This window comes from Notothenia rossii (genome assembly GCF_949606895.1).
Source record: "Notothenia rossii genome assembly, chromosome: 10".
NCBI classification, from domain to species: domain Eukaryota; kingdom Metazoa; phylum Chordata; class Actinopteri; order Perciformes; family Nototheniidae; genus Notothenia; species Notothenia rossii.
The window spans coordinates 19,240,493-19,301,440 of NC_136908.1; the positions used below are offsets into that span (position 1 = coordinate 19,240,493).

General features: G+C 41.7%; 2 protein-coding genes and 1 long non-coding RNA gene across 9 annotated transcripts; 2 read left to right on the top strand and 1 right to left on the bottom strand.

The window, feature by feature from the left end:
* The first annotated feature begins 10,979 nt into the window (after positions 1 to 10,979).
* On the top strand, positions 10,980 to 16,164 carry LOC307021704 (uncharacterized protein). Its single transcript, XM_079654069.1, has 7 exons — positions 10,980 to 11,338; positions 12,084 to 12,217; positions 12,328 to 12,456; positions 13,840 to 13,983; positions 14,305 to 14,409; positions 14,745 to 15,009; positions 15,147 to 16,164. The coding sequence occupies exons 3-7, from the start codon at positions 12,443 to 12,445 to the stop codon at positions 15,351 to 15,353; spliced, it is 735 nt and encodes a 244-aa protein (XP_079510195.1). The 5' UTR covers positions 10,980 to 11,338; positions 12,084 to 12,217; positions 12,328 to 12,442; the 3' UTR covers positions 15,354 to 16,164.
* Positions 16,165 to 18,660: 2,496 nt separating this feature from the next.
* LOC307023096 lies at positions 18,661 to 21,835 on the bottom strand. Of its 5 annotated transcripts, none has more exons than XR_013803590.1 (7): positions 20,871 to 21,408; positions 20,695 to 20,786; positions 20,500 to 20,614; positions 20,221 to 20,316; positions 19,603 to 19,714; positions 19,273 to 19,440; positions 18,661 to 19,134 (listed from the first exon to the last, which is right to left on the bottom strand). It is a non-coding gene; the product is annotated as an uncharacterized lncRNA (long non-coding RNA). The 5 variants fall into 5 exon arrangements; XR_013803591.1 differs by having other exon boundaries at positions 18,662 to 19,134; positions 20,695 to 20,764; positions 21,246 to 21,404; XR_013803592.1 differs by lacking the exon at positions 20,871 to 21,408 and adding an exon at positions 21,459 to 21,833 and having other exon boundaries at positions 18,664 to 19,134; positions 20,695 to 20,764.
* Positions 21,836 to 26,401: 4,566 nt separating this feature from the next.
* kmt2ba (lysine (K)-specific methyltransferase 2Ba) lies at positions 26,402 to 59,715 on the top strand. 3 transcript variants are annotated; one of them, XM_079655082.1, is made up of 36 exons: positions 26,402 to 26,793; positions 30,930 to 32,367; positions 32,604 to 32,776; positions 33,169 to 33,255; positions 33,557 to 33,713; positions 36,780 to 37,059; positions 37,586 to 37,647; positions 37,806 to 38,051; positions 38,157 to 38,266; positions 40,181 to 41,092; positions 41,470 to 41,583; positions 43,294 to 43,440; positions 43,998 to 44,090; positions 44,242 to 44,359; positions 44,500 to 44,613; positions 44,830 to 45,020; positions 46,084 to 46,185; positions 46,370 to 46,480; positions 46,983 to 47,059; positions 47,220 to 47,401; positions 47,760 to 47,845; positions 48,012 to 48,146; positions 48,315 to 48,473; positions 48,959 to 49,076; positions 49,207 to 49,285; positions 49,629 to 49,789; positions 49,962 to 50,123; positions 50,228 to 52,649; positions 53,145 to 53,270; positions 53,572 to 53,690; positions 53,864 to 53,989; positions 54,618 to 54,870; positions 55,304 to 55,414; positions 55,539 to 55,622; positions 55,717 to 55,846; positions 57,952 to 59,715. In XM_079655082.1, exons 1-36 carry the CDS (start codon positions 26,494 to 26,496, stop codon positions 58,225 to 58,227), a joined length of 9,561 nt encoding a protein of 3,186 aa, XP_079511208.1. In that variant the 5' UTR covers positions 26,402 to 26,493; the 3' UTR covers positions 58,228 to 59,715. The 3 variants fall into 3 exon arrangements, with proteins under 3 accessions (XP_079511208.1, XP_079511209.1, XP_079511210.1); XM_079655083.1 differs by having other exon boundaries at positions 26,403 to 26,793; positions 40,265 to 41,092; XM_079655084.1 differs by having other exon boundaries at positions 26,405 to 26,793; positions 40,988 to 41,092.
* The last annotated feature ends 1,233 nt before the right edge of the window (positions 59,716 to 60,948 follow it).

The following is a 60,948-nucleotide window of genomic DNA, read 5'->3' on the forward strand; positions in this document are numbered from 1 at the left end:
GGACTCAATCACTTTTCTCTCATTTATCAGAAAAACAGAAATCCCTAAAAAATATAACATTACTGAATTGTCTAGGGTGCTATTGAACACTAACCAGTAGTTGTATGGAAATATCTGGTACAGTTCTATTGCAAATTAGATTTCTTTAGACATAAGCCGCATTCACACCGCAGGACTTTCCCTGGTACTTTGTTTCTTTAGTTCCGTTAATACCAATAGAGAGGCGAAGTCCCTCCCTTTCCGGGGGAGCTCATGGGACCCCGGAAGCGGAAAATTATACATTGAATTCAATGGAGAGAGAAAACGTATCTTTTGATCCCGTTTGAATTGTGCCACGAACTACACATATGATGTTTGTCAATTTAAAAGAACATTTTGCAAGTCAAAAAAATAAAAATGTGTCGTAAAACTGTGAAGTAACACATTTTTTTTTGTGTTAATCCGCTCAGTGAACTACATGTCTCTGGTCCCGCACAATACGCGTCACCAACACAAAGATGGCCGTCACGTTGGCACATTTCACCTCATTCTTTCAGAATGAGAATAAAACTATAAAACGAGGTGAAAATCACTACAAGTCTGGGCATGTTGAGAGCTGTACATACACGAAAGGGGAGTTAGTCGGTTCTGTAAGAGCCAGCATGCGGGACCGGCTTTAAAAGGTTTCGGTGAGTAACATGAGTGCAATGTTTAACGTTAATGTCAGTCAATAAGGAGGAGAATGAAAAAGAAGATGATGAACCACAGACCAGGCATATAATGACTGCAGTGTGCAGGGCTGTGTTAATTTATGTTACTGTTATCAATAGCATTAGTTGACTGAGAAAACCGTCAAGAAAAAAAGTTTAGCGATGTTACGAGTCGACTAGTATAATATGCCCACGGCTGTGATTGACAACCTGGACAGCCAGTCAGAAGCTAGAATGCCAACCTAGAGAGCCAATCAGAACCTAGAACGGGTGTGTATGCTATGGATAACATTAGTGTTCACAAGAACAAGGTACACTCCCGTGTTTTGTTTTAGTTGCTCTTCAGATTGAAGCGGCCAGTTTTATATCGACTATATGTGTGATCTCCTTTTTACATCTCGTTGTGTCATTTGAGTTTATTTGCTGTGTGTAGATTCAAGGATTTTGGTTGTCTTGTCAATTTGTTTGGTTATCTAGGCACAGCTGTGTGTGACTCACTCTGGTACACTGGTATGTGTTTTCCTCATGTAGAGAGCATTGATTAATTCATAAACTACACACTGAGTCTAGATCCTGACCAAATCCTTTTTATTTGATCAAATGTTTTTCAAAAATGTAATACACATTTAAAAAAATACAATGTACAATCACAACCAATACAACACAAATTACAAAAAATACAGAAAAAACAAACAATAACAACAATCAGACTAGGGCTGCAACTAACGATTATTTTGGTAGTCGACTAATCGGTCGATTATTTTTTCGATTAGTCGACTAATCTAACGATTATTTCTGTCACACCCTCCATCTCTGCTTCCTGTGGGCACGGCTCCTTTTCCGGGCTCCAGTGCATGTTCTACCTCAAGTCTGCACACCTGTGAATGTCACCCTGTTGTCCAGTCCCAGGATCAATTCAATCGCATTTTATTCTTGTCATTTCGCAGACCCTTGTTAATTATTATTTTAAGTTTGGAATTAATTACAGCGTCCATAAAGCTCTAGTGTGCTCTACTACGCTGTAAGCTTGGCGCTGTTTAGCAGCTCGTTGGTGGACACGCAGCCTCAACATAACTGAAATAGCGTTTGCTTAGCAAGCATTAACCATGAGACGTTCTGTTTTCCAACATGTAAGCTAACGTAAACATGACTATGGCTAACTTGCTCAAACTTACCCATGATCCAAAGTAGCAGTCCTCACGGTTCCAGGGTGCTTGCGTTTTAAATGCTCGTGCATCACTGTAGTGCTGCCGTGGAATGCCAATTCCCCTTTACAAATTCTGCATTTCACTGACTTCTTTGGCTTGTCGTCTGTGAAATACTCCCACACTTTCGAAACTCTCGGTCTCGCTTTTTTGAGCTCTTCATCACCCTCATTCTCTCTCCTTTCCGCCATCGTTCGTATTCTTTCTTCTTTGTTGTTAGTACAGAATGCAGTCATGGCAGACAATGGAGAGTATACTGCCCCCAGCACTTCCTGTAGTGCATTGCAGTTACAAATGAACATTTGCGCAGTTTTGAATTAACGTTACCGGCTCTCTGATTGTTTTTATACGACGCGTCGACACTAAAATTCCGCGTCGACGAATTTTTATGATCGACGTCGTCGATTATGTCGACTAATCGTTGCAGCCCTAGGTATCCCTCATTATTGCGGTGGAGCCATTCTGTATTCATCTGGTGTTGGTGACCGTTCATCAGACCAGTGAAATGGCTGGCATGAGTTGGGCCTATTTTTAATGCCAGCAATGTCTTTATCTCAGGCATGGTGGGAGAGAACTGTTGGCAGAAAAGGAGAAGGGCTGTGGAGAATCTTTCTCCGTCTTGTTGAATGTCAGGAAGGTGGTCCTTCATCATGTCCTTCATGTCTCTGATGGTCCAAGGGCGATACACGACAGACGGTCCATCGTGTCCCGCTACCTGGACCATAGGGAAAGAATGCTGCACAATCCCCTTCTCCTTCTCCTCCGCTGTCGAAACGTTTTCCTCGCTGTCGTCATTGTTGGTTTGGTCGTGGTCCCGGAGGTGCTGTTTGTATATTTCAGAGTTGTTAGCTTTTTCTCTAGCAACTCTCCTTCTTGCGGCGTCTTGGCGTTTTTCTTCTTTCTCTATGATTTTTTTTAAGGTGTTCGGGCTGAGTTGTGTCCCCGTTTTGGGTGGTGTAGATGGAGATGCCCGAACAGGTGGAACTGCCTCAGCTGGATCCCCACCCATGGCACCGGCGTCCAGATGGTTTGGGTCTCGATACGACGGGGGAGGTGGATGGGCCTGAGGCTGGAATGGAAATCCGTGGTCGAGGAGAGGGTCCCTCGTACCTGTAAGAGATGGATACAGAGAAGTGGATGTCTGGTGGAATGGCTTGTGTGATTTCGGACAACATTTATTTTCCCTTTTTCCTTCACTTTCATCATCCACCTTTATTTTCTTTATTGCCGAGGCCAACTGCCTCCTTTCACGGCATTCTGCTTCACCCTCCCAATATTTTAACCACTTTCTGTGACTTTCTATCTTTTCCAATTCTTTTACTTTCATTGTACTCTTCTTTCTCATTCCATCTTCACACTCTTGTAATTTGTCCTTTAGGTCTTTGATTTTTAATTTACTCAAAGATCCTCCCTTTGGAAATCCGAACATTTCCGTCCATATATTTAATTTAGACAGACTGCTTTCACCATATTTTGCTCGCCTGACATCTACAATTGGGCCCTCAGGAGGCTCTGCCCCCTTACTTTGCTTTGTCCCCATGGAGAAAGTCTTTAAGTGTTACCAAAACACCCCGTGTTACCAAAACACTATTTTTCACCCGTCGGTGATGTGATATTTGTTCCTCAGTACAAATCACACAAAAACTGATCGTAAAACCTTTTACGACGGATATACCAAATATCCTACGGATATACCAAATATCCTACTTTTGAGCAACCCGCTTAATAAATGTCATGGAGGTTAATTACGTTTTACTTTTAAACAATTAGAAATTGTACATCTCACCAGATATTTTAGAGGAATTGAGTTCGTTGGATCTCGTGAAGTCAATCAGTTTCACTCAGGCGCTGGTCCTCTCGTCCCGTAACACTTTCTGTCGAGGTAGAGGAGAATCCGAGGATCCCGGCGGCCAACCACCAGCGTACCTGGGTGTCCCCGATGGAGCTTTCAGAGATCCCACTCTTCTGACACCAATTTGTTGTGGATATTTTAAACTCGTCAATACTGTAAAGATGTACAATGAGAGTAATCAATAATAAACTGGTGAAAGTAGGCAGCGTTGTCTTTTAAGATCTTTATTCGAGGCGCCTCGAAGGTACATGTCTCACAGAGTATAGAGTAGTCTGCAGGAGTGCACACAGGGTATAATGTGTGTGTGTGTGTGTGTTTTATAGAGGACTGATTGCTGTGCAGGAAGTAAAAGATAAGACAACTACAGAAAACTATTATCTTACAATCCTCCCTTAGGGAGGGCCGGATTCTTCAGGTACGACCTTGGCGGGATGCTCCCTTGTGATTCAACAGGTTGAGTTGCTCCAATACAATTTCTAAGCATAATATAATCATTTGGCTTTACCATATAAAGTAACATAAGAAATTGCCACTACAAGTGACGTCAGCGTAATCTTGCCTCAGGGAAAGTACTGCGGTGTGAATGCGATTGGCACTAGCCTCCTGGCGGATTCAGTGCCGTGGTACTTTAGTGCCGGCACTAAAGTAGGGCAAGTCCTGCGGTGTGAAAGCGGCTATAGGCCTACCTCTTCTCTGATACAGTCAAATTCCGAATGGGGGATAAATGGCATAATAGCGATAAGTTAAGAATGCTTACTGTGATGGTCATTATATTTGGAGAGGGAAATACCAGGTGGCTGAACTACATCGCCAAATAGTCAGAATAAGAGTAACCCAATACAATCAAGTGTATTAGTTCTAAATGGCAAGCCTCTAAAACGTAGGTGTAAATAGTAAAGGTTTTATTGAAACTGGAACCTTAATTCAAAGTACAGTATACAATTCATCAAATAATTCTGTGAGAGGTCAAGTATATAGATACTAGAATATAATGTTAAATGTCAGGTTCCTCACAAATGTTATGGGGACACATTTTGACATTCTGCACAGCAGGTGCAGAACTTCGTACAGAGAAGGCCAACAGAGAGGCACTTTCCACTCTCTTCACACTTTGCAATCTTTGTAATACAAGCGAGTAATGTCTCTCACTAGGTGCTGGGGGTTTTGTAAATAGCACTGGTTGAATGGCCCCATCTCTGACAATCCACCCCTTGCCAACAGGACTCCATAACAAGGGTTTTGGTTCGGGCTGTGACACCATATCGCTGTCTAGAACATTGCTCTTTACATGTTGTTGAAATGCATCCTCTGTTGGCGGCAGATTTTCCGAGGCTGCATCTGTTGTTGATGCAATTATGAACCTCAGTTCATCCAAGTTAGTACACATCATTCGAATTTCCTTTTTCTTTTTTCCATATAGCAGAAGTGCACATTTTCTTGCAACTGGCAAAGACTCTTCCAAGCTGGCAGAGAGTCCAAAATGGGCCAGATATTTGAGCTTGTTGAGATGGGTCTTGAGTTTGGTGAATGCTGTTGTCTTTCCTATTCTGTACAAACTACTTGTTTGGTCCACAGCCAGTGAGTGCATGACATACTGGTTAGGGTTGCCAGAAACTGACCATGATCAAAATCGATTATTCGGCAGCCCTGGCGAATAATAATCGATTATTCGAAAAAAGAAAAAAAACTCAGACAAAAGGAATTCCGTTGTTTTCTTTAATGGAACATGTTTAACAGTACAAACAAAATAAACGACAAATAAACCAACATCAACATGATGTTGGTTTATTTTTTGTTATTTTCTAAAGTGCCTGCCATTGCCTTTACTTGGAGATGCGCTATGCGCAGCAGTGCTGCGTCTTTCTCTGTAACCTCTTTGGCTCAAATGCGAACGCATTGTTTAGGTTGAGCTGTGATAGACCAACGTCTTTTCGCAGAGCTTGCATTTAACTTCCTTTGGACTTGTAAGTTCGAAGTAGTTCCACGAGGAGGAACTCTTTTTACCTGCCGCTTTGTTCATCTTTAGTCGCACGTGTGAGGGAGAGGGGGGTTGGGGGCGGGGTCGGTGTGTAGCGTGCTGCAGGAGCAGTCTGCTCTGCACGCGGGCTTCCTCCAAGTTTACAGTAAAACAAACTGGTGGTGTGACCAATGGCCATTTACAATTATTAATACTATTACTATTATTAGCATTAGTCTATATTTTGGTTGAAAAAAAAAACAAAACTAAATAATAATTAAAATATATATAAATAAAATCGATTTTTAAAAATAATATTCGATTATGGAGACTGTAACGAATATTCGAATAATCGAATAATCACTGGCATCCCTAATACTGGTAGACAGTTAGACATGTAGTTGTCGCCCAGCTTCAGGACCATCTCCAACTAAACGGCCTCTTTGAGAAATTCCAGTCCGGTTTCCGTTCCGCCCACAGAACTGAAACAGCTCTGGTCAGGGTCACAAACGACCTGCTGATGTCGGCTGAACCTGGTTCCCCATCTCTCCTCATCCTCCTGGATCTGACTCCAGCATTCGACACTGTCGGCCATAACATCCTCCTTCAGTGCCTCCAATAGACCATCGGACTCTCTGACTCCGCCCTGATTTGGTTCCAGTCCTACCTGTCTGGAAGAACAAAGTACGTCTCCTTGGCAGGTGCGAGGTCCCAGACACACCCTTTCACCCGTGGTGTCCCTCAAGGGTCGGTCCTCGGGCCCACTCTATTCACCCTGTACACTCTGCCTCTTGGCCGGGTCATCAGCGAGCATGGAATATCATTCCGTTGCTAGGCTGATGACACGCAGCTATATATAAAGACAGACCCTATCCCACATGCATCCTCACTGTCACCATCATCACCGTTCCCATCAACATCCTTTAACACCTGCATTGAGGATAAAGGCTTGGATGCAACAAAACTTCCTGCAGCTAAATAGCTCCAAAACAGAGGCTATTTTAGTTGGCACACCAAACCAGGTCCAGTCATCCCCCATAACCCACATCACCTTTTCTGGCCAAAACATACCCCTCTCTGCATCAGTTGCCAACCTGGGTGTAAGATTTGACTGACATCTGACCTTTGACATCCACATCAAACACCTGTGCAACATCTCCTACTACCACCTCAGGAACATTGCAGAACTCCTGTCAGATGCTGAAGAACTGGTCCATGCCTTCGTTTCTTCAAGGCTTGACTATTGCAATGCTCTCCTCATCGGGACTCCTAGCGGGAGCCTTCAGAAGCTCCAATACATACAGAACAGTGCCGCTAGGATCCTGATGAGGGTGAGAAAGTACAACCACATCACACCCGTCCTTCATTCCCTCCACTGGCTTCCTGTCTCATTCAGGATCTAATACTAGATCGCACTACTGACCCGTCAGTGCATCCACAGGAACGCTCCTTCATACCTGAAGGAACTTCTAACATCACAAACCTCCACACGCAACCTCCGTTCCACAACAAACCATCTGCTTCGCCCCCCCAGGACCAAACTCCACACAATGGGGGATCGGGCTTTCTGTACAGCTGCTCCTCACCTGTGGAATTCCCTCCCAGACCACCTGAGGACTCCCCAGACCCTTGATGCCGTGAAGAAAGGCCTAAAAACCTTTCTTTTAAAAAAACCTTTGATTAAACTTTTGTTTATTTTGTTTGTTTCTTACGCCTCCTGTAGCACTTTGGGATTGCTTTTAGCAATGAAAGGTACTTTACAAATACAATGTAGTATTATTATTATTATTATTATTATTATTATTATTATTATTATTATTATTATTATTATGTCTTTTCCCATTTTCTCACATAAGGTGTTGATGGGGACATATCTCTCTCTCATTCCATGGCCTGCATGCATGTACACTAGAGATGAACCAAACATGTATTTGCTTGCATAATATATGAGCAGTACTTCCACACCTGTGTCATCAGACCTCACAATAATGCGGGAATATGACTCTGCAAGATGTATGGCATGGAGCACCATCCTTGTGTCTGTCTCCGATACCATAAACGGGCGGAACGGAAACCATCCTGGAATTTCTCAAAGAGGCCGTTTAGTTGGAGATGGTCCTGAAGCTGGGCGACAACTACATGTCTAACTGTCTACCAGCATGTCATGCACTCACTGGCTGTGGCACAACAAGTAGTTTGTACAGAATAGGAAAGACAACAGCATTCACCAAACTCAAGACCCATCTCAGCGAGCTCAAAGATCTGGCCCATTTTGGACTCTCTGCCAGCTTGGAAGAGTCTTTGCCAGTTGCAAGAGAATTTGCGCTTCTGCTACATGGAAAAAAAAGAAAAAGGAAATTGGACTGATGTGCACTAACTGGGATGAACTGAGGTTCATAGTTGCATCAACAACAGATGCAGCCTCGGAAAATCTGCCGTCAACAGAGGATGCATTTCAACAACATGTACAAAGAGCAATGTTTCAGACAGCGATATGGTGTCACAGCCCAAACCCTTGTTATGGAGTCCTGTTGGCAAGGGGTGGATTGTCAGAGATGGGGCCATTCAACCACTGCTACTTACAAAACCCCTATGGGCTCAGAACAGTCTCATAATAAACACATGCACACAGAAGGATTCACACTTGTATTTCATGATCCGCAAAAGGATTCACACTTGTATTTCATGATCCGCAAAAGGATTCACACTTGTATTTCCTGATCCACATTTGTGTTTTTCAATGCACACACAAATGTGTTCCGTTTCATATACAGTACATGTAAATAAAATCCAAATGCAGAAAAAAGTTTTACATATGAATTTTTGATCCACACATATTTGTTTTCCGTTTAAATCCCCTGAACCTGCAAACACAAACCGCTTTCTGTGCACGGATCGCTGTGCATTCGGGTGTGGGTTTTTTGAGACTCCCCTGACGGTCAGCCGATTCGTACTTGTAATTTTTTCTATCTATAGCCAATCAGATGTCTCCTCCAGTCTAAGCCAATCACATGAGCGCGCCCCCACGAGGGTAGGATTTCTTGCGTTGATGACACTTCGGCCCATTCCCAAACCGCCCCCTACCCCTACCCTCCGTTTGCGCGTTCACGCGGAGGGTCCGCCAACAAACGAGTGTGGAGCGGTGTGGAGGGGGAGTGGGCTATCAAGCCCTCAAACAGCGAGTCTGCAGCGGTGCTGACTTGAGACCGGTCTCTACCTGACCGGAGTCACGCTGTGTGTGTCCGTCAGGAAACACGCTGTTTACAAGTAGTTCCAGCAAACATCCATTGATAAACTGCGATGTTAACAACCTCATGATAACCTCATATGTTTTAACTTAGGATCATACGTGTTTAGTCTAGAAAAAGGTAAATGTGGGCATTTTATTATAAAGTTGTGTATATTTACAGACTGTTGCAAAAAAACTAAGAAGCTTATAAACATCAGGTTTAAAACTAAAAGAGCTTTACAAAAAAGTAACACAATGAAATAGGTTTGGAGTTTTATTTGAGTTATACATTTACATTTTTTGTCTAAGAGATGCTGATTTGAAACCGTTGTTACATACAGTTACAGCATTTCCTGTTTCTGCAGGAGAGAGGGGAGGCCGTCCTAAACGGTCCCAAAGTTTTCCGCTGTATACACAAGTTATTGAGCCGTTTCCGCTCTACATCCTGAACTCCTCCCTTCGATGCAATGCACTTCCGTTTTGGCGGACTGGGTTTGTTTTGCTAGCTAGCTCCGTTGTGCCGACAAAGCACTGATATCGCAGAGACAAAGAGGATATAACAATTACAACATGAAGAAAAGTGGTTCGGGAACTACGTGTGCGGTAGTTGGTTGCAATCACTCGAGAAAGCACCTGAACGAGTGGTTAGATAGAGAGTGCTACGACCACAAACCAGCACCCAGCACCCAGCCATGTTGTTCATTAAATACAGATAAACACAACAAATACTGCATGCATTGTATTTTTTAATATTATATATGAATATTTTCATAGTGATGTAATTGTGTGGGCTGCTTTTATATTTTAATTTGTAATACCTGTTAGGATTAAACATGTGATCTTTCTTGTTGAAGCCATTTCTTTAGTTTCCTCTAAACAATTAATTAATTCAGTGTTATTTATGTACAGTATGAGCTTAATATGAATGATGAACTGTGTTAAAAGAAATTGTAGCACTCTAAGGAACATATGAAATGCAATAATGCAATAACAGTGCAATAATGAAATTAAATTACATCAAACTTTATTTTCACTCAAACAGTACAGGCACATATGATATATTGCACAGCATAAAGAGATCATGTAAATTGTGCATTATGTAAACAACAGACAACTGTTGGCTCCTGTGGGCATGACCTAAATAAGGCAGTTTATGTCGTCGTCGTCATGTTATCCTCCCAGTTTTGCACTGAATTCGGGTGGGGGAGAGTAACGCCATCTCCAGTCAAAGAAGTAGAATCGTGTTCCCAAGCTAGCATCACTGTTAGCATCGAAATCGCTGTGTTTACACCAGTGCCAGTCTGACTGTTTACACCGGTTTACACCGACACGCTGTGCAAAAGACTTCCGGCGGAAATGAAGTGCATTTGTGTAGGGTTATGGCGCTACCCGTGGTTTGTCGCGTAAACTTGTCTATTTACTCCCTCCATCTGACAGGAGGGAGCCTCGTTGAGCTGCGAGTGTATGGAATGCCATTTAAGCCAAAATTAAATAAATACATCAATAATTAAATAAATACATATATATATAAATATGCCTATGAAATAAATTATGAAATAAATAAATGAGGCAATAAATATGTATACATGTACATTTAAATACACATTTATTTATTTCATGGGACTTTTATTTCATAATGAGACATTTATTTCAAGAGACTTTTATTTCATAATGACACATTTATTTATTTCAAGAGACTTGTATTTCATAATGACACATTTATTTATTTCAAGAGAATCGTATTTCATAATGACATATTTATTTATTTCAGATGACTTGTATTTCATAATGACGCATTTATTTATTTCAGGTGACTTGTATTTCATGATGAGACATTTCATGATGAGACATTTCCATTCCTTATATGCAAATGAACGGGGCGTGGTTAGCTCACAGATCCAGAGACCCAGACCAAAGCAACAGCACCACAACACTGACTACTCGAGAAGAGGAAGAAAATGGAGGAGAAGGACTTAAAAAAATTATAAACTATATAATAACTACTAAATGAAAATAAGGCGGGGCAGACAACCTGGAAGACGTCGGTGGGCTCCAAGATGCTATGCTATCCTCAGCAGATCAAATTGATCAACACGGTTTACCAACAGATACTGTGTTGGCCCATATTGAAGACTTTATCGAAGTACTCGGGCGGATAAGCGCTCTTCGAGATATCGACACGGATGACGAAGTTGTAAATACTTTGACACTGATTGAGCACCGTGTTCGTGTGGAAGATGTCCAAGAAGTTGGTTCAAGCACAGGTGCAGGACGCCCGCCTCTGGATATTCCATGCGATATGCTCGCTACCTATGTGCTGTCCGGTCTATCAACCCGAGAAATCGCGGATCTGTTTGGTGTGTCATCCCGCACAATTCAGAGGAGATCGGTCGAAGAAGGCCTAAGGTGAATTACTTGAGCTAACGTAAAATCAAATTATTGCTCTATCTAGCTAACGTCATACAAATAACGAGCCCATAGAAATAGAATACGAGTATACTACTATACTCATATTCTATTTATATGGTCAGCCCGCTACAACTGTCACTATGGCAACGGTACACATACAAATGGCCGCCGCTCTGACCATCCTGCGTTATCTTAAAATATAATACATCCATTATCCTGCTACGTTGATTTGAATGGGAATGTCCGTTCTACTCCTATTTTATTTCTATGGACGACACTGGTGGGCAAAAACGTGTATAATACAGTTAACAAAATTAAAACATGATTGACAAACAATTATTTAGTATTGTGTAGCAATATGATACGAAGAGATGTTTGAAATGGAGTATATATGTTAGACTGGTGGATGTTCGTCAACGTTAGCCAAAACGTTTATGTTGACGTTGCACACAAGTTAGGTCAGTTATTATTAACAGCTGCTCTGTCAGATATGACTATTGTTACACCGAAATCTGTTTGTATCGTGAAATTGCGGTTTTTGTTTATTCATCAAAAATGACTAAAGTCAGAGATGTTTCCTGATACACGTGAAGTTGCAGCCACTGTATAAATTAATGTTAAGATAACTGGAGTTGTGTTCATGCTAACTGTTACACCTAACTAACGTTGCTGTCGCTTATGTAATAAATATATAATTGAAGTGACATTACACATATATATGTTTTATGTTTTTCTACTGTAGAAAATCAGACCTATACTCTTCAATTAACGATGACGATGTAGATGCCTTGGTGATGGAGATTCAGCGCACTAATCCGAATGCTGGATATAAAATGATGCTGGGATATCTACGGTCCAGAGGCATACACATTCAAAGTAAAAATTAACAGTTTTTGTTTAACCTCAATGTTCAACCCAATTCCAAATGACGTGGGTTTAGCCAGTCGCCAATTTGAATAAACAAATAAATCTCCTTTTTCAATCAGGGCATCGAGTAAGGGCGTCAATGCAGAGAGTGGATCCAGGAGCAATCTTGATGCGAAGGTTAACCGTCCAGACTACAAGGCGTCGTCAGTACAATGTTCCTGCACCAAATAGTCTATGGCATATAGACGGTAATCACAAGCTGATCAGCTCAGTTTTTCCTGCTGCTTTTTGAGCTGTGTCCATCATAATCTAGTAGGCCACTGCTCTTGAACTCCTGTACTCAAGTGCTGCAGTCCTGCAGTTCTTTGTTCCAAGCCTGTACCACATCACCTGAAATCACTAAATAGTAACATCATGTGAGAAAACAGAGGTGAAGGTGTGATTGCTGAAATAAGTAGGCCTATCTACAGACATTGCACCCTTGGAAGTATTGAGTTTGAGACCAATTTGAAGGCTGAGGAAAAAGTAACATTAAAAGATATACGGCCAGGTCATTAATACTTAAAGATGCCTTTATCCTTTTTTAATACAAAATATAACAATGAGGGTTCTGTATGTTAGTTAGTTGAGGATATGAATTGAACTCCTTGTCTACTCATTAGATAATAATTGAGTTTGAATTTCAAACAAAAACACAATTAGATGCTACTAAAGGTACAGTCCTTGCATGGGGGCAAGCCCTCTACCACATACATCCTAGCTAAATATGAGCTCTTCTGATAGTACCATAATGTCAGTGGTGTCCCATTTTATCCGCAAAGGGTTGGTGTGAATGTGTTCCAACAAAACAGTGACACATGAACTCACAACTAGTTGGTGCACTGGAATCGGGTGTTTCTCTGCTTGGTTGAAATGCACCCACACTGACCCTTAGTTGGGACATCCATGATGTATTTTAACAAATGTGTGTAAGCTTTGACATACACAATTATTTATAAGCATTTTCAAAGGTATGAACATGATCCAGAATATGTCTCAATTCCAAACAGTACCATGAAATCATATGTTCACATGTTCACATGAAATCACATGTTTCCTCTTCATATTTACTCTGTTAGGGCACTGTATTAGCACCTGAGGTGGTCAAATCAGTTTTAGCCTACTAACAATCTCAGGACCCATTGGCAAAGTCCTTTTACGGAGATTAAGCTACCGGAAACCAACATTTTAGCACCTTGTGTGATTCCATCTTTAGTAGAGATGAGAGGTTAGATGTTGGAAAAAGGTACTTTAAAATATAAATGTTGTTCACCCAGCTGACAAATCTGCTTGCCTTGGTAAAGTAAATTAAGCCATTGAATTTGCTTATTTATGTACAACTTTTTTTAACTTAAAGAAGGTTAACATGCAATGTACGATAATGTTGGATATTGCAATGGCAATAATGTTTTGTGATATTGCAGGACATGTTGCTTTTGCAATATCCAACGTTATCACCCAACCTGCCACAACCATACCCCTCAAACCCTATTCCTAACATAGCTTAATGAACAAGATGTGCCTTTATCAACTGTGATTTGGACATGAGGCCCCAATTCAATAACCAATTAATCCTGTTATATTTCACACAGATGGAGGATTGTTGTTCATGGTGGCATTGATGGATTCTCCAGGCTAATTGTGTACTTAAGTAGTGCCACCAACAACAGAGCTACAACTGTTCTTGAAGGCTTCTTGTCTGCTGTTGGCCAATATGGCGTGCCATCTCGAATTCGGTATGTAATGTCCTACAAATGTCTAATAAATGAAGTACAATGAGACTTATTTGACTAAAATGTATTTTAATAGCATTTGTAACACAGGTACAATTATCAAAAAGAAAATGAGTGTTCGGAATTTCAAACAAGTGTAATGAAGGTGCTCTTCGGTAATCTTAAAACAGAGCTGGGTTACAACCCACGCAGAACGGCACAAACAGCCTTCTTCAGGGTATGCTTAGACCCTGAAGAAGGCTTTCCGAGAGAAGACCTTTCTTTTGAAGGTACAATTATGTTGGATAGTCATCTTCAGATAAATGTACTTTTTTCCCCTTACAGATCTGACAAGGGGGGTGAGAATGTTAGGGTTGCTCATTTCATGGTCCAAACACAAGGGGAGAACAGGAGCTCTCATATTACTGGATGGAGTGTTCATAACCAAAGGTATGGAGGATTTAAAAAATATAAATTATTAAAGTACAATGAAACCGAGAGAAGAAGCATGTCTGTCCACCCTCACAAAACAATACTTACATTCAGGCGAGGCAGGGGGTGATAGCGGGGCGTTTTACTGGCAGTTCATAACAAGTTCATTGGTCACTACCTAAAATCCAGCTCTCACTTCGCTCATCATTGTGTTCACACTCCAGTCTGAACATAAGTGTCAATCAGCCATTACTAGTAGAACCTTGTACAACTTTTCCATCCTGCTAACTGTTGAATAATGTGACCTGCCAAAAATACAATATAAAGGCTGTATTTCATTCTTTCTTTTACAGAATTGAGCGCCTTTGGAGAGATGTGTATGAAAATGTTCTTGATCTGTTCTACACAATATTCATCCAGCTGGAGGCCCAAGGATTACTCAATCCTGACCAAGAGATTGACCTGTATGCACTACACAGGTGCTTCATGCCACATATTCAGCATCATCTTCAGTGTTTCAAGGAGGCATGGAATCACCATGGGCTGAGGACTGCAAGCCACCGTTCACCTTTACAGTTGTGGTTACTAAACAACAGAGAGGGACAAGATTTCTCACAGGTAAACAACGTTTTTTAGATGATGTAATGTATGCCATCTTATTCCCTGGCTCAATTATTTATTTAAAATACATGCAAAATGACCCACATTGTAATTGATTACACATTCTGAACGGCTTTATTCCTTTCGTATGTCAGGTTGGTGAGGATTATGGTGTGGACTGGGAAGGACCACATACCCCCTGTGCATCTAATGTCTTTGTTCCTGAGATCCAGCTCCTGCGCCCATTGAGTGAACAAGATCTTGTGGCCCTACCAAACCCCCATGTTCCTTTCAGTCAGGCATTGGCAGTTTATCTTGAAACTGTTCAAACCCTCAGAGTTATGTTGAACCCAGAACCTTAGGTCAGGCAACATTTTCTTCGCACGATTTCAGCAGTGGTGGAAGAAGTACTTAAAACCATTACTTACGCAAAAGTACCAATACAACAATGTAAATGACAAGTCAAAGTACAGACATACTATCAACAAAAATGTACTTTAAGTATCAGCAGTAAAAGTACATGTTGTGCAATAAAATGTAAATAATAATAAATTCTGATGCAGCATGTTACTGTTGGAGCTGCTCTCATTCCTTTAGCTGTGTATTCCTCTCTACTCCTTCTTTTACATGCAAAAGCACACTTGCATGCACATTCTGAAGGATATGAAAATGAAGGATTGAAGAGCGACACGATGGAAGGAAGCCGAGAGCAGGGAACAGAGAGATGGTTGTGTGGTGACGTTGAAGGGAAATCATCAAGGTGGATGACCATTAATCCTTCAGTCCTACAGATCTTTTGTTGTACAGATCTTTAGCAGCAAACCTTTTGTTCCCAAAATACCAACCACACTCCATTCCCTCTCTGCCTCTAAAACGTTATCCTTTAGTTTTTCTCTTTCAGCTTTATAGATGTTCCACATTTTCTTTAACTCCACAGTTCCTACACTTGTCACTGTTACTTTTCCCCATGACATGCAGCGTACCATTCAATGCTGTGGGATTTATTCTGAGTCTCGCTATCATCATTTCCTCCCTTCTGTTTCTTTCTTTATAAATATGTGTCTGCTGGCAGACCAGCAGACCAGCATTTATCTATCACCAGCTTATGTTAGTATTAAATATACAATGTACTCTGGTAACTATCAAAATAAAGACATTGTATAGTGTTCATAACAGTATTTTTATTTAATAAATTATACCTAATACAATAATATTACAAAAAAACTTACATCTAAATAAATATATCAATCTAAAATAGATGCATTTGATTTAAAAATAACAAATATAATTCAAAATGTAAACAGCAACAAAGAAATTATAAACATTATTTTTCTTGTTAATATCCATTATCTTCTCTGTTATGTATCTTCCGGTCTTTGCCAATCTGGACAGCATTTCTTGGTCCTCCACGTCTTTCTCGTACAGCCACTGCTTGAAGGAAACTGAAAATAAGAAACAACAATGTTTTAACAAATCGTATTAAATTATGTGATGATAGAACTGCAAACAGAATAGCTGTAACTTTAACTAAATAAATAACTCAGTTACCTCTAATCATTAACCCATGTTTGTATCATTGAGTTAACATACATACATACATACATGCTAAACTCTTATTGCACTTTTGGCAACGAGCATTTTCCACCTCAAGACCAAGCCCCCAGGAAGTGCGCCGGACTCTGAGGAAAATATTCGTTGTGTCCAAACGGCGGTACTACAATTTCCTTATCAGTCTGTGACGTCCACCGGCCCAGAAATACTTTTTCCCCTTGACTAACATTGGGAAAGAGACGTCTGTAAATCGGTGGATAATTTTTTTGAAACTAAATAAACTACCCAGTATGAACTATTGTATAGCCAATCATTAAGTCCTTAAAGTTGTAAAATGCACTAAAAGCCGAATCTAGATTTATTCTCTCTCTCCATTCATTCTAGTGAGCCGAGAGTGTGTGCTCGGGGGGGCGGGGCTTAAGGGGCGCATGCTCTGTGAGCGCACAAACGGGTTCTTCTGCTCTGACAGCCAGGCATGCTGGGTAATCTGTGACGTTTCGCTCTCTCAAAAGTTGGGCCATTTTGACTTCATGCGCCAATGAGCAGCTCTCATAGGAAAGAACGAGACCCCGCCTCCCACGCTGTATCCAGTTGTTATTATACATCCATGCTCAAGACGGGTAACATAACTACCCTCGGGGCGCTTAGTTCTCTCCGCCATGTGTATGAGTGCGCACACGTGTGTGTGTGTGTGTGTGTGTGTGTGTGTGTGTGTGTGTGTGTGTGTGTGTGTGTGTGTGTGTGTGTGTGTGTGTGTGTGTGTGTGTGTGTGTGTGTGTGTGTGTGTGTGTGTGTGTGTGTGTGTGTGTGTGTGTGTGTGTGTGTGTGTGTGTGAGTGTGTTGCATGCATGTAGCAGGTTCTGTGTGTAAACTTCCCCATCCCCTCGCACACCGAGAGGGGAGAGAGATCTCTCGTCTGGATTGGAAAGATCGAAAATAAATCATAGACGCACTTCGTAGTCTTTTTGCATATTAGAAACGGAGTTGGCGACAGTAAGACTGCGATATAATGTTTATGCAGATATAATACATATGACATCTATTTTTTAAATGTCTCCAGTACCGATAAAAAGATCGATAACGTTGGACGTTAACGGTACCACGGTCTTTAATAATTCAGCCCCGGGCCCCGTTAATACTGGGGCTCGGTACCCATCCCTAGTTTTAATTATTACATCATCAATATTACATTTCAAATAACCAAGTACTTGGTATCTCACAAAGCGCAAGTGGCTAGTGCTGCTAAGAACATACCTGGTGATGGTGGCTCTTCGCTGCAGGATCTGGTCGATGTCCTCAGAGGCACGGGAAGGTATTTTGAGTGGGGGTGCTGAGGTGCTGGACTCCAGTGAACACTATTACGGGCACTATAGAGCACGCACAAAAAAACTCCCCACACGCAAACACACAGTAAACCCGCGACTGTTACAATGAAGGCTCTATAATCAGCTCACGGCATATAGGCAGGGGTAAAGTGCTATTTTTTACGAGTGGGGAGCGGACCTCACCTCCTCTAGGGGGGTCCGGGGGGATGCTCCCCCGGGAAGATTTTTTTTAAATATTGAAGTTAAATGCATCAATCTGGTGCACTTTGAGAGCAACATTAAGAGATCTATGGATACATCTCTCAACACCCAGAAGAAACACAACTGTAAGCAGATGTTCTTTTTCTTTATGGATATTTTACAAATAACTCCCCTTTCAAACTGTATTCTTGTTTTACTGCCATATAGTATTTCATAACTATTTTTCCTTTATTCTCTTATTTTTTTTATAACTATAATGATCATATGAAGGTGTGCCACGGAAATAATCTTTTGAATACTTTTTGACCAAACCGTTTGAGACCCACTGAGATAACTTAGACTAAAGTTAACTATCTAAACACTCAGAGAGTCCTTTAGCTCACCTGAGCCCCTCAGTCTGAGAAGAGAGCCCTCCTCCAGCTTGTTGTGGAACAAACAGCTCCGTATGTCCGTTAGTGCAGTTAGCTAACCAGATGCTAACAACACGGTCCCTGCTGCTGGCACCGGTCCCTCTCTCTCTCCCCCTCTCTCACACACACTAAATGCGCTATTTCCGCACACACACAGAGCCGCAAGCTTGAATGACACAAGCATACTTTTATTTCCATGCAACTCTCTGATTGGTCTGGTGTCTTGCCTCTGTTGCATTCACTGAACACGGGAAATTACAGTCCTGCCGTCCTTTCTAGTGTCTTGATGAGGTTCACGTAAAGCACGGTTAATGTATTATATTATTGAGGTAGAATTGTCCGGGGCTACAGAAAAAACATTCGGGGCAGGCCAAAATATTATTTTACAAACAATGTGGAATTTATTGGCTACATATTACACAGATTATGCACAGCGGGAGCAGCAATAACCGTCAAATAATAATTCAGACAGGGGAGCTCCGCACCCCCTGCCTGCCGCTAGGGGGTGCTGCAGCGCCCTCAGCACCCCCCTTCCCGCGCCCATGGATGTCCTCCTAACAGAAGCGATTGCCTTCGTCGTTCTCGTCCATGATGGTGGCGTAGGCTCCTTTCCTCAGGAGGTCCTCGATCTCCTTCTTGGAGAACTGCTGGACCGGCTAAAGGCGACGCAGAGAGACATTTACACAAGTGGATTTAGAAAACTATTTTTGAAATTAAACTAAGCGTACTGCAACAGCGACTGACCCAAAAATGACTTGGCATCTAGAAATATGACAGATTTTGTTTTTTCTCACCCCGTTGTTGTTGCCTTCTTTGTTCCCACTCGTGCTCTGCAGGACAGCACGGTCCAACCCGAGCTTCAGACTAGCTTTATCCAGCTTTTCCCTCTCATAGTTTCTAGTGATCAGACGGTACACCTTCACCGCCTTAGACTGGCCAAAACGATGACACCGAGCTTGAGCCTGAAATAAAAAATTAAAAGAGGGGTCAAAAGAGCAACGTTTTTAAGCATTAAATGGGAAAATATACACTTAAAGAACCGAGGGAATAAACGGAAAGACTGTTGTTGTTGTAGCCCTATTGAACTATCTTTAGGACAGACAGAGTAGATATATATATCGTACCTGCAGGTCATTTTGAGGGTTCCAGTCAGAGTCGAATATCACACAGGTGTCCGCAGCAGTGAGGTTCACAAGCTCTTGATCAGGTGTTTGATGTGGGCTGGCATGATCCTTTCTGCAGCGATAAATAAAGAAAACAAAGAAGACCTTATTAATAATAGTAATGATGGTAACAACAATAATATTAGTATAACTATTTATATAGCACTTACACAATAATTGCAAAGTGATTCTCACAACAAAAATAAAGAACAAAACAATGTCAACAATAAAAAAAAAAAAATTATAGGAATGTTAAGAGACAAAGAAATGATAAACATTCTGAGAGGCCGACTACAAAAAGGTAGACTCAATGGCTCTTGATGACATCAATGAGCAGTCCCAAAACATGCTGCTGTATCAAAAGAAATAGGTCCAGATTTCTTCTATTTAGTGTTGGATGATTTGTTGTATTGATTGCTGATGGATGTTAAGATATGTTTTACAATTATAACTTATTGTAATTGGAATCAAAAAGTTTAAAATCGTAGTTTTAATAAAATGACTAGCAATATAGGGTTTATTCAACAGCGGTAAAGCATTAAGTTGCTAAATTAACGTACACTGAACTGTAAAACTTACCACTATTTAGGAAAGGACCTGATCAGAAGGATTGACTAGTAAGACAGCAAAGAGGTGGAGGAGGTCTCTGTCATGTACCATTGGTAGATGTTACACCTGAAAGAAAGATAAGGAAATAAGACAACACAGGAGGACAAACATCCTCTTAAGTAAAAGACGAAATCATGTCAAGCTTTACATCTTTCAGTCTTTATAATGCACTGTTGGAAATTACATTCCAAAGGCTAAATTCAAACTCAATACCATAAATAACTGGGTAGGCCTACCAAAGTGCTTTACCTGATAGAACACGTTCCACACGGAGCAGCAACCATCCGGCTGGGCCTTTTGCTGCATATCATCTCCTCCCTCTCCACTGTTTCCAGTAGATCTCTACTGCCTCTGTCCAATAAAACTGAAATGCCCCAAAACAATCATATTTAAAAAGTTAAAACAATAACTTGCTTTTGGCATTCAAATGTATTAGAATCTCACCTTTTTCCTGGATGTCAGGAAGGCGTTCCCTTCAAGTCCGTAACCAGTCATAGGAGTTCAAATGCAAAGCCTGAACGATGACAAGAGCGAGACTTACATTTTACAAGATAAGTAATACCAGTGCAGTGTGTACGACATGCAGAGAACAGATCAAATCCCCTGACAGACTCACACACTTTGGTGATGTCCTCATCTGATAATGATGTTTCATTTTTAGCAGCAAAGTAACATTACTCAAGGTATATGTTGGACCCAACTCATGTACAGTATGTTTTGCATCTCCTCAACAATGGTCTGTATAGTTGAGTAGAAACAAACTGTCCCTAGAGTTTCAGGTAGATTAACAAAGAAAAGTTTGCAATGAAGCACAAAACCCCTCTTTGTATTAAGCTAGCTGCCACAGAAAGTACAGCTTAATATGCTAACCTGGTAGAGTTAGCTAACGTTAGCTAACTTCATGTCAAACTAAAAACCTCTAACGTGCATTACATTGACGATTTTAAACACAACTTAACTCTTTCAACTTGTAAAATAACGTTAATTTAACATACCCTTAAATAACTACATCACGTTTTTCAGAACAACACAAACTGCAGAAAACGTTAGCTGCTAACTGTTGTTAGCTAAGACAGCTAGCTCGTAACAATAGCCTCCTAGCAAACTTAAGGTTACGTTAACATTAACTTAACGTTGTAAGAAAGCAAAACAAACCTTCGAAAAATATTTTACTCTCAGACTGGGTGTAATTGTGTTGCATTGCTTACCTCCAGAAGGACTTTTAGCTGTTTCCCAATAGAGACTAGAGAGAGCTGTCAGAGCGGTTGCTCTCAGAAGAGCAGCATTGGGCGGACCAGATAAGAACCAGTTAGTGTCAATGTTGTGGTGCTGTTGCTTTGGTCTGGGTCTCTGGATCTGTGAGCTAACCACGCCCCGTTCATTTGCATATAAGGAATGGAAATGTCTCATCATGAAATGTCTCATCATGAAATACAAGTCACCTGAAATAAATAAATGCGTCATTATGAAATACAAGTCATCTGAAATAAATAAATATGTCATTATGAAATACGATTCTCTTGAAATAAATAAATGTGTCATTATGATATACAAGTCTCTTGAAATAAATAAATGTGTCATTATGAAATACAAGTCTCTTGAAATAAATAAATGTGTCATTATGAAATAAAAGTCTCTTGAAATAAATGTCTCATTATGAAATAAAAGTCCCATGAAATAAATAAATGTGTATTTAAATGTACATGTATACATATTTATTGCCTCATTTATTTATTTCATAATTTATTTCATAGGCATATTTATATATATATGTATTTATTTAATTATTGATGTATTTATTTAATTTTGGCTTAAATGGCATTCCATACGAGTGTGGCTACAGACGGAGTTCACTCCGTCACGGAGGGGTAGGGTCGAGGGAGTGGTTTATTGGGCCCTAATATACGCATTTTGCTTAGTCCGGTGAGCTCGCTAAACAGAGGGCGGAGCTTCAGGTGATCATGCAGAGCTGCGTGTCTCCGTTAGGCTCAGCAGCTGATCTGATCTCTCTCTCGCGTCCGGTTATACTTCACTCGCGTTTATGTCCATATCGATCAGATCCAGCTCTCCTGTTAATAATGACCGGCGGGGCTCCCCCCCGTTGACATTTCACTGTCTAGCACTGGTTTCGTAGTGCACTGATCGATTAGGCTAAGCTAACCTGTAGCTGCTCCCTCCACACTCACAACAACTTCATACAGACATAAATAAAGCAGCTGTATTTGCCATACAGTTGCGTTATATACTGCATTGTCTTGACCTTGAGAGCCTTGAAAGCAGTAGCGTGGCGTGGGTAAAAATGTAGGGGAAGCCAATAATACTAGCCCGATTATGCTCTAGGAGCTGTGTGTGTGTGTGTGTGTGTGTGTGTGTGTGTGTGTGTGTGTGTGTGTGTGTGTGTGTGTGTGTGTGTGTGTGTGTGTGTGTGTGTGTGTGTATTGTACAGTGCGTAGATGCGGCGGACATACGGGTCTCAGTTGGTTTGGTGTCATATGCTTACTTTTAATACTTGTACAACTTTTGGCCCTTAATTTCAATTCCCCATTTCAGCGACCAGAGAGAGGGGGGGATATATCCAGTCTCTGATTGTGTTACGTTATTATGAGAGTGCTCTAATACTTGTTTGATTCTGAAATTGTATATATTTGTATAAATATATGTATGTGTGTGTGTGTGTGTGTGTGTGTATATGTCCGCATCTGTAGCCTGTTATTGTCTCATTATACCACACTGTCAATGAATTAAAAGTAAATATATATAAGTCATCATGAACACATCTGTCCATCAGAGTGCTGCTGTGCCTCCTGTCATCATTAATGGACGTCTCTTTAAAATGACTGCTCAGAGGAGAGGAGTTCTCATTTCTCTAACCGCCTGCTGCTTCCACTCCTCTCTCCTCGGTTCCCCTCCTCAGTCCTCCGCTCGCATCTCCTGTGGGCGGCACCAAGTCTCGAGGATAGGAGTCGAGGAAAGGAGTCGAGGAGGGGAAATTTGAGTATTGAGAAACCTCTATAGAGAGATAAGAGATAAGGAGAGGAGTTCTCATTTCTCTAACCGCCTGCTGCTTCCACTCCTCTCTCCTTGGTTCCCCTCCTCAGTCCTCCGCTCGCATCTCCTGTGGGCGGCACCAAGTCTCGAGGAGTCGAGGAGGGGAAATTTGAGTATTGAGAAACCTCTACTGTAAACATCGCGTTGCGATGAAAGCAGTTACTAAAATAATATCCAAGGGATGCATGCAGAGCTGTCATCGGCTGAGATAAGTCCGGCTGTGCGTCACGCCTCCACCGTTCCCGGAAATACATCCGTGGAGGAGCCGTGGAGGATGCATCAGTGTCTCCTCGGTTAGAGCTCCTCCAGAGAGCCTCCTCGATGCTCGATGCTCGGTCCTCGAAGTGCATTTAGAGAAATTAGATGTCCTACAAAATGGCGTGCTGAAATTCATTTCCGGGTCACTACCGGAGGACCGAGGAGTCGAGGAGTCGAGGAGTGGAAATTTGAGTATTGAGAAACCTCTAAAGAGTCGTGACGCATGGCCGGACTTATCTCAGCCAATGACAGCTCTGCATGCATCCCCTGGAAATTATTTATTAACTGCTCTCATCGCGACGCGATGTTTACAGTGAGAACAGCTGTGAGGTCCGTGCAGAAAGCAGAGCAGTGTGTAAAATATATATCACTCAGTATAACAGGCCTATACTCTCTTTATTTGTTGTAGTTTAGTAGATATCTACAAACAAAGAGTCGATATTTTTCTAAAATCCTTTAGTGCTTCACATAATAAAACACACAAAGGCTGTAGCCTGATTATATGCTTTGGGACTGTAGGTGTATGTGCTAGTGTGTAGGTGTGTGTGTTGTACAGTGCGTATGTGTGTGTGTAAGTGTGTGTGCGTGTGTGTGTGTGTGTGTGTGTGTGTGTGTGTGTGTGTGTGTGTGTGTGTGTGTGTGTGTGTGTGTGTGTGTGTGTGTGTCCGCATCTGTAGCCTGCTATTGTCGCATTATACCGCACTGTCAATGAATTAAAAGTAAATATATAAGTCGTCATGAACACATCTGTCCATCAGACAGAGTGCTGCTGTGCCTCCTGTCATCATTAATGGACTTCTCTTTAAAATGACCGCTCAGAGGAGAGGAGTTCTCATTTTTCTAACCGCCTGCTGCTTCCCCTCCTCTCTCCTCGGCTCCCCTCCTCGGCTCCTCCGCTCGCATCTCCTGTGGGCGGGACTAAGTCTCGAGGATAGGAGCCGAGGAGGGGAATTAGAGAAATTAGAAAGGGCCATGGTGTGTGCTAACAGCTTGTCACTACCCGATCCGTCCCCCTGTCCGATCGGTACTGCGCATGTGTGAGATGATCCGCCATATTGGACAACTCCAGACGGCAACCCAAGATGGACACTTGACATAGTGGCTTTTAGCAAAGCTCAAAAATAAAACGAGTGAGAGATGAGTTATTGTTATTATAACGTGACTTCACTAATATTTAACAACTCTTTTTATTGAGTTATTTTATTTGGGGTTAAGTACATTGTCAGAATAAGTGAGAAATTAATTTAACTTCTGTTAGACAGCTATCATACTGAATACATATTTACTGTGAATGTATGCAAACATGTATGGCATATGGCTGTCTAACAGAAGTTAAATCCATTTCTCTTTATCTCACTTATTCTGACAATGTACTTAACCCCAAATAAAAGAACCCCATAACAAGAGTTGTTAAATAATAGTGAAGTCACGTTGTAATAAAAATAACTCATCTTTCTCTCTCGTTTTATTTTTCAGCTTTGCCAAAAGCCACTGTGTCAAATGTCCTTCCTAGGTTGCCGTCGTGAGTTCTCCAATATGGCTGATCATCTCGCACATGCGCAGTACCGATCGGGCAGGGGGACGGATCGGGTAGTGACACAGCTGACAGCTGATGTGTTGGGAGATGTTGCGCTGTGGTGCTGACCAATCACGAAGCGTCATTTCTTGACTGGCAGCAAAAGCAACCAATCAAAGCAGTGCTTCTCTGGCTGGCTCTGTCCAATCACAAACAAGAAGTGTTCTCCCTAGGAATACCCTTTCCGTCCAATGTGAAATGCTGTGGTGTTTTCTGAAATGCTGTGGCGTTTTGTGAAATGATGTGGGGTTTTGTGAAATGCTGTGGCGTTTTGTGAAATGCTGTGGCGTTTTGTGAAATGCTGTTGTGTTTTGTGAAATGCTGTGGTGTCTTGCACTTCAGGGCCACCGTATGTATATATATACGTATATAATAAGTGTCAGTACGATTTTATTTTGTATTTGTGTGCATTTCTTGTTCGGAAAGTGGCGCTGTACTGATAGTGGCGATTTTATTTTGTAATTCTTAGCGTGCATGCACTTCCTGTCCTGAGAGTGGAGGTGTCCTCAGAGTGGAGGTGTCCTGAGACTGGTGCCTGCAGGCAGGCTCCCATGGAAATAGTGGCTCTGGAGCAGCCTTCCTCGACATTGAGAAAAAACCCCAGTGTATCCTCGATCATAGCTCCTCCAGAGAGCCTCCTCAATGCTCGATGCTCGGTCCTCGATGTGCATTTAGAGAAATTAGATGTCCTTCAACATGGCACGCTGAAATCCATTTCCGGGTCACTACCGGAGGACCGAGGAGTCGAGGAGGGGAAATTAGAGAATTGAGAAGCCTTCTGTGTGTGTAAAAAGACGACCCACAAGCAGAGATTTGAGATCCACAAGCAGAGATTTGAGATCCACAAGCACATTTTTGGTTGACAAATACTAAATAGATTCACAAATGCCAGATCGAAAGTTGTCAATGTTAAAGAGATATCGACAAATTCCTTTTGTTTATTTGTAAATTAATTATAGTATTCACAGATCTTTTTTTTATTTGTGAAAATATGTTTGCGTATTTGCAGGTCCGTTTTACATTTGGACATTCATTTGTGATTTCCCAAATCTTTTAAATGTATTTGTGGATAGTGTTTTTCATCTACAAATCACATATTTACACACAAATTATTTGTATGTTCACACAAATATTTATGAGACAAACCATAAATACCCTTCATTAAATAAAACTGATCTGCACAAGCGAAGTCTCGCAGTGTGTCGAGCAGGGGTCGCTCTGGGCCGGCGAAGTTCGTTTTCCCATGATGCACCTGTGTTTCCTTTCTATCTCGCGCCTTTGCTCGCGCAGACCATCTTGCCTCTCATATCCTCAGATTGCTGCTGTCAGCCGCTGCCAGCTCCGTGTTGTTGTAGTAAATAATGGCGGCATCGGGACGGGGATTATCCCCTCCCGCTACCGTGGCGGGCTTGAGCATGCAAGCGCCGGCTCGGGCTCGCTTCCCGGGTCGGCCGTGCACTGTTCGCAGCAGGCTGCGCTCGGAGAAACGTATCAAATGCGGAAGGTTGGGCTCGGACGACGGGGATCTGGCTTCCGAAGGGCCGAGGCCCGTAAACATCGGCCTGGCGTTGAGCGAGGACCCGGCCCTGCTGCGCCTGCTCGGGGTGTGGGAGAAGCACAGCAGACAGAGAGATGCGGGCTTCATGTCCAGTGAAGAGGAGGTGAATAAGCTAACTGTAGCCCGTCAACTAGATGTGTAACAAAGGGTTTAACGGGGTGCATGAAGCCAGTTTGTTCAAATAACGATATTAGGATTAAATTATTTGTTACTTACAAAAAGTATTTAGGCTAACGTAGAGCTAGTTAGCCGTAACTTGGATAGCAAACAGTAACCCAAAATAGGCATTATGCTAGCCGTCTGCCTGCAGGGTATGTTTAAGATTGGAGTATATTATAATTATATTGTACAAAATATGAATTATGTCTTTTGACATAAATAAATTGTGATATCATTGCTGTAAGTTGCAACAGCCATACATACACAGATAACAGCGTCAGTCCAGCTGAGTTTGTTTGCATGATAAGAGCATTAGGCGGAAACTTTGGCGGTATGATGACAATCGTGAATGAGTGTTGTTGTTGAAACCACTAAATGTCTTTGTGTATTCATCCCCTGACGCGCTTTGTTGAGTTGAATTTCCCACTCTGTGCTGACATACACAGGCGGCTTATCTTGTCGTATTTAACGCTGCTTGATCTGGGTTTACACTCTCCACGTTGTTACTGTCAGCTGACTGCTCGGTGTTTTGAAAGTGATGCAAAGGGGACGCAAACAGAAAAATCACCTAGATTTGAATCATTAAAAAAACATTGGACCACACTGAACAATCTTAAACCTTTCTTAAACTTAATTTTGCACAGCCCTTTGTTTATAAACATTTATCAACCCCATCATGACTCTCCCTTTTGATAATTGATGTTTTTTTAGAGGTAAAGTTAAAGAGTAATCAAACTTCTTCTCTTTATAAGATCACTCTATTTAAAATAGCAGGAGTTTTAGTTGATGGTCTGCAAGCTACAAGAAAGCATAATCATGTTTCTTGCACAGGCTTTGTCACAAATGAGGAGTTAATGCAAAGTGCCATCTGCTAAAATCAGTCTGGCTGATTGACATGGATGAGAGGGTTCAATAGCACTGAGGTAGAAATCGTGTTGGGAGAGATTTATTTAGTTTTTCATTTGATTATTAATCATATTTAGGCTTTGTGGACATTCAGGGTTTAGCCTCACTTTATAAATAAACAAGCTTAATCAGTCTTTTGATGCTTTTGATGCACTCTGGCCTTATTTAGATTAAAAATGCAAAAGCAATTCCTGTCAGGAATCTATTTCTTTTTCATGTGAATATTTTTGTTGTAGTTATTTGTGGAACGGTGAAAAACGTCCCCACCTTTGACAACACATTCGGTGTGCTGCTCTTGTTGTTATGCGTTTAATGGCGGATCACAAAACAAATGTTACAGGTGCATACCGCCACCCACTAAATAATACAAACACATGTACATTTACCATTATCACCCAATAAAAAGTGTTTGGTGTATACAATGCATCCTTAGTAAGAGCTGGATTCATTCATAATGAAACTCAATATTTTACGACAAACAAAAGAGGAATACACCACAGTATTTATATTATCTGTGTTTGTTCACAGAAGCAAGTGTCTTAAATGTCATTCACATCAAGGGTGGTCTCCTTGTAGCTCCGTCCAGACAGGATCCGGGTTGATTATGGTATCATGCCAAGTATCTAATCATATTATTTAATCCAGAGCAGGGGCTTTAGTGTCTGACATCAGTCGGACTTCACTGATGCAATCCCTTTAGAGTGGACTGTAACAGTCACATGGCCCGTGCTTAAGCTTGTGGGTGCTGTTCAACTGGAGAACCACACGTCACCTAGTGCCACACACTCATGTGCTCCTCAGGGGTTTGGAATATATCAGTGGGAAGATTTCATATCTGACAGATCTATGGAGATGTTATTATATTGCACAGGAAGATGGATGTGAGTGATATGGAATCGGGTCAAAGCGTGATTTGATCTGCTGTAGTATCTAATCTTTGCATCTCAGGTAGAGGCGGGAATGAGGGGTTGCTGCACGCTGACTGTTCCTACGATCTACTTAAATACTTGTGGCGATATAGATGATTGTGTATTACCCAGTATTCTGCTTGATCAAAATCTCTTTTAGGGGAGAAATGGTTAGAAAAGCCTGCTTTTTATTCGAATGTAGCTTGAGTGTAACACTGTGTATAACTACCATTATCAATCATGCACATGCAGAGAATCGGCTGAGTTATTTCTTAACCCTTGTGTGGTGTTTGGGTCAAAGTGACCCAATTTCCATTTTCAATGAATAAAAAAATATATAAGGATATTTTCGTTCAACTTGAAACTTAATGGCCGGGGCTTATTTATTGTGAAGGACATGTGGAATTGTTTTTATCTTTTTCCACTTATGAAAAAATGCCCACCAATGCATGTCCTTCATAAGAGGTTTGGGTCAGATCTGACCCGGATACAATACCAGGACAGACAGACAGAGACACACACACACACACACACACACACACACACACACACACACACACACACACACACACACACACACACACACACACACACACACACACACACACACACACACACACACACACACACACACACACACACACACACACACACACACACACACACACACACACACACACACACACACACACACACACACACACACACACACACACACACACACACACACACACACAATTGTATGCATAGAGAAGCAGTTTGATCCTGTTTTCCCTTGATCTTTACCCTTTGTAGTGTGTACACAAAACTATCCTAGAACATTATAAACATTTTAGATCTTCCAGAAATGTATAAACATTTTACATTTTCTCGCACTGTCCCCCTCGCACCTGCACGCCGGAAAAGGAACTAAACAGAGACATAACCTCACATTACAGTGTGTAGTGCAGAACTACAATTATCTACCAGCAAAATGGCAAACAGATATTCTGCTCAGAGAGCCTTGGAGCTAATAATGGATGAGAGTGAGTGGAATGCATTAGAAGAACACGGTGAAGTGGAACAGGAAGACATTTCTGAAGATGAGGATAATGTGGAGGTAAACTCAGAATTTGACAGTGAATTGGAAGATGAACTTGACTCAGAGCCAGCTGCTGGAAGACCCCCACAACCAGCTGCAAGAAGACCCCCACAGCCAGCTCTGTGGACCCTCAAAGGACTCCAATACCTCATTCACACCAACGGTGTTTCAGGGCCGGTTCGGAGCTGGAGCTTGAAAAGCACCAGGATTTCCTGTTCACACCGCAGCGGAGCAGCCTCTTAGCTCCGGAATCACGACAAAAAAGATTCCGGCTAGAGCAAAAGCACCGCATACGTCACGCTTACGTCGAGGCGGGGGCAGGGGCGGGATCAACTCCTAAACAACATGAATGAGGTACAAGACACAGACTACATGCAGCAACTGCAACAAGTACATCTGTGCTATACACATGAAGAAGTTCTGTACATCATGTGTTTCCTAAACGGACTTGCCCATTGACTCACATGATGTTCTGCAGCGTCACTTCATCAATATATTTTTCGGATATACTGTATTTTATGAATAGTGACTGTTAATTGTTTTGATTTCTTTTGTGTTTATATCTGTTCTATGTCATTTATATGGATGTCTCATCATCTCTATATATTTCAAAGCCAAATACTTTTGGATGTGTGGTTCTTGTGTTTCAATTGCTGATAAACTGCTTTATTTCCTTCAGGGCTTTGATTATTATATGACAGATTAAAAATAATAAACATTAATGAAAAAATGCTTCATTTATATTTGTCCTAGAAAAGAAGGAGCAAAATGTAAACCGAGTTTTTATTAGTGTTTTTTTTTTTTTACATAAATTACATTTTTATCACAAAAAACAATGGACACTTCCATTGTTAAATTTGATCTAGCAAAGAGTATTTTCAAAAACGAATCATATATTTCATTTATATTGTTGGGGAGTGATAAATATGCATGTAATCTGGTTTACTTTCACAATGAAAACAGCAATAATTACAAGTGACCTGGAAAATGTTCAAATGTTAAGATTCTTTTGACATTTTGGTTAAAAGTTGGCCCTTACATTTTGTTTTATTTGTCACACTGATCTTGTGTAGGTCAGTCTAACGCCTAATGTAAAAACAAGTTGTCTGAAGCAAACCTATTTTATTTTCAACATGTCTAAATGTATTATGTCAATTTAATGGTTGTACTTTCTTTCTTCTTCAGGAGGACGTTTTCACTGGATTTGGGACCACCACAGGTAGTCCACAGAAAGCTCCTAGGTCGTCTTTACTCAGCCGAGCAAAGCTTCCCCTAGCTTCAGACCGCTCTCTGGAAGTAAAGCCTCTATTAGGAAAAATTATACCTAAGAATCCAAAATCGTCTCTTATTGGAAAAATTGTGTCCAGACTTCCTAAAGAAGACCATGGTTTCATAGAGAGCCGATCTAAAGACCAGGATATACCCAAGATGCTGATTAAACTGCGCGGCAAGCAGGTAGCTCCTACTGTAGTAGCCAAACATGCAGGCGTGCAGGCCTCAGATAGACAGAGCAGTACAAGAGCAGCAGACTTTATTAGGAGAGCAGGAAAATCAGCATACTCGCACAACATGAGAAACCAAACAGCCGCTACCTCAGCTGGTGGCACCAGGCAAGCTTCCAAGGTCAAAGAACCAGGCGAGGTGTCTGAGGATTCAGATACGGACCAATCTCAGCCACAGAGATCTGTGAAACGCATGATTGGGCACACCAGACGCACCTCCCAAGCAGCAGCTCTGTCGTTCACATCCTTTCAGAAACGGCAGAGGAAGAGAATGGCTAAGGGTATGGGTGCCTCTCCAGAGGCCGGAGCTGAGGCCCAGAGTGGAGACGAAGCAGCAATGCCACTCAAGTGTAAAGCCACAGATTCCCCTGAAAAAATAATACTCAAAAGGCAACGCAAAAAATCTCTGTATGGGCACAAGCGAAAGCCGAAGCCAAACGATTCGCCAGAAGTTAGACGTCCGAAAGTTGGTCGTATTCGAACTAGGCATGTTTTTTACACCTATGTAACGGAGCCCATTCCAGCCCCACTGACTCCGGGTGGGAACCAGCAGCAGCAGCAGCAGCTGCAGAGTCAGAGTATCGCCCCATCTGAGGGTGACCCCAACACCTCCACTACTGTAACGAGTGGACGGTCCTCCCGCGTCATCAAAACTCCAAAGAGGTTCCTGGACGAGGAAATTATCCCCTTTCCGAAGGGTTCTCTGGCAACATGGCAGAAAAGTCAACAGAGAGAGGATGGAAAACCAAGTCCATCATGCCATGACCCGAGTTATGATGGCAACTCGCTGCAGTCAGACTGTGACTCTACATCTGTGACCGACAGCCCGTCTGCAAAGTTCCCATCAAAGCCCAGGCCAGGCACGAGCCACCTCGAGATTTACAAGAACCTTAAGAAACTGACCTTGAAACTGGCGGAGAAAAAGAAAGGCCACTCAGACACTGAAGGGAGCTATCAACAAAGTGGCGACGGGTTGACCTCTCACGTCAGGAAGAAGCGGCGGTCGAAGCTCATGATGGAGGAGATGGATGCGCCGGGTGTTGTCAGGAAACTAGCCGTGTTGGTGAATGCTGAGGTGGCAGTCCCCTCAAGTACGCCGCCAGGAGATACAGGCAGCAACAGTAAGAATTTGTTTGTGTTATTATTTAGAGAGATCTTGTTTTTACAGAAGCTCAAACATTACAGCACTCATTTGTGAAATGTATATATTAAAAGATTTACCTGAGAATGAAACAAATCTCTACGCCTGAAAATAGAATCCATGCATAGGCTATGAGTTTTCAGTTTGTGTGCTGTGCAGTGATGATGTGTCTGGTTGTGCACAATCTAACCAGAGTTGCTTTATTAATGTATTTAGCTACAGATGAAGCGGGAGGCGTTCCCGGGGAGAACAATGAGGCGGTGGAAGTCAGCGGTCCCAGCTATCGCATTGGTCTCAGTGGAGCTAATAAGACCATGCTCCACCTGCTGAAGAAAGCCAAAGTTCAGCTCATCAAAATTGATCAGCAGAAGCAGCTGAAGATGTCGCAGGTAAGAACCAAAGATCAAGTCAGATTTGGATACCCTTTTTGAGTTGCATGCAGGCTCATTTGAATATACTTCTCCTCATCGGAGTACTTTAACCCAATTTTTATCTGAGTACACTGGCCTTTATTGCAGGAGGGAATTTCAGACAGGTTGAATAGAGATACATTTTGATTTTAAGAAGGAATCTGAAATTGAGCATAATATGTCCCCATTTAAGTCAATCTTCCCTAACTTTTTACACTATGGATAGTTCAAAAGCCACTAAAATCCCTAAGGCTGAAACGGTATGTCAATGATGTGGTTTTCAGGCTCTCAAAATGAGAATTTTGGAAATGGAAATGTTGTAGCATGTCTAACATGAAACCTTGATTTCCCCTCCTCGGCTGGGCCGACAGTTGGGCTCAGGAGAATCACGAGTGCCAGTGACGAGAAGGAGGAGGAGGAGGAGAGTTGGCTTATCTCCCAAAGATAAAAGTTCTGAGGTAATAAATTAAACATATTAATGTCATGTCATTGTCATATCTGATTTGCTGGTGAGGTTCCCCTTTACAGAATATTTTGAGTGCTTCAAATTAATCCTACAGTGCTATAAACTTTTAACATATTATAAAGTTTATTTGACAATAGGAAAGGGTTGCTAAATGTGTTGTTAACCTTTGCACTTCACAATGGGAACTGTATCCTACTGTGAGTTTAATGTCAGAGGAGATTTCATAGTGAGGTGTTGCCAATATCTGTTTACAAACATTTCTGCATTTTACATTTTCCTTGGTTTGTGTTCAGGAGCAGCCGCTAGGTGGGCCGAGGATCAAACATGTGTGTCGGGCAGCAGCAGTGGCTCTGGGTCAGCCCCGCGCCTTGGTGCCAGACGATATCCCCCGACTCAGCGCCCTGCCGCTCCACGAGAGAGAGGGCATCACCTTTTCTCCCGCAGCAGAAGGTACAATGCAAACAAATGTGATGTTTTTAGGTAAAATGCAGAAATTATCTTCACTTCGTCTTTAAAAGAGATGGTACATTTTGCAGTGCACTATGTATGTGCAATGATTTGGATTTTAACAAGCAAGGAACTGATGTTTTCACTTGGTGCTGATGATGATGATGATCACATGAAGGAATAAAAGCAGCCAATAGATGGTTAACTGATCTTCCCTGCTAAGGAACTGGTTGAAGTTGTCCAGAAACTGACACAAAGGCAATAAGGGAATCAATCATTTTAGTAACTGCAGGACATGACAAGTCTTAAAGAGCAACTTGCAGGTTAGACACACCAGTGAACAAATGTGTAGGAAAATGATGAATACACTAGATTTTTTTTTAAATATACCGAAATATACACTACAGTGACATCTGGCGTAATTTTTGTAAGACATTTTTACTTCCGCATAAAAAAAGCCTCCCCACATAACCTCCCGCGTGTGACGTGACATGGGGGAGAGCGGCCGGTCTAACGTATGAATAAACATGGATCACAATGCTAGTTTTGACACAGAAGAGGTTGAAAATATATATTCGAATGCATATGATTATAATTATGAGCCTGCTAGGCGTCCAAGAGACAAGGAGCAGCCAAGGATTAGAAGAAATAACGGCCATCGGCGAGAAATGGAGCAGTGGTGTGAGGAGAACAGAGCAGCTGTCTTGGTGAGTGACCGGCGTTAGCTACAGTTAATGTTAGCTAACGTCAGTCAAATCACAACATTGTAAAGTTAGCAATCATATATCAGGCTATAACTAAAGTAGTATTGATAATATAGTAACGTCACTGGCAGGACTGTTGATACTGATCCATAACAGAAACGAATGCGCAAGTATCAGCCATATCTCGCGTTACCTAATGCAACTCCACACTACGTCTTACGGTGCTGTATACCGGAGGGGTGAGAGAGAGAGAGAGGAACAAAGGGGGGGAGAGAGATGTAATACGGTTTCCTGATAAACGTTTTGTTTGATAGGCTTCAGCAGTGGAGAGTATGTGCTGCAGGGAGGTGGATGCACCTCGCACAACGCACCCAGGAACGAAAGCTAGCTCCGGTCCTTTTCCTGTTAGGGAAACTGCGGACTCGATGTCCTGACACTGACAGGCTCGAGTTTGTGCAACCCGCACAAACTCCAGCTCACCATGATTACAGATGGTGAAATGCAATTTAAAATTACCGAAAAAATACAAACTACTACCGTGGATTGGGCAGAGAAGGAGTTAGAGAAAGTTGCTTCCCCATGTGACGTAATATGACGTGTATGACGTTAAAAAAAAGAAAGTTTTTAGTAGCAGAGCTCAAAACGACTCCTTTTCCTCTGAATTCCTGCTCTTATGTCTTGTAAAACATATCAAATCCTGCATTAACTTTTTTAATGGTAATTTTCAGGCAAGGTTAAGCATAAATGTAGTAAAAAAAAAAAAACCTGCAAATTGCTCTTTAAAGCATTCATATTTTAATTCTGCACAAGAAGGTCTGAAATGATTGGAGTTGTGATTGCCTGTTGTTGGCAGTGATAGTTTTTCTTTCAGATTGTTGGCTGTTACACACTTTTATATTGAAAGGAGGATCGTTGTGAAACCGGATTGTTCCTCGGATCACTGGATTGGCTGAACATCAATGTCATCAATCAATCAATGTTTATTTATATAGCCCAATATCACAAATGTTACATTTGTCTCAGTGGACTTCACAGTTTGTAGAGAATATCAGTATGACAATACGACACCCTCTGTCCTTTGACCCTCACATTGCACAAGGAAAAACTTCCAGAGAAACCCCCACAGTTTAAAGGGGAACATGGGAGAAACCTCAGGGAGAGCAACAGAGGAGGGGTCCCTCTCCCAGGACGGACAGACGTGCAATAGATGCCGTGTGTAAATTATAATTGAACATAATTGAATTATTGTTTACATTTGAAGCTTCTATCAGGGTTTTCTAATGAAGCTTCATCATTTATTAATAATTTGTGTTGCTGTCACCCAAAGTGTGCGGCATGAATTGTTGCTACAGTTATTGCTAGGACCGTGGGATAATTGTGATTTCCACTTTATTCATAGATTGATTGTAAAGAAATTGATTGACTTGAGACTGTATATAAGCCATGCTCTCAGGTAGGTCAAATGTTTTTCAATTCAATTTCTCCTATTTGCTTCATAAGCGTTGTCCAAACCTAAATACATTTCTGCCAGTTTCTGTTTGGCAAAGCTGATCTGCTAAAGTACTATACTGAAAACTTCACCAGCTAAAACATTCTCTCAAACTTAAGCTTCTGCAGTTATAACAACAATGTAAAATCTATTATTTCTTAAAAGAGCACAATATTTCTAGCTTTTGGTAAACGTTACCTGCTGAGCACAAAAAAAAAAAAAACTGCTTTGTTAGCTAAATGTAGTTGTAAATAAGATATTTGCCAGCAAAAATATCTTTTGTCACACACAGATTAGCCACCGCTGTTGGAAAGCTTTACCCAACACTGGCGAGTGAGCATCACTCAGTATGAGGTGAGGAAGTGCCGTTTGACAAGTAGACTCACTGCCCTGCAATTTGTCTCCTGAAGAACACATCTAGGGCTAATGGGAAACAGATATCCTTCCACAATGTAAATCCAGCTTTATTATTCACTTAAAATTAAGTAATTTATTTTCCGTTTGAAGTTGCTCTGTGCCAGATGGGGGATGCCAGAGCTTGTCAAAGGAATTAGTAGTTTTCAAATCTCAAAAGGTCAGGTAGGAGGATTTCTACCAACAATGGATTTGTCAGAGACTTTACCAGCCACCTAACTTTATTCTAAAGTGACTCTTTCTTATTCTAACACTTTAGCAATGAGTACCTTTAGAAACCAGACAACAAAAGAAAATGTGTATATACTGTAACACATTCAATCACAGAATTTAGACCTGTAATGCCTCACCAACACTCAATAGTATTTGGCATCCAAAGATGTCGCCCCTACACACATGCACTCAATATTCAAACTGTATATTGTGGCTCTTTTACCCATCCTCTCGGTCTCTTGCTTGCAGATGTGGCCGATGATGATGATGAGATGCCTGATCCGGGCCGGGATCAGTGGTTTGTCACTCAGAATCACATTCAGAGGAGGAGGAGGGTCCGGGGGAGGGGGAGGGGCCAAATGTTCAGGAAGAAGAAGAAGGCCCAGGGTCAATATGCCATTGGGGGAGTCCGCTCCCGGCGCTGTGGATGCTGCGAGGGCTGTTTGATAGAGGAGGACTGCGCAGAGTGCACCAACTGCCTTGATAAGCCCAAGTTCGGGGGGCCCAACACCAAGCGGCAGTGTTGCGTGTAAGTTAGACTAATCAGGTTATTACATTCACGGAGAGGGCTGTTGACATTTTAGCAAATCTTTTATGAACATTGGAACAGAAGGCTATCAAGAGATGGCAGCACAAATATATGAACTATTCAAATATGGTGATCTCAAGTTTTGCATACTTGAAGAAATGCTTAAATACTGAACCATTTTAATGCTAGTTATCTAACTCTGATGTCACCTATAAAGACGAATAGGAAACATATTCTTTATTATAGTAAAGAGGGTTTTACCAAGTTCCAATATATTGCAGTTAATGGTGCCTACAATACTGTTTACCCTTTAGGTTAAAAACAAACCTATTTATGATTCATCTATTTATGATTCATCTACACATTTTTCTAGATGAATCATAAATAAACATTCCAATAAAGCATTCGGATCAATCAGATAACGAAAGGGAGCACATTTTCAACAACATTCAAACATATCTACCACTTACATTTACTCAGTTTTAATCGTGTATATAATTACCTTTTACTGTTTTCTCTTCCTCAGATATAGGAAGTGTGATCGGATTGAGAAAGCGAGGATGGATCGCGTCATCAAACCATTGAAACGTATGTCTCTAATTCTCAAATGTAATAAAGAGCCTGCAATAATTGTATCCGTACATTTTCAAAAGTGTTGCTGTAATTACCGTAATTTTCTTGAAAATATTCAACAACATATCAAAAATATCTAGCTCAAAATGAATCAAGGGGCTCCCTTTTCTCAGTCAGGGCAAGGCATTTCCTCCGCCCCGTGTCAGGCAGTGAGGATACGAGCTGGAAATCTAGAGTCGCAGCCGAGGGATCGCCATCGAAGGCGCCTGCCCTCAGGAAACATTCTCTACGTAACATCACGCCCCGCTCCTACAGCAGCCTGCTGAAGTCTGAATCTGAGGATGAGGAGGGAGTAGAAGACAAATACAAGGCTGATAAATCGACAGTTAAGATGGCTGTAGCCTCTGATAACAAGCAAGGTAACTGAAGCTTAGGTTTTGTTTTTAAGCTTTATGAGAAGTTAGGACCAAACATCACCACAGTCGAATCAGAATTGTGTCTTAGATCGGTTTCTTCTTTTGGAGGTCTCGTTCCTCAAGATGGAGGAACGCTACCAGGCGACCCTCCGACTGAGATGCCGAAGCCTCGCCGGCTGTTCTCCAAAGGACCCGGGACCAAACCCAGAGCTAACAAGGTAAAAACATCAAGCAGATTTCCCTCCTTGGTGATCCACCTGATCAAACCTGGGGCAAAAATGTTACATTTCCAAATAAGTGGAGTAAAAATGTAAAGATAAAAAAATGAAACAGTCTGTATTTATAATCATTTATTCCTCAATCAAATTGTTGTTGGTTTAAATTAAACACTTCACTGACTGAATAATCATGTTAAGAAAAGACCATACATATTTCCAAGTAACACTTTGCCCAGGTCTGCATCTCACTTTCATTAGTTTCCAATTGTACTTATTGAATCTTTGTTGGCATGAGTGAATCTACTTTTCAAATTCAACTGTGCTGATTTTCAGTTTCTGACTTTTAAGTTTCTCCTTCATATTAAACACCTTGCATGTGCTTAACCTTATCGTTTATAAATGATATATGAGTCAAGCTGTGCTCATATAAAAATGCTGCCTATTTACCATCCAGTTCTGAAATGTAATCTGTATCTTAAAGGTCCAGTATGCAGGATTATGATTGCAACCGACTAAATAGCACGCAATGTTTAGTGTCAGGTGATTATACACTATTGGTAACATAATATATATTTTGTAGTCCATTTTCTTACACACGGGACCATTCACTGAAACCCTATGAAGGCGATGGCATGGGTTGTTTGTTAAATGAATGACCTTATATTTTAATGTGTCAGCATTAAATTCACAAACTTCCAACCACATTAGCTGAATGTTATCACACAGAATAAGATATTTTTTTAATGAAAGTAGCATCACTTGAAATTGGTTACAATAAACCCAATATTTATCTTATATATTTAACTTGAGCTGAAGTAAAAGAATGCATCTTGGCTGTGCTGCCTGACTCTTTGCTTGCTTTCGTGAGTTTGATTTCATCAATTCACATTCCGATCTTATTAGGAACAGCTTGCTCTTGTCTTAAAAGAATTGCACATTACTTTTGGCTTGTTTTCACCTTTTGAGATTCTAATTGCTTAAGTCTTCTGACATTCTTCATGAGAAATGTCTCTTTTATTATGCATAGTCGCTGCTTTCAATTGCTGAGTTAATCTCACTCTGTGTTTGCTAATTGGTTTTACTGGTTTTTGTCGAAGTACCATGTACCCATGCATACGCACCTAAAAACCTCTTCATGCATTTCACAATTGGAAAAATGTTGGCGACTGCCTGCTGCTCTTCATTGATGATTGACTCAATCCAGTCACTCCATCTTCCTCCTCCTTCACAAACCAGCAACAAAGGAAGCCACCGTATTTTGAAGACGAGAATAAAGAGGTAGCAAGTTCACAAAATCAACCACATGTGCTGTTTATAGGTGACATCGTAAACACCCAATTAGCTTTTGTTGGCTGCAGATTTGTTTGTTCACAAATTGTTACATTTCCTCGGATAACCTGCATAAATGAAATCGCTCATGCACTTTAAAAAATGCAGACATACATGAAGGCTCTAACGGATGCTTTTTTTTCTATTAAGGTTTGTAAAAAGCTTTTGAATGTCTGTCGTCATACTGCATATTGCACAGGGAACAAAGACAACCCCTCTACTGAAGATACAACACTGGAGAACTCTCTTTGTTTGTGTTGTTAGCAAAAAATCAGCGCCAAATCCTACTTTATTTTTCTCTTGCTCTTTTTAAATCGGTATCAACCTCAAATCTGCGTGTCCAGGTGAGGTCATAGGGAGGTTTAAATCTACAGTATAAATCAAGTGTCTTTTTTAAATAGATCAAGTGAAATTAACTTCATATATTCTCGTACTGTCTGCCTATTTGCATGGCACAGCTTACACACCTAAATGCTTGCCTTTTCTACTGTGGAATGCATTTGCTTCTTCTTTACCTTTTCTTACTTGTTATTCCTGCCTAGTGTTGTTATTGCACTCTTTTTCTGTCACTTTGGCTGCTGCCAGTCGCCACCTCTGCATGTCACCAGTATGGGTGGAACACAGCACTGTGGTCGTGCTGGTTGGCTTAGGCAGTACCCTCCTCCACAGGAACAGGAGAACACGGAGCCGATGGAGTCCGGAGACACTTTACCAGAAACCAGCCCATCCAGAAGCCCGAAGCTGGAGCGGCAGCTACAAATACACTTACACCGCCTGCCTGATAATACCCCGCAGTCCGCTCTGTTTTTGCTAAAGCAGTGCCCCCAGTGTCCGGATGTTGGTGCTGCAAAGTCACCTCCGATATTGACCCAGCTAATGACGCAGCCTGCTATTTCACATTCATCACATTCCACACCGCAGTGCTCTCCAGAACTTCCCCAGCCTGTAACACATCCCGCTTCTCCACCTTCCCCAGCATCCCCCCATCCCATAACAGAACCCTCACAGAAATCCCTTTTGTTACGATTGCCCCGCTTGCCTAAGACTCTGGCGGAATCAGCCTTGCATTTGCACGAAATTATCCCATCATCTCAAGAACAACAACAAGAACCCCAGTCCACACTGCAGTCTGCTGTGACAGAGGTTTCGTCAAAGTTGTTTTTTCAGGAACATCCAGAGTCTGAGGTGCAGCCCCCGGATGTTTTGCCTGAGACGCACACAGCAAACAAAGATAAAACTGTTCAAGTGCTCCCTCAGACCGTCCATCCACACACAGAGTTACAGGAGGGCCAGCTAAAGGAGCGGGAGAACAGGCCAGTGGATCAGCCTCAAAAGGAGGAGGAGGAGGACGGTTCTGTAAAAACTGACACACAATATGTCCTTCGTTCCCAGAATCCTGCAGAGTGTGCATCAGGGAACAGCCTGACTGGGTTAACCAACGGTTTTCCCCAAAAAGGCCTGTTGCAGAACAAGTACAAGATTCGTGTGGACTTCAAGGTGAGTTTTTGCATACATTTTGGGTCATTTTATAGCATGAGGTGTACAACTTCACATTATTTTTTCTTAATGACGAGCTGTTTAGGGAACAGAGTCTGAAATTACTAGTAAACTAATTAATTGGAAAGAAACTGCTTTGTCATTGGCTTTAAGTTACATTTTTTTCTAGCTTGAAAAGATGAACCACTAAATATGTTGTACTGCACTTGCCTAATCCTGATATTATAAATAAATAGGCCCTGAGACAGGTTATGGAAATATGAAGTAGATATTTTTTTTCTATACGTTTGATTTGCGAACTGATACTCAAAATGCACAAAACAAAAAACTCATCATCTTTCCTCTTCCTTTTTTGTTTCTTTCCTTGTGTGTCCCAGGAAGACTGTGCTGTCCAGAACGTGTGGCTGATGGGCGGCCTGAGCGTCCTCACGTCCGTCCCCACCACCCCACAACCTGTCTGCCTGCTGTGTGCCAGTAAAGGACGACATGAGGTAATTCTTTACCAGAGCTTATAGAACAAAGGTATTATAGTTACCTATAAAAACACTGTTCTGAGAAATATAGCGGTTCGCTCAGTATTTCATATTTAATCTCCAATCTATGATGGCTTTAAGATCCCCTCCACTCATGTTTAATCTCTTAAGGTCTGACCTTGACTATGCCAAGTTGTATCTGTATCTAATAGGGATGTAACGATCCCAAAAATTCACGGTACGATAATATCGCAATAACAAGTCCCCGGTACAGTATTTATCAGGATATTGAAAAATAAATAAAGAAGCTCGTTTGTGATTTGCAGCCCATGCGTGGTGAACTGCGTGTTTAGAAAATATGAGATCTCAGACTGGCTTACCTGTACGTCAATCAAGTGGCAAATGCCATAGTAAGGATGGATGATAGGCTAACTTAAAGGTGACCTATCATGCAAAATGCACTTTTGTACGTCTTTCATACATGAATATGTGTCGCCGGTGTTCCAGGGAACTCACCAAGTGTCAGAAAACACAACCCTCTCTATTTTCCTCCATACCCAAATCTCTTAAAAAGGGTCTGCAACGGATCTGATACAGACTGATCCAGATTTGAACACTTCTATGACGTCACAGAAGTGGCGCTACGGCTATTGGGCCAACTCCACCAATCAGGAGGAGACAGCCACGGACATTGCCGTTAGAAAGCACTGTAGACGCTGTAGTACATATGCCAGGCCTGTAGATGGTGCTGTTCTCACAGAATCAGCCCATGCAAAGACAGTGTTAAATTGAGCGAAATGAGGAATGGCTAAAATGCATGATCTGTTTGGTATTTTGAAAAATAAAAAGTATAAATATGTCTTATATAGGTATGGTCCTACACTATTTATTCAAATTTTGCATGATAGGTCCACTTTAAAAAAAAAAATCAAAAAAATGAATCTTTTTTTTGTTCTTTTTTTTTTTTTAAATGCAATGCGATCTACCCACACTACCTTTGCGATCAACGTATTGGGCACCCCTGATATAAACACTCAGAGAGTCCTTTACCTCACCTGAGCTGAGGTTATCCCAACCTTGAATGATACACAGAGACCAATCAAGGGCTTTGATTTATGATCTGTATGACAGTGGCCATGTCGGCAGGCCGCATCATGTAGACAGCCAGTCACCCTGTGTGAGGCAGACCACTTAACAGGCCAGGCCATCGGGAAACCCCCCGGTCCTCCCGATGGCCAGTCCGGGACTGGGTACAGGAGGCGTAGAGCGAGGGATCATTGTCCGCAAGTTAATCGATCGCAGATGGCGTCATGGTCACGGACGAAGAAAAAAAAGAAGAAAAAAAGAAAAGAAAAGGAAAACCTAAATGGGTCGCGAAATATACTTGGGCGGCCGTTAATATACCTGAGCGGCCCGCCCAAGTATAGTCTGTATGGGAAACACTGTCCCTAGTATCTAAAAATATGAGATTTAAACATAAAAAAAAAGCCAGAACTTCTTGTTCCAGCACATCATAATACATACAACTTGAGCTATCAGTGTTAGACGTGACGAGGCCGGATCAAGAATTTCTGGATGAGAGACTTTTTTTAATTTTGTGGGAAACCAAACCCATGCTTAAACAAATATTAGTCACGGCATGTCTGGAGTTGGATTTTAGGTTGTTGTTTAGGTGTTCTGGTGCTCTGCAGTGCCAATAATAACACTATTGTTTCCTTCTTCCTTCAGATGATATTCTGCCAGATCTGCTGTGAGCCTTTCCACAGTTTCTGCCTCTCATCCGAGGAGCGCCCCCAGGAGGAGAACAAGGAGAACTGGTGCTGCAGGCGCTGCAAGTTCTGTCACGTGTGTGGCCGTCGAAGCAAGAGCACAAAGGTATGCGACCCTGCAGCCCTTAAAGGAAACCCTTTTTCTAAAACAGCTGTATATGTATTTATTTTCCTTGCTCAACATATTCCTTCAGTTCATACTGTAAATAAATATATATTGGTAATATCCTTTAGTAGTGGGTACAAAACCAACAGTATTAAATTAATTTTAATTAATTGGCTTCCACACAAGCAATATGAATAATTTAAAATATTGTACATGCAACTAGGCAATTGATTCTTGGAGTTTTTCCATCTATGGATTTCTTTAAAGAGAAATGTATATCAATAGTGTCTTTAGGTAACACGATCATTACTTTTTGTACTGTTTTGGTTTTTATTTTCATATCTATTTCTTCTACTTTATGTTCTGAATCAACAAACTGTTTTTCCAACTCCGATGCAAAATATACTATAGGATAATAGGTAGAATAATAGATCATATTGCTTTATTTAGATGATACTTTTTTTGACAGATGTATGGCAGCTGATCAGGTGCTAGTCAAGCATTTATGCTATTTATTAACTTCATATTAAAGTACTTTTCTGTTTTCCCCCCTCTAGCCAGTGTTGCAGTGCATGAGATGCCAAACCTCCTACCACCCCTCCTGCTTGGGACCAACCTACCCCAAACCTATGAACTGCAGCATGCCTTGGGTAATATACAAATAGATATTCATATTTCTATTCCTTGAAATGTTTTGGAGTGTCTGAGGGATGTTGAGAGATAAACCATAACAAAAATGGCCTCTTCATCGTGATCACTCCTATAGCCTCATGCTTGCTATTTTGTGTTGTCTTTGTGCAGGTGTGCATGACATGCATTCATTGTAAAAGCTGCGGCGTGACTCCTGGAAAGTCCTGGGACTTGGACTGGAACCACGAGCAGGATCTTTGTCCTGACTGCTCTTCTCTCCACAAAAAAGGTAAAACCTCTTTAGCGTTTTCTTTATGATTTGCAGCCATATTTTTAAGTGGCTATATGTTTGGAAAGCTGACCTGAATTTCTATGTGTGGCTCTAGCAATGGATGTTGTCACTAATTATATGATCTGTATCTCCATCAGGTAATTTCTGCACCGTCTGCAACACGTGCTACAACGCCAATGATCAACACACACAGATGATTCAGTGTTCAAAGTGCAGCCACTGGATCCATTACACATGTGAAGGACTTTCAGGTGAGTAACTCTGTTTATTTATTTATTAAATTCCAAAAATGATTCAGAGTTTTATATTACAAACACTAATTAATTTCTTGTTAGTTAGATAATCACCATGTTATGTTGCAGTGCTTTAAAGTGCTAGTTTAACTTCAACTACAGCTTACTTATTTTAAAACCGAAATTAATGATAAATCTGTATAATAATTAACTCTGTGTCTGTTTGTGATGCAGATGAGCTGGTTGGGATGCTGTCGAGCCAAACGGAGAAAGTGTTTTTCAGCTGCTCCCCCTGCAGAGGGCAGCCGACTGAAGGCAGCAGCTTGAAGGTGGAGCTGCAGGGGAGGCTGGTGGACGGGCTGGAGGAGGTGCTCACTGACCTCCTCTCCCACAACACCACACAGCACCTCCTCAAGTGCAAAATGGTAAGAGCTTATCCACTGGACATTGCCTTTTTTCTTCAGTCATAATCACTCTTAATTTTTCTCCGAATTTGTGTATTAAGCTCAGGTTAAAAGTCTAACAGTTCCTTTTCTTTTTAAACATGTATTTATAGATTTTTTACATTTATCACATTACACAAACACCTCCGAACAATCCCCAACATTAGACATATGGCAGATTACAAAATAATGATAAAATTAAAAGTGTGCAGTTACTAGGGGTGTAACGGTTCACAAACATTTCGGTTCGGTACGTACCTCGGTTTTTAGGTCACAGTGCGGTTCGGTACGTTTTCGGGTACAGCAGAAAAAATTATCACAAAACATTAAAAAAAATTCGGTACGTGTACCGTTACACCCCTAGCAGTGACTAGAAATCAGTTCAAAGTACAGACCAAGAATATAATTACATTTCAGAATTCAACAAAAATACAATAAAAGCACATCCACAAACAGAGCAGAGTACAGCTTACAATTCTCAAAATAGATCAACCATAATCAACATTTCCTCACAGTAGTTTAGTCTTTTCACTTTAACCTTCCATAGCTTCTGCAATGTCCCCATTTTTTTAATAAATTCCCAAAACAATTCCCAAATGGAGTAAAATTCAGTTTCTCAAGAGCCAGACTCGAAGTTAAATTGTTAAACCAGTGGCCTAGGGAGGGGCAACCAACATTTTTCCAACACAAAGCAATTGAACGCCTGGCTTGTAGAAGGCATAGGTTAACCATTTTTCTTTCCCCAACCGATAGCGAACAGTCTTCATCTTTTCATTTCCACCCAATCCCACACGCAATGATACAGGGTAACGTCTTCCAGTTTCTTAAACAGAACAAGCACTGTTTTAAAAGATAATACCCCAAGATTCTAATGCTTGACTTTAACACTGATAAACAAACATTTGTAACGCTTTCCTTCCCTTTAAAATTCTCCAGTTTTTGTTGTTGTTGCAAGTGTGTTATTGTTTTTAGTTTTTTTTTTTTTTTTATATCTACCAGATGTCGGAATTATTCCTCTCATTGTCCTGTGGTTTCTGTGTTTCAGTGTCGGGAAACAAACAACACACAACTTATCAGGGAACAGCAACCAGTGTGTGATCTACAAGCCATGGAAAACAAGTTTCAAGTGGGCGGATACAGCTCAATAGTGAGTTTATTCTTACTGATAATTTACCAAGACGAGCCCTTCTTGTTTTGAATTCCTGTGCATGTACAAAAGCAGTCAGAAATAAATGAGAGTAGCAATGACATTTTCCTTTTTGGATATCTACTGTTGTTAAATCCTCATGATTGAAGCCCTGACTTTCTTTCTCTCTTTCTTGCTCCTTCAGAAATCTTTCCATGCGGATGTTGTCTCTGTGATGAGGAAAGCGCTGAAGGAGGAAGAGCTTCTCCCTGAGGAGCTGAGACCCACCAGTCAGGCCGGGGAACGCTATGTCAAAGTAAGCTTTCCTCACAAATCTCTCACGCCATTAGTTTATTTTTAGAGATCAACGTTTCAAAATGTCCACTAGAAATCTAATAATTTGTATTCCTTTTTCCACATTAACATCACTCGGAGGGGAACAAATCTTATAGTCACAATCTTATATCTTTATGTCTATTCACTTAGGCTATTGGTGTTGCGATTTTTTCCTTTTTAATTCAATATTTGTCTTCTTTTGTTCTTAAAATATGTGTTAGTTTCTCCATTTCTTTGTGTAGGGGAATCCTTTCCATACCATGTTCTACTATTTGCTTTCCTGCTATCAGCCAGCATAACCTTGACTGAGTACTTATTTTAGTACCGTTTCCTCTGTCAGATTACCAAGATTAAGTCACTGCTAAATTCCTCTGGGTTAACAGGCTGTCATTCAATTATTAGACCCAAAAAATAGCCAAGAAAATACACCTCTACCTCATAACATTACCCGTGATCTCACTTTAATTCTTATTTTCTAACAGGTCGTTGAGCAGATGTTCAGTTGGTTTCCTGCAAGCCAACTGAGAAAGTGGAACTTGTCATCTGAAGAATTACCAAGGTAAAAAAACAAGTAAAGTTTACACACATTAGTCCCTTAATATAATGGTTTCAACTAACATCACTTTTTGTATTATCGATGAATTTGCAGACTGTTCACCTAGTCCAAAACCCCCCCCAAAAGTTGGTTTGATATATAACAAATACACTTCTCTTTGTAGTGGCATGCTCCCTGAAGCAGTCCTCCCTCCATCTAAGGAGCACAGCTATGCGCAGTGGATGGAACGGACATACCAGCCCAAAGAGCCCAGGGGCCCACAGGCGGGGAAAACTGAGTCTGTGGTTTCCTCAGTCACGACACAGCAGTTCGGTGTACCGCACGACCGCACTCTGTATTCACATGGTATTTAAACTATTGTATTTGTATCATGTTTTATCAACCTTTTGACAACCAACTCGTCTTTACAGGATTCTCACATGCAATTGCCAAAAAGGAGCTTTCTTTGTCATATTTCTGTTGTATCTGAAAAGTCAAGAGCTTAATCATGAATTAGTCTAATAACATAATAAGTAGAAACGTTTTAAATATTAGTGAACATGTACAAATATAAAACTCAAGGTAGTTATATATAGTAGAATATGTTTAATATAATTGTGTGGCCTGAAATGCAATATCTTTGAATCTGTACTTATTTGTGCTTTATCGCATTACAAATATATACATTATGATACAGTATGTTCTTTGGTATGTACGTTCACAGATGTAAAGGGTGATCTGAATAGTACCAACACTGGAGATATGAGGCAGTGTGCCCTGTGCCAACAAAATGGAGATTATCCTCCCAGGGTGAGTTTGGTTGTCCTTATGTGTTTTTGGTGCAGCGGCTGCAACTACTAAACATTTCCACCAGCAACTATTTTACACTTTATTTCCTTGATTCATTGTTTGGGCTCTCTATCTCTACTCTATCTGCTGCTTATTTATCAACATGATTGTATTTCCCTCCTGACAGGATGCAGGGCGGCTGCTGTACTTGGGACAGAATGAGTGGGCTCATATTAACTGCTGCCTCTGGTCTGCAGAGGTGTATGAGGATAACTGTGCTCTTTTACAAGTGCACAGCGCTGTCTCAAGAGGGCGCCACCTGGTAAGATATTACCTGGAAATAAAGGCACTGTTTCTTGTAGCTGGATAGTTATTTTGTCTCTCTAGCTCTAAATGTTTTAGGATTGGCTTATAAGTGAAAACCTGTGTGAAACATTTTATGATATCATTTTTAGTCAATAAAACATGATTTTTGTCCTTGATTCTCCAGCGCTGTGATCGTTGTGGGCAGTCAGGAGCCACGGTGGGCTGCTGTCTTTCCACCTGCCAGAGTAATTTCCACTTCATGTGTGCACGTGCCAAGCACTGTGTGTTTCAGCGGGACAGGAAGATGTTCTGCTTCAAACACAGAGATCTTGTCAGTGTGAAGGTATAGACACAATTTCCTCCCAGGTTTCTCTTGCATTTGTTTTTAAACAGTAATGGAAGATGAACTCAGATACTTTATTCAGGTTACCAGTAGAATTACAATAGTTTAGACTCTGTAATAAACTCATTTACTCAAGATTAGTAAAGTAAACGTTTCCAAAAATATAAGAGTAGCAAAAGGGAAATTAATCACATCGAAGATTTGCCAATTTCAAAATATTCGTTATCATATTGTTTTTGATTGGTAGGGATAGGACAATATAGGCTTTTGTCACGGGTCGGTATACAAACAACTCATACTGAGATACTTGTGTTCATTTTCCATTATTGGTATAATCCTGAATATTCGCACATTAGTGACTTGGAAAAACTGTCTATTAATTGAATATTAATAGATAGAAAAAATACAGGAATTATTTACAGACTCACACAAGGTGCATGTATATATCGATGTGTATTGATTTGTGGTTTATCACTGTCTCTTAGACGGTGTCTGGGAAGGGGTTTGAAGTCGCTCGGCGGGTATACGTGGACTTTGATGGGATCACTCTCAGAAGAAAGTTCCTAACAGGCCTGGAGCCAGAAACCATAAACATGACCATAGGTGAGATTATCTTGTATGCTGTCTGCGGTTGATTTGAGCCACTTGTGTCTCCATAAAGAGAGGAAATATTACTGCTAAAGGACAGACTGCCCTCAGTGTGCTAAAACACATAATTTCTCCTTTCTTCAAGGCTCTCTGCAGATTCAGAAACTTGGTGTTTTATCAGAGCTGTCGTCAAATGGGAGGATGCTGTATCCCGTCGGCTATCAGTAAGTGCTCATTGACAACATTCAACTGGTAGATCTCTCATTATGTTGGTGACTAAAAACTAGAGATGCACTGATTGCAATATTTCATTTTTCAAAAGCATTTACTATTAAACAACTTTGAAAAATCAAATCCGACTGAAAATTCAATTCAATTTAACCCATTGAACTTGCTGTTTTACTATCTGTGTCAATAAAACAGCAAGTTCAAGTTGTATATCGAGCACGACAATCATGCTGCACGTGTGTTCACTGGAAAAATAATCAGATATATTGGATTATATAATTATTGTTCTCAAAACGACTTTATTTATGTAAATGTGTTCTTCTTCCCTTTCTTTACCAGATGTTCCCGGCTGTACTGGAGCACTGTGGACCCTCGCAGACGCTGCAAGTACACATGTAAAGTGACAGAAGTTAGCACGCCTCTGCCTGGCGAGGAACAAGATCCACGGTGGGACAATGAAGATAATCACACCATAATCCACAGCCCCAACCACCACAGAGGTCAGCAGGAACTTTGCATTTCTTCATTGAATGACAGACTGACTGCTGTTCTGAATCTAACTGTATTTTTGGTTGCGCTAAAGTGTTTCTTGTACAATGCTAATAGTAGAGGATAAATGATTCCAGTTGCACGCTGGTTGTGTTTGTTTTAACACTTTTTCTTCCCTGCCAGATATGGAGTCCCCGGAGCGTTTAAGCTCGTCATCCAGCCCAGTGAAGTCCGCTACTCCATCACCAAACTTCAAACAGCACAACACACCCGGGTCCAAAAGTCCTGGTTACACACAGACCAGGAAACCAGCAGGAGGGTCATCTCGACCTCTTCCATCTCCAGGTAAATAGTTTGGTTAATATGTTTTGATTTTAAAATCCTACTATATTCCTGAAGTAGACCTCACTGGTGCCTTCTCTTCACTCTTTGTTGTTTGATGCCTTCAGGGTCCGCTCTTCCCAAATCGCATCACATTCTGACACTGAGGGACCTGGAGGACACGCGGCGGCCTCGCAGGCTCTCATCAAGAAGCCGCTGCAGTTCCTCGCCAACAGACAGCGACCCGTCTGTGCCGATGACCCTCCGCTCTGGAGGCACCATCCAATCCAGGTGTGCGCTGTTCAGCTCCCCTCCAAGGACATCCAATTTGGGGCCAGCTTCTCCTCCTCTGTCACGACAAAACTCAGTATCACCACCAGTCTGGAGCTCACCACCCCGATCCAACTCCAGCATTACTGCAGGGCTGTCACCTCGGCAAGGAGCCATCACACACTCCCCCAGAGGGAGGCAGAACTTTAAAATCACCACACCCATTTCTGCAGAAGTTCCTCAGGACTTCCTAGCATCGTCTGAGGCAGAAGACGCAGCAGTGGCCACGACCAATGGGATCTCACTAGCACCTGGTAACCTAGAGGAGGAGGTGGCCCACCTGATGGCCCAGGAGCTGCCGTACACGGTGTTCGACACGGACACAGAGGTAGCCGTAGCCTCCATGCTGAACGCTAAGCTTGACTTTGACGAGGCTCTGCTTACTGAGAACGTTGGCCTTCACTGTGTAGCACCGGGCGGGAGGGAAGAGGTGGAAAACATAGTGCAAGATTTGCAGATGCAAGAAGACCACCGGGATAATGACTCTGAAGTTGAAGACTCAAGCCATTACTTTAAATTTGCCCGCACAGTTGTGTGTGATGCAGCTAGCAGCTCGGACGCCTCAGCACAGCTCACTTCAACGCAGTCCATCTCCCAGTTAGATGGAGCGGACGGAGGGTCGGAGAGTGATGAAAGCGAAACGATCGATGATGAAGCTCGGGAGCATACAGAAGTAGAACATGGAGGGAGTCAGATCCACAGCACACATAATACACCAACTAAGCAGCTGACAGTCACTCTTCAGAGGCTGGATTCAATCTACAGCATGCCAAAGTCAAGCCATGACCTTGAGGTACATGAAAGTACTCCACCATGTGATATCCTTGAAAATAGTTATGAAAATGACGAGGTGTCAGTTCAGGAGGAAGAAGTTCCCATGAGCTTTGAAACGCCAACAGCTCAAGCAGATCTGTTTCTGGATTCCACCACAGGCCATTTTACTTCTTCTGAAGTTGTCACTGAAGTTGGCACTGAAGTTGTCACTGAAGTTAGCACTGCTGTGTGCACGAATAATATTGAATTAGGCCTCAAAGAAGACAGCTGCTCATCGGTCGACTCTGTTGAAGGGTTTAAAGATGATTTGAAAGACCTTGACTACTCTCCAGATCGTGCTGAGGGTCAGGAGCGTAAAACCAAAAAGTCTCCCACAGCGCCGATGAAAGCAATCATCATAAAGACAAAATGTCAACCAACAAACCTCCATCGCTTGTCGCCAAAACCTTGTCTTCCACAGCAGCGCACCTTCAAAATGATGTTGCCACCTCGGCCTGTACAGGTTGTAAACAATGCTTCCCCCGCTGTTGTCACTGTTCCTCGCACAATCACCTCCCCGATCATGATCAATGGTTTAAACGTACCCATTCAGGCTGCTGCCACACAGGGACGAACCATCGCCATTCGCCTGGACAACCCGACAGGAAGTCAGCAGCAGGTTGCGATTCAGAATCAAGCCGCATCGACTAGCTCGCCGGCTCCCGCCCCTCAGGTCCTGTTGGTCAACAGACAGGGTCAGATCCTGATCAAAGACCCGAGATCCAACACTTATCAGACCCTCAGCACAAATTCTCCTGCCTACAATAAAATAAGCCAGATTGCCAAGATTCTCCACAGCGGGAATGCTTTGCAGCGCTCGGTCCCTCGTGTTGTGATAAAGCCGCGGTCCAGCCTCTCCGCCACAATCGTCCCCTCCGTCAGTAACAACACCTCAACCACAGAGAGAAAAATCATCGTCAGAGTGATGCCTATGAAAAGCGCTTCAGCTGCCACGACCCCGGTGACCCTGCAGACGGCCCTGCAGACGACCCTGCAGACGACCCTGCAGACGGCCCTGCAGACGGCCCAGCAGACGGCCCAGCAGACGATCCCTGACGCACGTTTCTCTAGCATTGAAGCGAGCACAGCCCAGGCTATCATCGACAGAGCCATGGCCACCCACCGTGAAGTGCCAAAGACTACACCCCTCATCCTCAGTAAAACTTGCCGGCCAAAGGTCAGAAAGCCATTGCCGGTTCAGGCTTCAGAGGTCTCAGATCAGTCACCAGCTGCACGTTCAGAATCCCACAGCAGTTTAGTAATCGAACCAGCACTAGCCTCGTCATCACGCCAGCAGGTCAGAGTCAAGAGAGTGTCGGCGGTGTCCGAACGACCCTCCAATAAGAAATCCAAGATGGACTTTTTGAGGGATCCCTCAAGCGAGCTGGATCAAGTTAATGAAGCTAGGTATTTAAAGATTCCATTCTTCTCTGCAATGCATGTTTAAGTTAGTACCTGTGATAATAACTATTAAAAAGGATAATATTTTCTTATTACCAATGTCATTCGATTCTAAAAGGAAAAAGGATTTTCCTTTTCAGTCGGAACTTATTGTTAGCGTCTACCTACCAACATTTGAAAATGTTACAATAAATAACAATGCTGCTTTTCTTAAAGGGACATAACTTGGAAGACACATTACTGATAAATGCAGCAAAATTAAATTTGAATAAATCACAGTACCCCTTTACATCAAGGAAAAAGCTTGAACAAGACATTTCCAGCAGTAGATGCAGAGTTTGACGCCATAATTCATGAGTTTTTGCAACCCTCAACTGTCAGATAAAACATGGTGGCATCAATAAAACCCTGGAGGCGTAGAATTTCAATCAATCGCATAACGTTTTAGTCTCAGGAATAAGTCATTAAGTCATCAAAATCTTTCTCGATTTCTTCCGTTAGACCGAGTGGTGTGAGGATTAAAGCTCCATCAATGAAGGACATCCTTGATATGGACCAGGAAAAAATGTCACATGAGCCTGAGCAGTTAAGGATTACCGCTCCACCTCCTCCTCCTACACCCTCCAGGTAAGTTCATCTCAAAGGATCTCTCAAAAAAGAGCCTTATAACTGTGTTATAAAGAAACAAGAATGATTGGAGTAATGACTGCTGTTGTGTTTCATGAATTTAATGATCAATGTTTACCCATCTCCATGTGCAAGATCTTATGTATGCTTTTAGTATTTCTTGCTAAATTGGCTTATTTTGGAGATGACCAAATCATGCCCATTTTTTACATTTAATTTACATGTGTTCATTTTTCCTCAAGGAATGTTGTAGTACTTAATTAGATAATTTTGTACTTAAATGTTTGTCCTCTCTGTTCAGGCACCCTCGGGTTGAGACTCCGCCCGCACCTGTACAAACCAACAGTCCCATTCAGAGTAAAACACACACGTGGGTAGGCGCTCGCCACGGAGACCTCTCTGAATGGGGCCCTTATTCAGGTTTGCAACTAAACATTATCTTCAATTGTTTTAAACATTCAGAGACTAACACTTTTGTGTTATGGCAATTTTAGATCTTGTCCTTAATTTGACACACATTATCTATCTCTCTATCTCTTAATATGCTTTCTGGAAATGTAACACCTTTTTGTGATAATTATTTACGTGTACAGGTTTTAGCTCAGACGAAGATGCACCTGCACCCAAACACAGGAAGAGGACGTACATGAACCAGCCACACCTGCGCTTCGAAATCACCAGCGAGGACGGATTCAGTGTGAAAGCTAACAGCATAGAGGGTAAGAGCTGCGTGTGTTCTGTCCTTAGCTCTGGATATGTTAACAAAGCTAACCTAGTAGCTGACCTAACTATCTTCTAGGTGTGTTGTGGTTGGGACACTGTTTTGGAGCTGGCTTATATCGTAACCTAAAACTAAAACGGAGAAAAGAAGTGAAAAATAATGTCCGAATCTGAAACTAAACAACAACAACATATCCTTTCAGGAAAAACATCATGTTATCATAGGGACTGAAATAACACTGCCAATTTTGGTTACATTAAACCTCTGGCTTGAGGAGCCTTGACATTCCAGCAGATGGCGCTATGCTGCAATTGCTTTAATCCCTTTTAGTTTTTTGCATGAGTAATTAAATAACAAGAACATTATTTAAATATCCTGCATTAAGTTTACATTTTTCATCTTAGGTCTAATGTTTTCTTCTGGGTGTATTGGTGAAATAGTATTTAAGATGATTACAGAATTAAACGTTTGTGAACACTTCTACACTGTTCTTAACAATATTTTAACTAAAACTACTGTTAATCTTAGCATGGATTAAAGCATTTGAGACGAGCAAAACAAGAGTGTGGTCAGCTTGTGTGCAGTTTAGTCCTCACACCCTCTTATCTCCCCCCCCCCCCCCCCAGTGGCCTGGCGAGCGGTGATTGACGGCGTCCTTGAGGCCCGCACAGGCTTCCACCTGAAGCAGCTGCCTCTGGGCGGGATGAGCGGGCCGCGGGTGCTCGGCGTCGTTCACGATGCCGTCATCTTCCTGCTGGAGCAGCTGCATGGTGCCGCCAGCTGCAAACGCCATCGTTTCCGCTTCCACCGCTGCGAGAACATAGAGGAAGAGCTTCCTCTCAATCCAAGCGGCTGCACTCGTACTGAAGTCTACACAAGGTACAGTTTTTTTTGTCATAACTGGATTTATTTTTAGGAGTTAATTTGCTTAGGGGCTTACGGCCCCTACACACGGCGGCGTGCGCTGCCGCTTCTGCCCATTCACTTTGAATGCATTGTGGGAGCAAAGCGTAGCTTCTCTCGCGGTGCTCGCTGCAAAAGTAGAGCAATGTTCTACTTTTGACGCCTCGACCGAGGCGTCAGCCAATCGAATCATATGCCAGTAAGAGCTCTAGCCAATCAAACCGCGTGCTTGTGTGTCTGGGGCGGGAGATTCATGTGATTGGTTGTTGGTCGAGTTCCAGCCCCCCCTGCCGGCAAGCGACAACGCACGCCGCCGTGTGTAGGGGCCGTTAGGGTTGGCTTGTGTCTTCTTCTTGTTCAGTAATTTAAATTGCAACTCAAATTAATTAACTTTTTTCCCTATAATCAGGAAAGCGACTTTTGATATGTTCAACTTCCTGGCATCGCAGCACAGAGAGCTCCCTGTCATGGTGGGCCCCTTTGATGAAGAGGAGGATGAATTCCCACTTAAATCTTCCAGGTAAGAGGATTACATTTGTGGCACTTTATGATCCAAATCTTAACTTGAACAGTATTATTCCAGGTGGTAATTTATCTGCCCCTGTCCATGGTGACGTCATCCTTTCTGTGTCTCACTCCCACAGGCGAGCCACCAGCAGTGAGCTTCCCATGGCAATGAGATTCAGACACCTGGAAAAAATCTCCAAAGAAGCAGTAGGAGTTTACAGGTAAAAAAACGACAAAAAGACAATTTCATTAATGTTCAAAACATCTTTTGTTAAAATGTATTTTAACTGATCCTAATCTGAAATCCTCTCTTAGATCTGAAATTCATGGTCGCGGCCTTTTCTGCAAAAGAAACATCGAGGCTGGCGAGATGGTGATCGAGTACGCTGGCACCGTCATTCGCTCTGTGCTGACTGATAAGCGGGAGAAATATTATGATGGCAAGGTTAGAAAACACAGGCACTATTATACTGTATTAGTCTTCATAATCACACTCAACTTATTACGATTATACAATATTCAGCAGAACTTAAGGGGTAAGTATGGTATAATGTATTTCATATATTTCCTTTTACAACTGCCTGGCAATTACAGCATAATAGCACACGGAAAAAAAGGAAACTTACATGGAATCTCAAACTGTTTATTTACATAATTAACATCTAGCTTTTTGAAAATATGGTCTGGAAAAAAAAGTCGGTACATTTCTAAAAGTAAGTTATTCCAAAACAGAAAAGATTTTTCCCAAAACCTGATAAAAGTCCAGAAAATGCTCGTAACTCACACTAACATAATCTAGATCAGGCATCCTCAAAGTCCGGACCACAACTGTCTCTGGACTCTGAGCAAATTATACTTTTCATATGTATTATCTGTGTTATCTGCGAGACATCGCCACAACGCAACGAGTCAAAATTCTCCGCTATGTCCACTGCAAACAGCGCCTTGCATGTACGACTGTTCCACTGTCTGTGTGTGTCTGTCAACACATTGGTCCAATCACATTCAGCATCCCGTCAGCGTTTTTTCCCCCCACCAACAGTCTGCGAATCAGAGGCACAGTAGGGCGGGTCTTCGGAATGCGGGTGGGAAAAATGCGTGTGTTAAAAAAAAAAGAAAAGAAAAGTCAGAGCGAGAGTTAACAGCTCATCTAGTTGCATCTGTACTGTAGCATTTGTACCTAGTTTCACCTACCAGGGTGGCAACTGCAACCCTAAAAATAGGCCTTGCCACCCAAGCTGCCACCCCAGTTGGCAGCTTTGTTTTGAAAGAAATGTTGTGGCTCATCTGACATTTATGAGAGAAAGTTTCTACTGTCTGAGTTCAAGTGAATGCAGCACAAGATTCACGTCTTGTAACCCCTCCCCCGGCCCTGGCGCGAGCGTGGAAATATGATTGACCTAAGTACTGAAGGAATGAGATATTTGCGGTCTACAATGACAGAAAAGAGACTGTCAAGTTTGGCTGTACTGAGCATTGAATCAAAACGCACTAAAGCTTTGGATCTTACTAATTTTGTGAGGCGTTTTGCTGAACAAAATGGTTATCGCCGCATTCAGCTGTAATAGACATGTCACCTTGATGCTCTGCTCACGGATGAGCATACAAAACTGTTAAAATGATGACCTTACCTGTGTAAATATATTTTTTTCTTTGTGGGGGTCTGCCCCCAAAAAACAGTTTTAAGTCCTGAGAAAGTCAAATAAGACGGTGTGTAAAACTACACTGCCCAGCCAAAGAAAATTAACCACTTTGATTTAACTGGCCAGTAGGTAAGGACATTCCACTGGATAATAACTGAGTATAAAAGAATACATGACTAAAGTGATGGAGAGTGGGAGACCATGTTTGAAGGCAAACAAAAAGAGGAAATAACAGGTCAAATCAAGCAAATCCCCCTCTCAGATTCCACAGCAACCAGAAGAACATAAACACTGGCTGATGATTTGATTAATCAGCTTTGTGATGGAATACAAAATGCACAGTGCATTTCCTTAGCTGTGGATGAGTCCACTGACACCACTGACATTGCTCAGTTGCTGGTGTTTGTGAGTTTTTATGATGAGGCAAAGGGGGAGTTTGTTGAAGATGTATTGGGCCTGACGAACCTCAGTGGACACACAAGGGGGGAAGACATTTATAAAGCAATGATGGGAATGCTGAATGAAAGAGGGTGCTGCTGCCTTTATTCTTAACTGCAGCTCTTACACTGCGACTCTGAGGGATCAAGCACAGACACAACAACAATGAAAACTGCTGCATACAGATTATTTTTGTTTTTGCAACCTCGTGTTAAGAATCTTGTTGCAATTGTTTAAAAGTTTGAATGACCGTAATAAACCGACCTTTGTCTTATTGAAAAAAAAAGTTTGGGACCTTTAACATTTGTATTTGAGTAACCCTGATCTAGATTGATGGATTGCTCTAAAGTTAAGAGTAAATATATGTATCTTAGATTTTGGGCTCAACAGTACCTTTTATTTATTCTTGAAGAAGTTCCATGTACTGAAAATGTGAAATGTGATGGTTTCATCTCCCTCCCTCCCTCAGGGGATCGGCTGTTACATGTTCCGCATCGACGACTTCGACGTGGTTGACGCGACGATGCAAGGCAACGCGGCTCGCTTCATCAACCACTCCTGCGAGCCCAACTGCTACTCTCGCGTCATCAACGTCGACGGACGCAAGCACATCGTCATCTTTGCCCTGAGGAAGATCCACCGGGGCGAAGAACTCACCTACGACTACAAGTTCCCCATCGAGGACGAGAAGAGCAAGCTGCACTGCAACTGCTCGACGAGGCGCTGCCGTCGCTTCCTGAACTAGTACAACACACACTCACACACAACGCACAAATAGCCATCTTGACAAATGCACTTGAAATCAGGAGGCTGACTCTGATGAACTGATGAAGGTGACTGTTTTGACGTAGCCATGAGAGGGAATTCTCTGATACACAGATCTGCTTTGCTTTGTTGGAAACACAATTTATAGACTGATGGAGGACATTGCTGTCCCCTGAACTGCTGTGAACCAGATTAGAGCCATATGTTTCTGAGGAGTACTATTTTGGTAAATGCTGGAGTGTAGGTCTGTGAGAAAGTGCAGTTAAATTAAGGACAATGCACCTTTTTTGGTTGTTTTTTTTTTTGTACCGTTTCACCATCTCATACACACATTCTTACTTTTTTACATTGAATTTGCCAGGAGCCTCTGCTAGAAGGCAATTATTACCAGCTACAAACAGTGCAAGCTAAGATAGCCCGATTGCAGCTATTACTGTTATGCTGGTATATTTGTAAATACAAGGTTACAGAGGAGGATGAGGAGAATTTATTCAGCACCTTACTTTGACACGACCCTCTCCAGCAGCACTGGTGTCGCAGCAGGAGGGACGTTCAAACACATTCATCTCCAGGCAACTTTAGTGCAGCTGCGTTTTAACTTCAGTCTGGAGACCACAAGGTGCTGGGGACATTTAACCCAAAAGGTAGTTTTAACATAGTTACTCAAACCCTTCCCCCCCCCCCCCCCCCCCCCCCCCCCTCTCAGTTGAAATGTCCTGTTTTTATTTGTGACGGCAGAAATGCTGTGATCTAAATGCTTTTATCCCGCAATTACTGTCTGTTCTTTATCTGTTAATTTGTAATGTTTGTGTATTTGAGGTCTATAAGGGAGAGTTCCCTGGTGCAGCCAGGGTTCAAACTGAATATAATGATTTTGCTCCGCTGAGTCCCTAATACACCTTTTTGTATTTTTGTATATTTGAACAATAAATGTATATTCAACAAGCTGATTGAAATAAATGTGTTTGAGCTTTTAACTTTCTATTTGTAAATTGAAGTTGAATTTATAAACCGAAGCTATTGCTGAGTTAATCAAAGTTTAAGTTACATTTCACATCCTCTTGTCTCTCACAGTTGTACTACCTCAAATATATTATGAAGCAAGATTTAATGAATTTGATGACTCATTTGGTAAAATAAAGATTCCTTATTGTTCAGTTTCTAATCATTACTTCTTGATGAAACAAATAACATCAATAATAATTCTTGCTATTCTGCCTGCGACCTACCCCTTTGTGCAGCTGAGTTTAGCTCCCGGATCTAGAGAGATTTGAGACATTTTAGTTAAAAGGCTGAATGCTGTGGAAATATGTTTTCTTTTATTTACTGTATTGTTACTCAATTGGCTTATTATGGATCCTTGCCTGTAAAAAATTGTATAAAGAATTTCTAAACCTGTTAAATATTTTTTTACCTTCCATTTCTTTTTTAATTTATGTTCAATAAAAATTGGAAATGTTAAAATGTGCCTTGGATTTTCATATGATTTCAAATCAGTAAACATATTTTTTTAATGGAGATGATTAAGTGAACATGTGCTGTATAAATACCCATATACATTTGAAATGTGTCTTTAATATTTTTTACATGTATGCAGTGTGCGAAAAAGCACACGTCCCACCGTCCGGGACGTGTTATTTACAATAACGGACAAGTAGATCTTGTAATTGACTTGTCCGGTGGACAAGTGACGTTTTTCGCCCTCATTTATTGACAAATTATTGACAAATTAAGTTTACAAAAGGCAGAACTCATTCGCAAATTGTCCGTGTCCGACATTGTTCGTTTAGAAATGTTAGTTTCGGTTCTGCTTGTCAATTCCTAAGGAAATGCATCTCGCCGCTTTCTGTACTGAGACAGGGGCATGGCGTGGCGGGACGTGTAGCACAGTGGCAGGGTTGGGAAGCAAAACTCGGTTCCGAGTAGGAACAAATAACAATTGTCAGGTCCCGGGATTAATAAGAGTTGTGAGGACAGGACGCGAGGCCGAACCCCGCGGACCGCAGCTCTCTCTCTCTCTCTATGCTCCGGATCAGCTGATCGCTGCAGCTCAGCGTCTCTCTCTCTCTCTCTCTCTCTCTCTTTCTACACACAGCGGATCCGCTGCCCGTTTAACAGCCTCATCTTTGTCAAACTTTCTTATGTTCTTTCTTTAACACGTAATGAAGATTATTAAGCGTTTTAGCTCCTGTGTTGTTAATATTGACCGCCATTTCCTTTATGAAGTGAAACAGCCTCCCTGTCTGTGTCCTCGCGTTTTCCTCACATCCCCGGACCCCCAGACTCGGAGGAGCACAGGGATGTCAGTATTGTTTATGAAGCAGGGTATAGAAAGTACATTATTGAAATGAACATACTATTTATTTACTTTTACAAACGGTGTACAAACATGTGTATTGCAGGACATGTGTAAGCGTGCAAGCTTCTTTAAGTTGTAGAAAAGCGTACGCCTATAGGCTATGAAAATAATGTATTATTATTATTAGGCCTATAGTGTTGGACATGTGTGGTTGGACTCTGTCTCACAGGCAGGTTGCAGCATGTGTGTTGCCATATTTGACATTCTGGACAAGTGAAAAATGTATTCGGACAAGTAAATTGCCAAACTCACTTGTCCATGGACAAGTACTCTCTAAAAACTTTTTCTCACACTGTGTATGGTATTTTTTTTGGTTGTCTTTTTTCCTGATAGCGGAACCAA

Bases quoted from the DNA above. Each gene is read 5' to 3' on its own strand.
- LOC307021704 (XM_079654069.1), top strand. The intron at 13,984-14,304 runs GTATGTAATGTC...TTCCCCTTACAG, and splicing joins GGCGTGCCATCTCGAATTCG to ATCTGACAAGGGGGGTGAGA. The intron at 15,010-15,146 runs GTAAACAACGTT...TTCGTATGTCAG, and splicing joins AGGGACAAGATTTCTCACAG to GTTGGTGAGGATTATGGTGT.
- kmt2ba (XM_079655082.1), top strand. From the start codon at position 26,494: ATGGCGGCATCGGGACGGGGATTATCCCCTCCCGCTACCGTGGCGGGC. The intron at 47,060-47,219 runs GTAAAAAAACAA...TTCTCTTTGTAG, and splicing joins TCATCTGAAGAATTACCAAG to TGGCATGCTCCCTGAAGCAG. The intron at 55,623-55,716 runs GTAAAAAAACGA...ATCCTCTCTTAG, and splicing joins GAAGCAGTAGGAGTTTACAG to ATCTGAAATTCATGGTCGCG.